Source organism: Onychostruthus taczanowskii, unplaced genomic scaffold (assembly GCF_017590055.1).
Source record: "Onychostruthus taczanowskii isolate IOZ18803 unplaced genomic scaffold, ASM1759005v1 scaffold1, whole genome shotgun sequence".
Taxonomy (NCBI): domain Eukaryota; kingdom Metazoa; phylum Chordata; class Aves; order Passeriformes; family Passeridae; genus Onychostruthus; species Onychostruthus taczanowskii.
Genome location: NW_024496525.1, coordinates 23,389,354 through 23,458,097, shown reverse-complemented (window position 1 = coordinate 23,458,097; position 68,744 = coordinate 23,389,354). Strand labels below are relative to the sequence as shown.

The 68,744-nt window shown below is 38.8% G+C and overlaps 1 protein-coding gene across 1 annotated transcript; it reads left to right on the top strand.

Moving 5' to 3' along the window:
* Positions 1–13,369: 13,369 nt before the first annotated feature.
* Positions 13,370–68,025, top strand: KCNK10 (potassium two pore domain channel subfamily K member 10). The gene is made up of 7 exons (XM_041399090.1): positions 13,370–13,421; positions 36,439–36,767; positions 46,400–46,517; positions 49,210–49,370; positions 61,225–61,411; positions 64,446–64,588; positions 66,944–68,025. The coding sequence occupies exons 1-7, from the start codon at positions 13,370–13,372 to the stop codon at positions 67,547–67,549; spliced, it is 1,596 nt and encodes a 531-aa protein (XP_041255024.1). The 3' UTR covers positions 67,550–68,025.
* Positions 68,026–68,744: the final 719 nt, after the last annotated feature.

Sequence of the window (68,744 nt, the reverse complement as noted above, 5' to 3'; positions counted from 1 at the left end):
AAGAAATTATTTTTCTTCTAATTGGTTTACCTACTGTGATACATAGAAATGCTTACTCATACTAATTAATGAGAGACAGAATGATTTTTTTTAATATTTCAGTGAAGATCAGAAACTTATGACCCAGATTAGACATATATAAATGATACAACTCCAGTAAATTCAATGGAGCTATTCTTGCTTAGGCTGGATGTATCATCTATGTCTACCTATCCCATGTCAGGCAGACAGAACAATGTCATTGTGGCATTTTGTGTGGCCCCTCCACTTTCTACACAGCTACTACAGCATGCTCAGGCTTACTTGGCAATGTATTAATCCATGCACATGCTTCAATAAATGGGATCCTCTGTGCTAAAGAGAGTTCTTCCAGCTTTGTCAAGGTCAAGAAGAGAAATTCTCAAGAGTATCTTTAGAATTTTCTACAAGAGGAGACAGAGATGTACTATGATTTTCCAAAGCCCTTTGATACATTTTCAATATCTACATGAATATGAAAAACAGTTTTACAAGAAATGGGCTTAAATTCCCACTCAGAAGAGTGTGGGGGTATTATTTATCCTTAAAAAGATACTGTAATGTTTATACATTAACTTCATAAAAGCCTGTGTGTTTATACAAACTGGAAAATGAAGGAAACAGATTAAGAAAATAGGTGGCATGCAAAGTTTCATAAATAATAGCAATTTTGGTCACATTAACCACTTCTAATTATGTGTGAAAGGAAGCAATAGCCAAGAAAATGGTCAGAATCAAAATGGAGTGTGTGGAGTTTAACTATTGCAATGAAATACTTTGAGTAATTTTTCTGTGGAATAATTTTATTAATACTTAGAAAAAAATCTTTGGAAGAATTACTATAAGTACTTTCTGTTATATTCTTTAGGACTTCCTTTCATCTAAAAGTTATGTTCCAAAGAAAACATCTTCTACACACTAAACTTTCATGTTTTTACTGACATCATAAAATTTTGGGAATATCCAGTGTTCCGATTTGGACAGAATCTGAAATTTACTGGTTTAAAATTTGATAAAAAATTTTTTGCCCCTTCTGTCCTTTAACATGTTAAATGTATCAGAAAAGAAAGGAGCTTCAGTTTGATGGATGTTTCACAGGCCCAAGGGCCAGGATGCTCAGGGTGTATTTATAGCTTTGTCAGTGACACGTGTGACCTTGTGTACAGCAGTTTGGTGTCTTGGTAGGTTGCAGTCTGAATCACCTTAATTCATTGTTGGTAGTAAGAATGGAGGCATTTGGATTTAGCGCATTTGTCTGCATTTTTGGTACATGCCTTTTTGCACTGTGCTTGTGATCAATAGGAACAGAAATGACATCTGTCCTTTGAATAATAAATATCAGAACTGCAGATTACATTATATGTATACACAGACGTATACACAGAATATTTATCCCTAAGATAATGTCACAGAAGCCAGTAGGGCCTGTGATTTTTAATATTAAACATGAATATCTGTAGTGGAGTCTAGCAATTCCACATAAAACTAGGAGAAGTTGAATTTAGTCTGAACAAGCAAATCAGTTATACAATATAGAAAGAAAGAAAAACAAAATTAGGATGGAAAGTCTTATGTGTTATGGTGGTTTATTTAATAAAAGACAACATCATCATGTAAATCTCTTCCATAAGCTGTTTAATCTCTGTCTTAAAAGTTGCATGTATTTCTTCTTGCAGCCCTCTTTAAAAGTTTGTTCAAAAATTCAGTTCCATAGAAGAATACAAAACCTTTATATTCCTGAGCAGTGTATACACAGTTAATATTGTGTATTAGTCTCAGGTGGAATTAGTCTCATGCTCTTCTGTTCACTTTTCAGAAGTTGGCATTCCCATTCCCCCAGTTCATGTTTCCTTCGTATGTTCTAGTAAAATCTGTGCTAGAATTTTCAACCTGATTGATATAAATTTTATTTTCTAAGACTTTTCATGCTCATTTAATATTCCTATGTCTGATTCTTCCAGTGTTATCTGCTTTTCATAATGACAGTTCTTCTTTCTCATCCAAGGCGTGCCTCTGCACTTAGTGCTGCTAATACCAATTGTTTTCTAATTTGTGCCACCCAAATCTGCAGTATTGGTAAATACTCTTCCAATTATAATATATATTGGCAATACGTTTCAGTTTCAAATTTGTGCCACCCAAATCTGCAGTATTGGTAAATACTCTTCCAATTATACATTGGCAATACCTTTCAGTTTCGGTCATTCCCACATTCCATAATTTGCACAACTAGCTATTTTACAGAGTGTACTATGATAGTATCAAAAGTTTTTCAGGATTTGTTTTCCAGTATCATCACTAATAACTTCAATCCTTGTAGTTTACCTATCAAGAAAACAGGTTTTGTTTCCCTTTTAGCTAAGTGCGTCTAAAAACCCATCAGGTTCTATTTGATTAAACAAACCTATTGGGTTTTATTGCATTTACTGATTACTTCTGCAAGTCATTTGTTTTTGCTTTCTTTAAAACATATCCTTGAAGAGTACTGGGGTCAAACCAGCAGGCTTGTCCCTACCTATCCTTTCCTCTCCCTGCATAATTTTTCTCCTTTCTAAACTATACTGTGTTCAGAGTTTTCCAGCTATTTAATATCCCCTTGAGTCTGGTTGCTTTGTTTGCGCAAGCCAAGTTTCTCTCCCAAGTTTTCTCTTTTCAGTTTGTTCAGAACTATGGAAGGATTTCTGGAGAATCTTCATTGTGTTATGAAACTTCATAATCTTGCTATATCTGATAGATAAGGACACAGTCCTTCATCTGTGAAGGGCCAAGACACCTGACAACCATAAGGCAACAAACTCTTCAGTAAATATCCAGTGCATTATACATTAATACCATGGATTAGAAAATATTAGGAGGTTCTTTCTAACTCAGTGAAAGTTATGGGAAAAGAATTTCTGTTCACTTTACTGCCAGTGTAGTGATTTAACTCTAAACAATGTGTTCTAATCAAATCTCATGAGAAAAGGTGTTTAAGAGATAGCAATTTAAGACACAAGTTGCTTGACTAATTAAAGCTTAATGCAAGTTTTAAGTAGCCCTAGTAATTCTTGTTCTTAGTGACATTAGCAATTTTTGAGGTGGAATAAAATGTCTGAGGAGGAAGATAACATATAAAACAAAGTACTCATGATCAAAATAAAATGGAATTGAATGCAAGGCTCCTTGGAAGGCTTTAGAGCCTATTAAAATGTTTGATTTAAAATTAAACTAAAGTTAAAATAAAGTAAGATTGGGTTTTTTTGGTGGGGGGAGTGGGCAATGCTGGGAATTTTCGTTTGAAAATTTGACTGGCCATTTCTGTTGAATTCCAGAAGATTTTGAGGAATACATTACTGGTAACTAACTCATGTTTTCTGTGTTATGACTGCTGCAGTGTTACTGATTTAAAAACTCATTTGTCATATGATAAAATGTATAGCTATATTGGTTTTCTGTTGTCAGTTCCCATGGCAGCCTCTCCAGCTCTAAAGATGGTATCAGCTGGCAGACTGTTCTGTATCCAATGGTTGCAACAGCTGGATTTCTTCCTACCACTATGTATTTGTTTTAATTACATCATCCCTAAAGCCAAAACTGAAATATTACTCATTTTGGAAAACTTTATGACAAAGAGCTACAATCTTAGAGAATATTCATGCACAAAGTCCTAGTCCCTGTATCTCAAAATCTGTTTGCTTTCATTGCATAACCAAAGAAAAAACCCAATTGTTTAAATATCCATCCCAAGTCAGTGAAGCAGAATGAGGTTCTATGTGCTATGAATATGACACAACTCTGAAGATGAAAAAAATATGTTTAAAAGACAAATACTAAATATCACCTCATTTGTTTTAGAGCTTGTCACAACTTAAGTGATTACTGCTTTCAGTATTTCTCACAATTTCCTACAAGAAATGAGCAAACAATAGGTTTCCGGGATTTCTGTAGTTACCTTGAATGAACGTCTTTACCCAGTTATGAGAGAAGCAATATTATGTTTACAAGCACTGAGCATAGTGCAAAAAAGGTTTGCTTTCTAATTAAAGTTGAAATAGGTATTTAATAAACATACCTGTGTTTAATTCAATTTTGACCACTGATTCTCAAGACAGTGAAATGAAGATGAAAAAGACAAAGAGCATTGTGGGAGTCAGAAAAAGGATGTTGAGGCATGAGGTTAAATTGACTGGTATAAATTTCTGTTCTTATACAAAATGAAAAATTAAAGAGCCTTTGTGATTTATTCTTTTTGGGCTGTTAGAAATCAAGAATGAGATATTTATGATAATTAAAAGATGATGCTATACTGCCATAAAGTGATATGAAATTTCCAGCATGTATAATTTAGAGATTTGTGGTAGTTGAGGGAGAGAGTGGTTTTGTGCAAAGATTTATTATTGAATAAATTGCTGGAATAATAGGTGTAATATTATAAAGCAAAATGATAATTAGTTAGGTATATATCTTGGTTCTTATACTATTTCTTTAAAAATAGTGTTTTTCAGTATACCAGTCTGGGTTTTTATGTCATAAAATTACCCCTTTTTTTCTGATTAAGTGGTTGCATTTTGTAAAACCTCATTTTCACTTTTCACTGTGTTGAGAATTCTCATTAAATTAGATGAGGTACTAGACCACTCCATATAGCAATTAAATAATCTGTAAATGGCTATAATAATATTTATTCTAAAGGGTTTTCATTATTCACTTTAGCTAGTGGACTGTTTTCAGATACTGAGCTGGAAGATGCTAAAGAAAATAAAGTTAGCTGCATTATTTTTCTACTTGAAATAACACTTACAGGCATGGCAATGGCAAATTATTGATCTATCTAGCAAGTATCTGTAATAGCAAAATTCCATGCCTCTTTATACCTTTAGCAGCATCTAATGTTAGTTGAGTCCAATTTATGCAAACAGTTTTACAACCACAGCTGCTCTGAATTCCAACTCAGCATTCAGAAAACTTGTGCCATAAATCTACACCTGTGCACTAGTTCTGAACTCATTGACAATGGAGTCCACCATTACAGCCTTGTATATACAGAGAATTACAATGGTGACAGAGACTTCATTCCATCACTTTACTCAAAATGCTGGCCAATAGAGTGCTGTGCTAAATTCTTTCCTTCTTTAATTCCATTAACATGGTTACAGTACTGATGCATTAGGTGATGTGTGCTTAAGACATCAAAATATCTGCAAGATATTTAGATGCCTACCTAACTGTCATTGACTCATAGTTGCTTGCCTAAATACCTTTGGGAGCTTGTGAAACTATTTCTTTGAGATAATGAAAAACGAAGGGGAAAAAAAATATCCAGATTGCTTTCAGACATGCTCATTGGAGCTGTACATGCCTTTTGTAATACAAGGAATTTTTATCTGAGTGTTCGATAATTTTAAGTCTCTGGGATCTAGATATTGCCTACATCACATTAGCTTATATAGTAAAAAGACAGATTAGAATTACTAAGTGGGATCTTTATGGACAAATACAATGTAAAGATGTAAAAATACAGTGGTTTATATTGTTCCTTTTAAATGGAAGATCTCAAGACTTGTCTATGCATTACATACAGAAGTAACTGCAGCTGCTTTAGAACTGCAAGGGTGCTTTTGCTTTCCTGAATTACTCCATAAAAGGCTTGAAGGAAGTGTTAATTCCAAATGTAAATGTGTAAAGGAGGCTACCTGCAGACAACCTGCAAATTTTAGCTTAGGAAATTAATATACATTACATTTTTCCATTCTTCAACATGAAGATATGTTATCTTCAAAGATATATTATAGTTCCCAAATCACATAAACTCTTCTTTGCCTTTATGTTACCAGAATACAAATGGTCCAGAACATTATTATAATTATATACAGTGACATATTTCTTTAGATGGGTAGCTGAATGAAATGCATGTCACCTCTTGGTCTGTAGGCTGTAGCAGATCTGCTAACTGTGAGAAGTCACTGCCTATGGGTTGATTCACAGTGAGGTTCTCACTTTGCTGAGAATATGCCATGTGTGAATAACACTGCATTCTCTTGCCATGTTGCATCTAAACTGTTGTAATTCCACAAAACTGTTGTAATTTCTCACAAAATGCTATGAAACAGTTAATGAAATGGAGAATAGTAGTTGTTCAGAAGGTGGCATTATGTATTAGGAAGAATCTAATCTTTTCAGTGCTCTCTTTTTGCTAAATCCACTAGATTCCCCTCATGGATTTGTATTGGGGGTTTTGTGGTTGATTGGTTGTTTTGGGATTTTTTTGTGACTCTAGCTGCACGTGGATGCACAATTTGTGTAGAAACTCAAATTGGGATGCACCTACTGTTAGGCTATGCATCTTCAGAAATGCAGAAATAGCTTTTTCCTTGTGAGTGTATTAAGACAGTCATGAGCTGTTTTCATGATTGTTATACTGCCTGACACACTGTTCCTACTATTAATATTGATGATTTCTAACTTACACTCAGAACACAGCCCTCACTCTTCCTACAACAGAATAATAATTTATTGATTTGATTTTGCTTGAAATATTATCCTGTTTCAAAGTAATTTTCCCCTGGGAGCTCTTGCACTGAAGGTGGCAATGGTGTGCAGATAAGGGGACACAGACAAATCCCAGTGTTAACCTTCTGAACAATGGCTACACTAGTGATTGCGAAGTTCTACATCTGGGTGAAAAAATGCATGTCCTGGACTACAAGGTTGAGGAAAAACGTGGAACAGTGTTGGAGTGAAACTCAATAGAAAGCCTCATCTCATTCCTTATTCCACAGCTCCAATCTCAATTCCATTGCTTTCACATTTTGGAAACTGCTTCTTACTACTCAAGCCATGTGAGAAATATGTTACTGAATTTAGAAAGTAGTAAAGCTCTTCTGAGTACTGTAAAAGTGATGATGATTAATGCAAAAGTTGTAGTCAGCCCTTCAAATGCTCAGTATAGCTTCTTTCTTCCCTTGCTGTTGAAAGTAGAAAAGAATTAGGCACGACTAGAAGCTATAGGAGGACTGGTCACAGTAAATGGTGTTTGTGCAGACTGTTCCTCCCTACTTCAGATGTTCTATAGCTGCAATAATCCCCACATTTAATAGGCTGCTGATACAATATATTGCATTGCAAAACACTGAAAGGAACAGCTGCTGTTAAGAAATGTGGAAGTTTTCAGTCAAAATGGGTGGTAAGACAATGCTTCTGAGACCAGCATGAATGTCTTTGGTGTGGATGGCCCGTGATCCTGCCCCACTGGCTGATGAGGCCACTCTCAGGTCTGTGGGAGGTAAGGTCAGAGTGCAGGATAATCATTCTTCCATGTAGCTGCATTTGTTCTACTGGTCCTGCTGAGTAACAAGCAAATATGCAGGCTAGGCAGCAACACAGAAAGTAATCTGAACTCTTGCCCAAGATCTCTGTGTCTTCTAAGTGCAAAGCTTTGTAGCTTTATTTTTTGTATCTGAAGGCTTCAAACAAAGGAACATTAGTGCAACAAACATATACATAAAACTGTGGGTGGTTTGGCTCTATTTTCCTTTTCTTTCTACTCAAGCAGTGCAATTTTGCACCTTGCATGTGAAGGTGTGGTTTAATATATTTCTTCCACTCATTTATCCCTCATTCTATATTCAAGCTAGGGAGTCCCACCTATTTGTTGTTACCCTTCTCATGTCAAAGCCATCTATTTGATCTTTCATTTGTATTTGAAGTGTTGGGGTTTTCCTGTTCCCTTCTGACTTCACCACTAACATGGTTGCCCATACTTCTGTCTCTACGCTCCGGATATTGATCGTCCTTCATCTGTTGCCTCTCATTTTCCCTTTCTGGATATTTTGTGTGCTACTCTTCCTCTGTGGCTGCTTCTGTGTTCTTTTGCAAAGTGGCAGTGCCACTGCAGCGGCACTGCATTGCCTTGCCAGGCGGGACTGTCACACGGGGCATGGGCGCTCATGCCCAGCGGGGCTCCCTGCCCTGTTTGCCCTCCCCAGGCAGCCCCGGGCGCTCCCAGTGTTACCCAGCCTGTGGGTAACACACGGCCGGGGTGGCAGAGGGTGTCCCTGTCCAGGGTCCTGAAAGCTGGCTAGGCTGGCTCCTGCCACCTGCCTCCTCCTTTCCTTTCGTGGCTCTGCTACTGGTGTTAATGGCAAAGAAAAGGAGGTATCTTTGAAAGCTAACTCCCAAATTTCCTGTTTAATATGGGGGAAAGTTATCAACTGTCTAAAATAGAGTTTCATGTATCTATCAAGTAAGAAATCTTTGAAAAATGACATGAGGGAAGAGAATAGTGCTGCTTAAAATGAACTTGCTGGCTTGTTTTTATTAATCAGGCTTGCTATTTTTGTCAGATATCAGCCTCTGATCTTATGAGCATTCTTCAGGGACATAATGGAAAAACTGAGAGCCAGATTGTAATTCTCTCATGAGTATGATGCAGGAGTAATTGAACTGAAGTCAAATTAAACTAATGTGAAACAGATGTAAGTGGGTTCAGACAGACTCAGCACTCTGCAGCTTTAGTTAATATTTTCTTACAAAGCAAAAAAAAAAAAAAATTCTACAATATACTAACATACTAGTAATGTACATGTGAGAGAACTACTACTCTATAGTCCCTGCTGGCCATACAAAGTGACTGATGTAAAAGGTGTCTGAAAGCAGGAGTCTGGCTAGGGAGGAATGGGTACCAAAAAAGAGCCAAGAATGGTGAAGATGATTACAAACCAGGTACCCCCGTCCTCTTCTGGCAGTTAGGTGATTGATGTGTTAGGATGTGAGAAGCAGGATCATAGTGTATTCTGTTTAGTGTCACTGGCCAAAGGAACTGCAAACAGGTTGTGGTACCATCCCAGCATAGTTTATTGGTTTCCTCAGGCAGATTCACTGTTTTCACTGAAACCATTTCTGCCAATCAGCAAATTTTCTGTTCTGAGGATTAATCCATGAAGTAAGGAAAACGTGGCACTTCATGATGTAACTTAAAAAGTGATAAGAAACTCTATGCAATAAAAGACAATAAAAATAACAGGTTGCCTTTCCTTGTATAACTGATTCTTAGTTAACTCTCTGATTCCTAATGAACTAAACCTTCTGAAAACTACTTGAACAAGAAATTTTCAGGTTATCCTAAAGAGTAAGCTTTAAATGCTTTCCTTGACAGAAAGCTTCCTGGAGAATAAAGAAATTATAAAAGGATTCTGCATTGAATCATGTCCAGATTAATACTACTGCAGAGTATGGGTCAATAGAACATAAAGAATAGGATGCAATTCACTTGAGTTGCTCTCTTGGTCTCAGTGTAAGTAACAGCACTCCTGTGGCAATAAACTGAATGAAGAATAAACTTCACAGTTCAAAACAACAGATTTCAAACAACTATATAGGTAACCACAAACAAAGTAGTTATATACACAAATGAGTACATTGTTAAGTGATGACACAAAGACTGTCTAGACTTCCATCTAGCCCTGTCTCATTTCTTCAGAGCATCTAAGAAATGGAATGAACAAGTTACAGATGATTTTTATCTGCTATCAAGGATCAAGTTATTTTTCCATTCACGCTCACTAGATTTAAGTAGGTATAAGAGGTACTTATTCATCTGTTTTTCTATGGCTTTCTTTGAATTACATCAATTTCACTTCTAAATCAGTCATACCATGTTACTAATGAACAGTAAAAGGGCACTTAGCATTTTACTCTTTTTTCAATGAGACGGCTTGTAATAGAAGGCCTTTTGTCTTTTGTGTTGTGACTGTCACAGGCCTTGTCCTGTAAGGCACTGATTTTCAACGAACTTCAGAAATATATATTTAAGGACTTTAAGTCTGAACAATAAACCCTGAATGAGAAGTAAGAATTTAGGAAGACCAGTCAAATCTTGAAAAAGGTACTAAAATAGGTTTCTTTTTCTTGGTGATTTTTCATTTAAAAATTAAATACTACTGAATCCACTTAGCTTATAAAAGTTGACAGAATAACAGCTTGAAACACTGTAGCTTCAAGGCACCAGTTCTCCCTGTCATAAGAATATGACATCACTGAGGGGTGAAAGGCCTTTTATTAGCATAAGATAATAGTTACGTTTCTATGCAGCAGCTGTGCTGTCAGTGAAAGATGCCAAATTTATCTCTGGAGTAACCCCATTGATTTTAAATGAGTTACTTTGGGAATAAATTGGCCCACTCCATAAAATTGAAGGTTTGAGGCACTGAAATAATTGAGCAAGTTTTCCACGATCATAACATGGTTAAAAAAATTGCAAAACAATTACATGATGCCATGCATTTATTTATTTATTCCCTGATAGACCACAACTGATTTGCCACAAGATTTCTCAGTCATATAGTTAGAGCAAGTGTGTAGAGCTTACAGACATTTTTTGGGAATAAGGGAACATTAAGGGGATACAAGAAACATGAATATTGTGTCATTATTATCTATTTAGTTTTCCAGTAAGTCAAACAATTGTGAGATGTCTCCATCAGGTCATTTTCGTGACAATTCCTCTTCTTTAGCCAGTAACAATCAGGATGCATTTCTGGTAATAAACCTGAAGTATTCACCTCCAGGCTATAGACTGCTTGCATGTTTTAGGAGAAATTTAATGCTGTCAGCTTATCAGTGGACTGTTTCAGTTTGATTATCTTAGGTGAGTTCTCAGTGGACAGGTGTCTGTGGCAGAACACACACTTCATCAGTTAGCTGCTGATAGTTGTGGTGGAGGGACAGGGTAGTGCTTGGGTTAGGGTGACACAGTTGAGTAATATTTGTCTTCATGTTAGGTTTTCCCTGGTAATATACAAGGAAGATGCCAGTAAGCTGGAAACTTTTGCATGCTAAGGAAAAATTATTTACACACATACATATATATGATACATGCTTGTGTATAAATACATGAATTTGTTCTCTATTCATACATATTTGATAACTGGTCTTGTTGGGGGTTCAGAAAGCTTCTGAAGCCTTTTAGGTTAACCATAATTCAAGCAATTAACAGAGCCTACGCTCACATTTGTTCCCACTCAGTTTGCAGAAGTAACGTCAGCAGAAATCCCAAAGTGTGTTCAGAATGCATCATGGTTTACTTGAAAGGAAATACCTTCTGCTTCTGATGTCATCATTGCAATCATCTCAAATTCAAGTCTGACTGAGCAGGCTCATTATCATTCTTACCATGTCCTCCCTTAGAGCAGCCTCTCCCTCCTCCTCCTGTACAGCACAAAACAAGAGCCACAGGGGTGCTTAGATTAGGGGAAGGAGAGACTCCTAGCACCTCCCCCAAGAAAACTTGCTGTATTACTTCCATCTAGTTTATTCAAACTACGTGCTGCTTTACAGGACCTTACTTTACACCACTGCTAAATGAAAGTGTGGATTCCCCAGTACTGATTTCCTCTTCCTGTTTGGGGTTGAACAAAGACTAGGAGAAAGCATGGATTTAGTTTCACAATGTGGATGTGAAAAGAGTGTGCCAATCTTCACTATAAGAGTTTCCTGAGGAGAGTCACACATTTTAGCCTGCTTTGGGTTTGGGTGTTTTTTTTTTTTCTTCACTAGGGCAGATTTCTCCTTTTTGGTCTTACAAGATTAGCTCAGAGCAACAGATAGAAACAACAGATAGAAAAACAACAGATAGAAAAGAAAAACAGAAAAAGGACAGATGAGAAAAAAAGTACACGGAAAAAAGCAGAGCACAAATTATCACAGGCACCTGGTTTAGATCCCAACCACATTTCCTGAAAATTTGGAAGGTCTGTGGACCTCTGGACTGATTCTGGTAGGGGTCTCTAACCATGACATATGAGAATTCGTGGATCTGTCCACTAAACCACCCCCTGTAGATGATCCCCTTTACAAAAAGAGTTGATTTCCACGGTGGAAGAGAATAGGCAGGACAGGGTTAACGTCACACAGTTTTCCTTCAGGCCCCCAGAGGGGCTGGGGTTTTGTTTTCCTGGCTAAGGGAGGGGAGCTGGGGCATGAATTGTAACTAGAACTGGGGACCTTTCTGGTGTTACTAGCCCGTTTTGGGTTTGAGGGAAAGCCTGGAGAATGAGGAAGAGGAAGGAGAATGCAGATCTGGAAAGAAGCAAGTGCCTGGTAATTGCACCAGTGTTCTCCGTTTCCCCGAAGGCCCCTGAGAGCTTAGGGCAGCTTCGAGGAGCATCCAGCCTCCTGCCCCCTCCCTGCAGCTTGGCCACATCTTACAGCCCCGCTGTGCCAGGCATCGCCTTGACGCGGGGTCTGTGCCTGTCCACAGTGCGGATCGGGACAGAAAGGGGTGCAGGGGTCCCCTGGCTTTCGGGGTACCCGGTCCTGGTCCCCAGAGCCTGCGGGGGCTCGGACGATCCCCTGCCCTTCCCCTCCCCCTGCGCTGCAGAGCCTCTGGATGCTGCCGTACTCCTGCCATGTGCTGCCGCCGCCGCTACTGCTTGCTCGTAGCTTATTCGAGCGTGTCTCCGGCTGCAAACTCCGCCAAACAAGGCTGCATTCCCCTCCCGGGAAGGATTCCTCGTGAGTACCAGCCGGAGCCTGCCCCCTCCCTAGGCACCCGCCACTGCCTCTTACAAAGGGACTCGCAGGCTCTCCCCACCCCCTTTTTATGCCAGTGCAGAGAGGGGCTCCGTGAATTCCCTCCAAAGCTATAGGGTGGCTCCCTCCTCCTCCTTCTCTTCCTGCTCCGGCGCTCCTGGGCGAGCCAGGCTGCTGCTGCATTGAGCCGGGGTGGTCCCCAGCCTCGCCCCTGCCTCGCCCCAGCCACGCTGCCGCGGCTCACGCCCCATGGCTGACTTTTGCCACCCCTCTAGTGCCCGGGGCTGAACTGAGGTGCGCTCATTTTTGGGGGATAGCTAAGGCCAGGGAGCTTGTGCACGTGTGGGAGGTGTCTCTGGGGGCGTGGGGGGCTGGACGACTCCCCGATCCTTGAAAGCCTGCGTTCTCTCCAGCCCGGGTCCCCCTCGGGTGGGCGCAGCAGAGGGGCCGCGCTGCAGCGGGGACCCCGCCACCCTGACATCTGCAGGTGGACGGGGCAAAACAGCTGCGGGAAGCTGCCCAGGAGCCAGCAGCACCCTGGACCCGCTGCCTACCTCAGCTTGCTCCGTTCCTGCTCCTCCAGACTCTCTCCTGTCCTCAGTCCATCTCTTATACCCCTCTCTGTGCTGGGGTGCCTGCAAACCCCTCCACTCCACTCCCTTGCCCGCCCCTCCCCACCTTCTTCGATTTATTTGTGTATTTCTTTCCTTGGCAACCACCAGTTTCCCTCTGTCAAACAGCGCAGGCTCCCTATAATTTGAAATTAATTTGTTTGACTGCAGCATCAGACAGGAAGGTTGGGAATTTATTTAATTCTTTTTACTCCCTTTGCAAAAAGGAAGCGATGAAATTTCCAATTGAGACTCCAAGAAAACAGGTGAACTGGGATCCTCAAGGTTGGTGATTCTCTATTACTATCTCTATTACTACCATAATAACAATTATTATTATTCCTTGTGTCTATTGACTCGTAGGGGACTATATGACTCCAAATGGGAGGAGGCATTGGATGTTTGTCTGCTTCCTGTGAGCACTGCTCAGTCTTTCTTGCTCAATCCTATAGCAATGCATTAGAAAATGCTACTGAGATGTGGGTTGGGTGGCTGCATGGCTAAAGCCTCTTCTAGGTGTAAGTTTTACAGTTTTATATTTGATATCTCTTTTGCCTCCTCCTCTCCCTTTTTGGAGTATTTTCTAGGCAAACTTGACTGGCATGGCAGTGATCTCTGGCTCACAGCATTGTTTGTTTTATCAGTGGCTCCTTTGTTGTTTCTAGTGATCATTGTCTCTGCTAAATGGGTGGTACAGGAGTGGACACAGATGTGAGTGCTTGTTCAGGGCTTCTTGATGGCACATGTTTGTTGGCAGGAGCAGAATGCCGCAGCAATATCACCTTTAGTGTGGACAGACCTTTAGTCTGGATGGTATAAAAAGACATATTAAATAAGAGACCTTTACACTCTTTACTCTGTCCTATTAACAACTGATCAGCCCGAGTGGATAGTTTGATTAACTACATAGGTACATTTGGACTCAATCTTGGGGAATGCATTTATGTGATGATGAAATGAGATTTACGCCAGTGCAGTGGTTTTCAATAAGATGATCCAAGTAGTATTTAAAAATAAACCATAGTCAAATACTCTTCTTGCCTGACATGGGGAGGAGGTTCATCTACATCCTACAGAAGTGACTGAAAAAACTCTATTGGTAATTTGTACACTGGTGTGTCATATTTCTGTGCATTAGTACAGGAGCAGAACAACTTGAAGCCATTGCTCAGGTTTGCAGCAGAACTGCTGGCAGCCAGTTGTTGTACAGCAGTGCTTGCAGGAATTATGAAGTGATAACATGGGCTTTGATTATTCCTCTTTATTCCACAGGTTTGGTTTTAGTGGTCAATTTGCCTGTCATCCTCCATGCCTTCACATTTACAAAATGAAACATTAGAAACTGTTTCTTGTGTTATAGAAGGAATACAGCAGAACAATCTGCTGTACACACAATTCAGATTTAGTTTAAGCCTTAGTACATCTTTAATTAGGTGAAGGCTGAAATCGACATCAGCCTCCTCCGCCCTTATCTTTCTAATGAACACATGGGTAGTAGTGCTAACAGAGATTTGATTATTTAAATAACAATATATTCCTTATCCTAGGGTCTAAATTCTTTGTGGTGAAAACTTGGTCTACCCAGGTGCTTTTCTAAATGTGTGTTTGCTGCAGATAAATTTAAATCCATTTTATGAATTGCAAAATGTCTTTTAATTGCAAAAATCTCTCTCCTTTTCCCTGACAAGGCACATAGGAGGATGTATGATGGCATTCTGCGTGCAGTTCCTTGGCTTGGCAATCAGCTTTAAAGCATATGGATACAACAGGTGGTTGGCCACAATTTACTGATGTGATAAAACCATAGTACTGTAGCAGTTAAAAGACCCCAAACCAAGCAGGTTTCCTCTCTGCTTGCTAAAAACTTCAGAATCCTACCAGTTGTTTCCCCTCAGTGTATTGACTTTGTTAGGTAGACAGAAAGGATGCTGATGTATTGCCAAGAAGCAAGCAAAAGAAGTTATTTTCTAATTCTCCAAGAGACTCAGAAAATAGATAAAATTTGGTGTAATGGAAAAAAGGCAATTTGGCAAGGAAAACTATCAAAATCCCAATCCTTCAACCAACTGAGGAACAGTGCAGTGACGTTGTACTCACATAGTCCCACTGAAGAATTATGAGTGTAAAAGACAAAGTAGATCAGAGTTCTGTTATTTTTGAAACAAAAATATATTTATGTAGATATGAATGTCAGCAATGATCTATGTGAAATAACTCAAAACTCTAAAATGAATTTGATTTACAATCACACATATAGTCTGTTCTCTGCACGTACAAGAATGATGTTATGTTTTGCATCCTATGTGTTATCTCTGGAATTAAGAGCTGAAGTTGCTTTTCTCAGATGCAACAATCAACAATCAATGTGTAGAAAGTTGGCACTGAAGGGATGCAAAGAGTCCTAAGTATTAGAGCACAGCTCATGGCCAGTTAGCATTTGCACTCTAATACCAGGCTCATTTCAGAGTGTTTTTTATGACTGTGCCTTGTTCTGGTTGTCAGCCAGAGAACATGCAGTTTCCATACTTTTGTCTAGTAGGAATTATGATAATTTGTGCTAACAGTATTTGGAATAGATCAACTGAAGCTCCTGGCAAGTAAGCTAGCAGTCCAAGGACATAAGTGAGAGCTATGGCATCTCAAAGACTGTTTACACCTGATTATTGCAGGCCATATTGTCTAGAAACTGTACACATTTCTAAAGGTTGGGACCCTTTTTTTGGAGCTACGGCTGGCATAGAATTGATGATATTGCAGGTTTGAACCCAGATCAGAATGATAGTCATTGAAATTAATTAATGTTCAACTCCATAATGCTGACTAAACTATAAATATTTACATAGACAAATTGATTAAGGGTTGCTGGTGACTCTCTTGTGGCACAGAACTGGTATTCTCGGTTTGCATCAGCAGAGATCAATATACCGTAGGAAGACTTTGTGGAGAGAAGGAGTTTAAAAGAATATAATTGATATGAAGAATGGTCTGACAGACAGGTGATGGGAGACTGATTTTTTAGCTATTAAACTGGTCCAAGCGGGGCTTGGAGATGAAACTGATATAATTGATATGAAGAATGGTCTGACAGACAGGTGATGGGAGACTTTTTTAGCTATTAAACTGGTCCAAGTGGGGCTTGGAGATGAAACTATGACTTTGTCATGTTGGGTATTATCTTCATGTGTCTTGGGCATAAAGTATATCTCTGTGTTACATGTAAATGCTGAGTGTGTTTTCTAGATAAACCAAATATTTCATAAATCTGAAAGTGTTAAGTCTAGATTCCTACAGTGAAGTCCCCAGACTACATCAGGCAATCAAACTATAGGAACCCCTTAACAAACTGATCAAACTAAATCACAAAAGTCATTGAGACTTGGCCTTAACAATCCAGTGTGAAATATGCCACAGAATTTGATAGATATTGATATTGAATTGATTAAAACCCATGAAATTTATATTCAGTGAATGAATAGGGTAAGAAATGACTAAAAAAACCCTCCAAGCAAGTACTTAAAGAATGTTTTAGGGAGCACTGGACATGTTGAGTAGGAGTAAAAGATATCACAATACCTGGCCTTACATTTTAAAAAGCAAGCTTGCTATTTTGTGTTACTGGTGGAATAATTTGATCTCTTATTGTCGCTTCTCACATTTGGTGCAAATCTCATCTATACTTTCCAGAATATAAGATTGGACTTTTAGCAGCATATGAAGACTTCAATTCTCATAATCACTGTTCATATCTCTCCTTTCTTGCAGTTCTCCTGCTGTTTGTTACACCCACCTGTTTTCTGTGCTTGAATTCGCTCATAACGTCTTTGCACACTTATTTTTATATAGTACCTAAAACAGAGTGTGTCCCTCATCCTGTCTGAGACATCTGGATGTCACAGAAATATAAATTTTTTTCCTGAAAATTATCTGCTTAAAATTGGTGTTTCTTTGTAGGAAAAAAAATAAAAATAGATGAGACAGTTTCAAATATGCTTAGAAATTATCCCCAGGTGTGACTGTCTTTTAGGATGCGGGTGAGATGTCTTTTTCAAGGGAAGTATGTCTTGTGATGCTCATAGCAGGGAGCAAATGGAATTCAGTCTTGTTTTTTCCTTTATGCCTGCAGTTTCTGCTGTCATTGCAGTGATATGGATTGTCAGAAGTTTTATATATCCAGCTCGATGTTTACCTCAACACTAAAGTTTAGGAACTCTCAAGTTTGCATTCAAGATCCTGCATCCTTTCACAAATGCACTGTTTGCAGTTTGAAACTCTAAAATCACATATTTATTACCATCCTTACATTTAGCATGGGAGTTAATGGTCTGTGGGAAATTTAAACTATGGTTGAGAGTCTGGAGACTCTCTTCAAATTTTGCTACTGACTTACTGTTTAACCTTCAGGAAGCCCTTGCCTTTTCTTGTCTTCCCTTCTTCCTAGACTGGAATACAGGAATATTAATACTTCCCTAATGCACAAGGGTGTTGTGAAATATAATTAACTTGTTTAGAGCAATCTAAAATCTGCTATTGAAAGAAGAGCTTATGCATTGCAATTAAATGCTAAAACAATTAGGAGGGAGCAAAACAGCCTGTCATCATACACAGATCACATCAATTAAGAAATAAGGTTGTCTCTGCACTTTACAACTAGAGGAAACTAATATCATTTATGCTTCTTTACAGACACTGAACAGTCTATTGAGTTTCCCATTAGAAGTATCTAAACACCTTTGATATTCCCCAGCTGCGGCTTCAGAGAAGCTCAAATCTTCCATAGGTCGTTTGTCACTGGCCTTCTCAGATCTGAGACACCTCAAGCAGTAACAGCTGCTTGACACCTATGTGTGGGACAATGAGCTGAGTCTCAAATGCCTTCATGCAGGTATCAGGATTGGACCATCCCTTGAAGAATGAAAAATCTTCAACATCTGTACTCAGTACAAATTAAATTGATGCTGCTGGTGAAGTGTTACAAATTGCTGCAGCACCTGCTTTTTCTGTTCTTTTGTTTGAAGAGACCAATGCAGAAAGTAAACTTGATTAAAAAGGCATAGATGAGTAGAATAACGATGTTTCTTTCTGTCCTTTGTTTTCAAGGAGATATGTAAAAAGGAATGGAATGCAACTGTGAGTTAGACAATATCTTTCCGCACTAGCAACCTGGTTATTACTAGCTCAATAGATGAAGACTGTTCTGGGAAAATATAATGTGTGAAAAAGTAGGTCTGATCCCTGCCAATGACACATGGTCAGAGGGTACTGACCCTGTGCTAATTGTACCACAAAGTCATATTGGCTACTTACCCACCCATCTGATAGACTGGGACTCTGCTGTGCCTAGTAACTATGGATTGTAGAACACTGCAGGGAGTTTATTTAAATGAGATATCTGAAGGAGGATATAAACTGGACAAACAGGAGGACACTCCTGGAAGTGCATGGTGTAGGCACAATAGTGCCAAATACAGTAAGGTGGAAAATTTGAAGAGTTTGGAAAACAAATAGAAGAGAATAAAAAAAAAAAAAAATCAGAACTTTACTGAAGGCTATGTGGAACCTGCAGAGAAGACAGATGAGTACTGTGGATGCCAGTGTGGTAAAAGATAGAAAGAATTGAATTAGGTGGAGAGAAAGAAAGACAGCAGACAGCTATTAGATTTGTCATTGTTGTCTTTAGGGTTCCCTGGTAATGGTAAAACAAAGGATTCAGAAAAGTAAAATTAGTAGTAAGAAAGTGGCACAGCAAAATACTTGACAGTAGCTTTCTTAGAATAGTGAAGGAAGACTGAACTCTAGTCAAGGCAAGAAATATGGAGGGTAGGGTATCATTAAGATGTCATCTGTAGTGTGAGGAAAAGGGAATGAAAAAATCAAAGGCAATAGGAAGCTGTAAGTCTCAGACAGGAAGAGCAATAGAATTGTCATCAGTGGGAGAGGTTAGGACAGGATTATGATTTCAGTGAAGAATACCAATGCTCTTTTTTGCTGTGTATGTACAAGAGTAATCTGTTAACGGCTTTTGAAAAGAAAAGTCCCTTGGGCAACTCTTGAAAAAACTGATGCTACCTGAAGTGATGGAGTTTGCTCTTGGGAAAAAGATATATGATACCAGTTGTAATTGGGCAGGTTTTGGTTCAGCTTTTGGCATTTATGTGGATTTATGTAGCTAGTGTGTGGACTATATCAGCTGCAGACAGAAGAGTGCATGTAGATGGCGATACAGTTTAATTCTTACCCTCTTTATTTAATCCAGAGCTAGGACTTTTACCACTCACTTCAGTGTGAGCAAAATGCAATTTTTCATTTTTAAAGAACTACATTGTTGCCACAGGCTACTAAGTTAAGAGTAAGGGAGTGCCTGGAATTACTGGGAAAATGGAGGCCCTAGATTTTGTGCTCTAAATAGGGTAAGCACCTGGAGTGAAATGGGAAGGGAAAAATGAGGAGGTCGATATAAGAAAGGGATAAGCAACACACTAGTATTCAAGGTAGATGATTAAAGACCTCAGTGTGATGCAAATGCCTAACCTTTATTTTATAATAATCTCAGTGTAATAGTAAAGGCCAAAGCAGAGAATATGACTGCTGAACAGTTGTCTGTTTTTTATATGGAAATTGTATTGGAAATGTAAAAGAAGTGACATTCAGCAAAAGGCTAAATAATACCTTTTAAAATACCTTTTTAATAGGAATATCTCTGGTCTTTGCTTTCTGTAGGAGTTAAAAACATCCTGGGACCTGGCCTTGTCAAAGAGATGCTGCTTATATCCCCATTCCTGAGACATTGGTTATACTTCTGTTGTTTGTCCATAATGTAATGGGAAACCTACTCTAAGATGAACCTGCTGACTTTTATCAATGATGTGCCATGCAGTTCTCACTGGTTACCCAAATGAGATAAAATAACAGGTGAGAACAGCATATATCCTACACCCTTGTACTTCAGGGTGGTAGTACCAATCCTTTTTAGACCATGGACCACTATTATTCTCCAAGCATACTTTCTGGACTGCTTTTTTCACAATCAAATACCAACTCAGAGTATTTAAACAAAAATATACTTCAAAATTGAACTATGTATCTCTTACCATGTTAATGAGTCACAGAATTTAGGAGCTGTTTCCTTGGTTTGGGAACGCTGAAAACAAGAATTCAGATTTCATCTTTTTCATTAATTGCTAATCAGTCCATATGCTATTATAATTTTACTGTTGGCAAAATGTCTCAAGTACATGTGTTAATATGTGTTTTCCAGTTATCCTAAAATATGATGAGCATAGGAGAACATTGGTGCAATTTTGAGGTTAGGGTAGAAAGCTCAGTGTGGGTATATCATGGTGTTGGAAGTTGAAATGAAAACTAGTAGGGTGATAGAACCTGTTATCAAAACCTATTATGAGGGAATAAAAAGGTGGAAGAGAATGCATATGCCTGGCTTAATTTCATTTTTACTGCTTTTAAAATGGAAAGGGAACATCCTGCTGGAAGCTGGAGTTGTGACAAGAGGTGTGAGATACATCATGTATGAAAGGGCTTGAAACATGCTGCCCTTAGGATCTGGAGTCCTGAATAGGAGTACTAATCAGTTACAAAGTTTGGGTGTGGTTCAATTTCTTTTTTGAAATCCAGACATACTTAGTCCTAGCATTTTGTGAGAATCTGCAATTTCAAATTTTAGAAGGCATTTGAAAAGAAATGAAAACCTAACAAAGAGAGACAAAATAAGTTCCTTCAGAAAATATGGATTGTGGAGTGGCCCTGTTTCCGGCTGCTACAATGGGTTACAAAAGAGTGGGTACAAAGTGTGACGGGGTCAGGTCTGCTCTCAGAAGTGCAGAAAACGCAGAATGTACCTGTGGTAAGGCTGAAAATACTGTGAAAAGAAAATAAATGTGTAGACATAAAGATGAGGTTTTCTGCCTTCAACTGGAATTCACTGTTTCCAAGCACATGGTGTTACTTCTAACTTGTAGAAGTAAGCATATATCATAGTTCATATTTTAAAAATCCCTGAAATATCTTTTTGTTCTCTATTGGTGCCTCAGGCATGTATCAAGGTCTTCTTCTGTGACCCAAACTAAATCACATTATAAATTATCTCATGGCCATATTACAAAATATTTTTATCTCATGACTTAAGTATCTATCTTAGATTGTGATCTGTTTATTTGACTAGTCTTCCATTGCAGAAACACGCTTAATGTTTCTTCCATTTGTTCCTCTATTTTGTCCCCAAATGGATGCGTTTAATAGATCTTTAAATTTCCTCAATTCTTTTTCTGGTAATCTGTGTATTATGCAGGACTGTGTTATACTTTTTTTGCTGAAGACAATAGACTGTTTTGCTAGCAGAGGATAAAAAAAGACAACACTCTAAAAAGTCTTCTTAGAAAGCAATACAAATTATTATGGTATCACTGTCCTACAGGATCATCAGAGTGCCTTAAGCGCCAGGCTTTGAGTACCTAGGTTTGTTAGAGCCATATGGTCATATCTCAGCAGGACTGACTCATCTTTTCTTCCCTAGGAAGAAAAAACAACACACCACTGACTTTACTGGATGAGGATTTTGGATTTTGGCACCTTAAACTTGTGCCACTGAGTTTTTGAAGATTCAGTGATATGTTGTTGAAGGGTGTTTGAATTATTTCTCACTTGATACTGCAATGCAATAATATTAGTGTGATTTGAAAACAGAAAACACATACTGACACCTTGTCCAGGGCTTTTAACCTCTCAAATTTCAGCTTTTCACCTTAGAGAAACAAAAGACAGTCACTAACTTCTGTGTGTGAAAGACCTCATTGATGAAAGAATTATGAAAGAAATGGTACTGCAGAAGCTCCCAGCTGAAATGCAGGAAGCAGCAGGAACATATCAAAGATGTTCTTCATCTAGGTTAACCCAGATCTATCACTTTTTACTTAAATATTAAGATTGCTAAGTTTGGATTGCACACGAAGGCATTGGGCAGAGAGGCCCTGAGTAGCAGCAATCATGACAACTGCAGAAACAACCTCAGAGTCACCTCTTCATGACCCTACAGCCTAATTTGTCTTCACAGGAAATAGATTCTGTTTATTGGGTTACAATGATATACTGATGTAACTGTGTGACCTGAATTTCTCATTGCTACAAGACATTTTTTTGTTGATCCAGCTTTCTAAAAATAGGCATCTGCTCATATTTAAGGGGTTTTAAGGTAACTGACATATTTGTATAGGCCTGATATATGTTATAATAGACCTAAGGGAGACTTCTGCCCTTCTGGAGCACACCTTAAGGCCAGTTAGGTTATCCCATAACATCTCACTTGGTAGTGGCATGGGCAACTGAATTACACCATTTGAGTGTGACTTAGTTGGAGAATAAAACAGCTAAATATAAGTAGGTATCTGAAATTCTAGGGTATTCTAAGTTTCTAAGGACCTTCTATAGTTTAGGGAGCTATAGGCAAATATGGTTATTGGAGCCAGGAGAATTTTCAGTTGATGTCTGGTTTAGGGTCAGCAGATTCTCTCTAGGCTGCACTGATCAATTTGACCACATCTGTATTGACAGATTAATGGGATGTAATTGAAGTTACAGCCAAGCAAAGAAATGAGACAAGGATTGTTTCTGCTGACTTACGTGCTGAAAGTGTAAAAGAAAAATGTGTGTATTATAAAGCATTTAGAATAAAAGGATATAAAAATGCCTATAATGAACAAATGTGTTTCAAACAGCAACTTTTTCTTCCTTGTGAAAAATATTTTCTGCACAGATTAATTTTGTCCTACCTGTCTTATATGTATTCTTCATCTTGTTCCAGAATAAGTTTTTAAACTGTTGGGAAGCTTTCATTCACTTTAACTAAGAGTATTAATAAGAATTATTATAATTATTATAAGAACCACAAAAGAGATTGGATCCTCAGGTTATGCAAGTAGTATAGCTTCAATGAACTAAAAAACAGCCCAAGCAATGTGCTTCTTATAAGATTTCTGACCATTGCACATGGAAAGATCCACTTTTATTGCTGTTGCGCAGAAAATTTGAGAAAATTGAAATGCCAATGAGATTTGCTTGAATTCAAAGCATTTTTCTTCAGATCCTAATCAGTAGGCAGACTGGGGGACACGCCACTAGCCCGATGTCCAGTCAGTGGTGCTAAAGTCCCCTTCTCATGACTGAGATGATCAATAAATTCCTCCACTCCATGTAAGGCTGTACCTCTGGCAGACAGCCAGCATCAATCATATTTCAAATGTAGATTAGATAGCTTCCTTCTAGGAAGGCCAGCACAAATCTTTGCTTTGTTTTCTCTGCCACTTGATTGTTTTACCACTAGGTTTCTTTTAATAAGAAAGTCCTTCCCTCTGTATACAGGCCTTCTTACACTAAATTCCAAGACTTAGGTTTCCTTGACTATTTGGAAATATTGGCTGAATGGCTGGCCATTGGCTGAATTTATTTTCTGAATTTGTGAGATAGAATATTTGGAAGATCCCAGCAAAATCCCTGGGCCTAGATCATCCTGTGAGTACTTTGAAGAGGAACACACTGAAAACCTGTGGTGGGAGATTCAGACTCTTTCCTGTTGCTGCAATCCTGGGATACTTCCTATTGTGGAAAACCAAACAACTTGTTTCATACAAAGCACATAATGATGTAATGAAAAGTTTTGGTTTAGTCTGTAAAAAGAAGATTATGGATAAATAGCGGCATGACTATTCAATCTGTCTGTTGTTCACTGAAGGGTGAAATCTGCAGAGAGCCAGAAAGCAGCTGTTTATTCCTTGGCGCTTGTGCCATACTGACAAAAAATAAGTTTTTCTATGTTACCTAATAAGGAAAAACAATGGTATGGTCATTTCTTCTGACAAGAGCTCTTTTTCATAAAGTCATCTCTGCACCTCAAATCTTGAGCCAAAAGCACTTGCTTCCTATTTGGCAGAGCAGACCTGCATGAACTAGAACTCTCAATTTTAGCAGGAGCAAGAATTGCCAATCTATTGCTAGGGAAACAGGTTTTAGCATGATCTATTGGTTTTAGTCTTATTTCAGGAAGAGAAAGGTGAGAATTTTTCATGGGTTTCTCTGTATTCAGTTTCTCTATAAATAGCCTCATAAAGCTGATAATAGCTCTGCTGCCAATGAGTGTGTTGGAACAAACACAGTCACCAATCTTGAAGCAGGAGGGTTCCATATTTGGGACTTGCCCCTGTCAATCACTTCTAATCTCCCCTCAGTACTTCCTGCTCCTCACTGTAATGCTCTTGTGCTCAATTTTTCATTCTCCTGATGTTCATTGATGAGCCCTGTCGCACATGAACATGGGTGTCGGGGGCTATGGGAAGGGTAGTGCCGAGAAGAGGAACTGAACAGGGAGTTAGGGGTGTGCTACCTCCCATGCTGCCAGCACACTTGGAAAGAAGTGAGGGACAAGAGCAGATGGATGGATTTGGAGGAGGGCAGGGTAGAAGAGAGGTCAGGAGAGAGAGAAGGCAAAAGCGAGGGAAACAAAATCCAAACTGCCCTCCAGCAGAGAGTGTACAATCTCACTCCAGCACAAGACAAACCTCTATCAAGTATTCGTCTGGACTTGGCAGCTCTGTAAGTAGTGCTACAAATGGTGTCAGCAGCAGTGCATCTTCCTGCTAATGCCAGTGTTAGCTAGGAACCCCCCTGAGGACTGCTGTCCTGAAGCCAAGCAAGAAAAAAACCCTGATGCTTTCAGCTATTCCTGGAGTTCATGTCCTGCCTTAGCACATCCATTCTTTTGACCAGTGAGCTGTCACGTATGCATTAGAATAGCGCAGCGCTTGGGAGAGGGAGGAGGGAGGGGAAAGCATCCCACATCCCATGACCATGACTTTTGCAGAGATTTTTTTTAATGTCAGTGGATAAGTCCTGGCAGATACCTGCTCAAGCCAGCCTTGGGCTTCCTGTTGTTTCCCTGACATTTGCATAGCCTCAGTGGCAGGAGCTCTAAGGCTGTGTTTGCAGGGAGTAACTCTTGGGTAGTCCATTTTAAGTTCACGAGCACGCTCAGACTGCAGTTCTGACAGAGGAGAGGCTGGTTCAGAATCTGGAAGTTCTTGTAAATTATAATCTAGAGCAGCTTACACATGGTTGTCATATTTTTCCTTTATAACCAACAAAAGAAAGGAATCTGGTTTATGTCTGTCTATTAATTTTGTAACAGAATGGCATTCCGTAATGTATAGTGGAAAAGAGCATGTCCCCTAAAAGAACTTGAAAATGTGCTAATACATTGATGAAAAATTGTTGTACCTTCTTGATGCACATATGAAAAGGAGCTTGTTTAATCAGCTTTTGAAATTACTTTTGAATTTAATTAATTTGCTGAGTTCTCTGTGGCAGTGTTTACATGAGGCAAACTGTGCGCACATAGTGTTTCTTCTCAGCGGCACAGGGGTTTATCTATTATTTGTGCAATGCTATGAGATTTGGCACAACTGATAAAAAAAGGAATGTTGAGGTGTGATTGACTATCTTACATTGAAGGGGAGGAAAAGGATTTCAAGAGCATTTTCCCATTTTCCTGCTAGCAGTTGAAACTAGATTGTCAAGATGTTAAAGGTAAAATATACCTTTAACATTTCATTAGTCTTTTTTTTTTACAGATTCTGGATGTTGAATACAAAAACATTAGACTGTTTGTTACCCTTCACTGGTAGCTTTTCTTCTTGCATTCACAGGGGCATGCAGGACATGAATAACACTGACAGTTTCTGGCAGGCGATTTTATGCCCTGTTTTTAGATACTTCCAATAAAGGATGCTTCAATATATTGATGGCTGTTCCCATGCTTAGCTCTCCTTGTAGCTAGACTTTTTCCTAATATATATTCCCCTACTTCCTTGGTATAGATAATTCAGTTATTTCCTGCGCTGTTCTTAAGGGTTCTAGGAAAGAATTCATCACTCTCTTTAGTTACTCTGTGTTTTATTTTCATTTGTGAGATTACACTTCACCTTTTTGCATATAATCTAAACAGCATTTTCATTTATGTTAGGCAAATACTTTGGAAGCTGCAATGGAAATTGATGTGGGACGTTGAAGAGATGACTGCGTTGACTATTAATGAGGACATATACAAAAACTAATTTAGGAACAAACTTACTGGCGTAGTGAGATTTTCTGCGGTTTATATAGTTAAGGACACTTAGATTTTAGCCTTTCAGACTTCTTATTTTCCTAGGCCACCACTGTGAGTTTTCCCTTTCCCTGTTTTGAGAGCCCCTGTGAGATGCCTGAACTGCCATTCTTCTGTGCTTTAAAACATTCACAATTAGAAATGGCACTGTCTTTCAGAAACAGAATAAGCATGAAAATGGTATTCAGACCCTGCTCTCTCACTACACTGTCTTGACTAAAATTAAATTTGCTGATACATACATTTTTCTATCTCTTTAGGGACTGTAGGTTCAGAATTGCTAAATTATAGAATAGCAGAGTTTTACAACAAGCTCGCAAAGCAGAGGGACATGGCATAGCTCAGGGGAATGATAATTGCATAGACTTTTTAATCTTTTGCATACTTGTTAAACTGATTACAACTAGATTAATAAGTAATCCAACCTGTCAGATTTACCCAGTACCCAATTTCAAGCCATTTAACATCTACAAGAAGATTGAGGTTTTCTCATCCTTTTTTAGGATTGTCAGAGGCATCATGTTGCATTGGTTCTTCATTGGTTACATATGCATGGACTTCCTGCCAGCATGAAAAATTTAATCAATTTGACATTTAGCTTTATGTGAAAATGTATGCTGCTGGCATCCATTTTTCTTAAATACGTGTAGAAAGTGAGTGAAATAAAATGCTTATGTTTGAGAAAGGAAAACTATTATGAAAGGTGATAAAAAGTGGAAAAATCAAATCCATTCAAGAGTATAAATGAATGCTTTTGTTCCAAATTGACCCAGCTCCAGTAGAGAGCAAAATGCATTACTGACAAAAATGCATTACTGTTGGAAAGATGTTTGCTCCCTATACAGCTAACTCCTGTACATCATTGTAGCTTAAATCCTGACCTATACATTGATATTCTTAGTACTTGGACTGATGATTTTTTCTCAAAATCCATATGCAAGAAACTGATGTGACTTAGAGGAAAAGTGTTGCTGAACAATACAGTCTGAGTTGTGTCCTCATCTTTATCGCAGCTCTGCAAACTCTCTGTGGTGGGTTGACCTTGGCTGGCTACCAGATGCCCACCCAGCCACTCTCATTCCTCCTCCTCAAGAGGAGATGGGAAGAAAATAAGACTGGAAAAGTTTGTGCATTGAGATAAAGCCAGGGAGACCAGTTAGAGATTGCCATCACAGGCAAATGAGACTTGACTTGGGAAAAGTTTATTTGATTTATAGCTACTTAAAATAGATTTGTGTGGTGAGAAATGAAGACAAAGGTTAAAATACCTTCTCCTGCTTTACTTTTTCCTAGCAACTTTATTGCTTCATTTCTGACTCTTCTTCATCCTCCCCACCTCACATGGTGCAGGGGGGACAGGGAGTGAGGGTTTTCGGGGGTATAGCTCCTTCAGACTGCACCTTTCTCCTTATACTTTTTCCTTGCTCCTGCATGAGTCCATACCATGAGGCTGCAGTCCTTTAGGACAGACCTCCTCCAGCATGGTCTCTCCACAGGTAGAAGCACTTCAGGAAATATCAACCTGCCTTGGACTGGGATCCTTGACATACTGCAGTATGAATATCTGCTCTGGTGTGATCCTCTCCATGAGCTCCAGGGAAATACCAAATCCATCATGATCTCTTCCAAAACTCACAGGCTGCAGGAGAATATCTCCTACAGCTCCTGGAGTGCCACTTTCTCCTTCACTGACTGGTGTTTATAGGATTCTTTCTCACACTTCTTTTCCTCATTCTTCAAAGTCTGCACAATACTTTCCTTTTCTGAAGTATGCTCCCCTGAAGGGCTCAGCTATGTTCTGTTGTGGGTCTGTTGGAATCAGCAGGAACTGTCTGTGTCCAGAAAGGGGCAGCCCCAGGCCTTCCACAGAGACCACCACTGTAGCCACCCTGCTCCCATCACCTTGCCAGCTTAGCCAGCTATTTGTTCCTGTCATGCGCTTGCTGCACAGGTAAATGGGGGCAGTGTGTTCTGGTAGTATGGACAGTGGAAAGTGGAGAAGATTCCCTCAAGACTTGTTCTTTGGAAAAAACTGGTTTCATATAGAAGTGATATTGTCCCTCAGTGGAAGGTAAAATTCATTCTCATTACTTACTGTATAGCTAAGTTCTTGTCTGAAGCTAAAGAAGCTCTTTGGGAAGAGACAAGAGGCTTGGGTTCTCCTTAGTTCTGATGATTTATAGTGCCACCAGCACCACCACTATGTGAAGACTCTTCATTGGAAAGCTCTTTCTAAAGAGATGCTTTAACTCAGACCATACTGATTTCTTAATTTTGACCATGTTCCAATTTAGGCTCCTTAATTTTTTTTTTATTTTTGCCTAAACTATAGTTTTCTAATGAAAAAGAATGTAAAACATTTTAAAACAGTGCCTTTTTGTTTTCTCATAACAACTGTGTTCCAGATTAATTAAGTAGCTTAATTAATTAATTCCAAGAGCTATTAATTTGTATGTTTCAATTATAACTGATGCAGCAGAATTGCATAGATTTTTTTGGTAGCTTACTGAGAATCATTATTTTGAGCACTAGATGGGAATACATGACAAGTGGTACAGAAATTGTGGAACCCTCTTGATATGACATACTTCCCAAAGCTGCTGCCAGGGATAGCAAAATAATGGTCAGATACAATTCCCTCTGATACATATTGCTGACATTTCTCTCTCCACCAACAGAGACAACTCAGTATTTTTTTACTATTATGAACTTTTACTCTATTTCTGTAACATGACCCTCTAATAGGAAGAAAACAGTGCCTTTATTCCTTATGCAGATTTGTAGCCTAACATACTCCTCCCTTCTCACCACCCCACTCAGGGAAAGGGGCTACTGGGAGGAATCAATGCTACTTTTCTTCTAATAGCACATCCAATCTCTTTTGTTTAATGTGTATTGCCCTTTCTGCCTTTACCTGTCTCTCATACTCCATGTAGTGTCTTGCTGCTGATGACTGCATTTGCAGCAGACAGCAGAGATGTTGCTGAAGTCAGCAGCACTAATGCTGCATTAGAGAATCCTCTTCAGGGAAAACAGTGTTAGATTTAACCCAGGGGGTGTTGCTGAAGTGAAAAGCCATACTCAGAGGCACTCTGTGTTTTCCTAACAAACAATATGTCAAGCTTTGCTTTCATGAACAGTAAATGCAATAGTAATGTTTCTCACTTGAGTGGCAGTTCTCAGCAAAACACTGTAGAAACAGTAGGGTGAAATTCCCCTTGTGTGGCAAGCTTGCGATGGCTTCCACTGCTCAACTTGTGTGCCTTGAGGATAGGCAGAAGGACCAGGCCCAAACTGGTGTAAAACATGTCAGCACTGACAACAGTTTTCTTGATCCATGACTGTATTAATCCTGTGGTCCCCAGACAGCAATTCTTATTATTCTTATTCCTCACTCCAGAAAAACTGCCAGAGGGATACTAGTGTTCTGTCCCATATGTAATGGTAGCCTGCAGGCAGGATTTTTCTCCCATTTCTTGATCACAGCTGTAATGTCACCTGTTAATTAGCCCACATCTTGCAAAGATGCTGCACAAAACAAAGGCAAACATGACCATTGTCTACTGGGATTTTTGTTCTAAAAGCCAGACTTTCTAAACCAGCATCAGATTTTTGAATGCCCTGTTATAGAAATTCAATATTCACTGTGCTGATTAAATGGATGGTCTCTACAAAACCTGTTAAAAACCACAACAGAAAGGGATGAATAAGGGGGAGTGGAATAACAAGCAAATCAGGTAGTGGAAATTATTTGCCATATCCTCAAAACACAAAATTTTGATGGTTTAATGATTTTTGGTAACAAATGGACAGAAACTTCAGTGTTTCAATACTTTCACCTGCTTCCTGTTAGACCATCCAATTCCCTTCCTTCACAGGTCTGCATTCATTTTCTGTTTGTGACACATTATTTGTTCCAATTGTTAATAACTTGATACACTGATTGCCTCCACTATTTCTCTAACATACCTCTTATACTTGCTATGACTTCCAGGCACAGCCCTGCTATCCTAACTCCACCAACCCTTATCTGAAAGAACCTGGGGAGTCTGTGGGAAAGATTTAAGACTGGAAGCAAAAGCTAGATGCCCACATCCCCCAGGAATTTCTGTTTGGAGATGAGCAAGAGCCTTAGAGTGAAAGATTAATATTTTATCCACTGGTGGGCTGCTCATTTCCTTGCCTTCTATATTGTTCAGTCAGGAAGCCTTTTAATCTTAGATTCAGTGTGTGGCTATTTCAGAAGAGGAACTGGGGGAGGAAAAAAAACCCTGTCCAGTTAAATTGAAATAAATTACTTTAAAACAATTATGGTCAGTGAAGTCCCCCACTCATTTTTGATCCATTCTAAAGAAGGTGGATCTGCCTACTTTTAGTGGTCAGTTCAGGGAAGCTGTAGTGGACTTTGTTAACACCTCCATGGACATTTCTGAGCTTTGGTGCATGAGAGCTCTGTCCTGCAACTTCATACACTTCACAAAAAATTGTATTTCTATATTAGTTTAGGAAGGAATGCTGGCTTATTAAGTAGTGCTACAGGAAGGATGTATAAGTGCCAATAACCCAATGTAGGATCTTGCAAAAGCTGTAGGGAAGACTATTTGCTCCTGAATTTTCTTAGTGAAACTGGACTACATGATGAGATTACTTTATAATTCTAACTAATTTTCTAGTTTAGTATAAACAAGAAAAGCTTCACGGGAAATTTTGGATGTTTGACTATGAACATGTATATGTCTGAAGAATGCATGATTTTCTTTCTTTAAAGAAACCTCCAGTTGTATTATGAGGTTTTTGGAAAAAAAATGTTGGTACATACCTTTAGACATGCATCAACAAACCTTTTTACTTGACCTCAAAGTATTTTGTTTCCTTTCTTCGACGGAACCACTAAAATGGGTGATGAAATGTCCAGTTTCATTTTTGATAACTCAAGTTTCAAGCTTAAAGCCTGTCGCTGAGTTTATGAATTTGCAAGTGCATATGGCCTCTATGTAATTCTGTGTTGAATCCTGTGAAAGCAGCATTTTTATTAGATGTGTCTATTATTCTCTCATTAAAATACACATATATTGCTGTGTGCCTGTGTAACACAGGAATGTGGAAGAAAATCAGGTACTAAATAAGATACTGTTAAACCTGACTTACATTTTTTCACAATAGAAATTGTGACACCAATAACACACAGAAGGGCATGTTTATTTAAAAAAATGTTTTAAACTATTTGAGAAGCTCTCCTCCAAAGCCAGGTTTCTTTGTATCTCCTATGTTTTTAGCATATTGTGTAAGATAGTTGCCAGGATAGAGGTCACTGCGGCAAAGCAACATTTTGATGTTTTCATAGTCAAAAGTCAGTTGAACACAGGCTTTCACTGAAGACTGAGGTAAAAAAAAAATTTGAGTACCCCAGCTTTCTCTTCATCTGTTGTTACCAGTTTGCCAATGTTGTTTATCAGAGGGCTTGTTTGACTTTCCTTTTCTGGTTAACATACCAATAGAAATCCTTCTTATTATTGGTGTCCTTTGTGAGGTTCAGTTTCAGCTTTGCCTTAGCCTTCCTCACCCCATCCCTTCATCTCTGAACTCTTCCCAGGTTACATGTCCTTGTCTCCACTGTCTGTGCATTCATCTCCTTACCTTTAGTTCAACCAGCAGTTCACTACTCTGTCTCAGCTATACCAATCTCTTGCCTTCCTTGTCCAATTTCTTGCTGCTGGGTATTGCCAGGCTGCCTTCCTAGAGGAATTATTACTTTCAGATATTTCCCTGGTGTTTCCCTGTGGCTTCTGTTAGGACTCCCTGGCTCATCTCCCTAAAGCTGCAGAGTCCTCCCTGGCACCCTGTCCCTCCATCTGTCTATTTTCATATCTTCTCACACTTGCCAGGGACAAGCCTCATATTGCCCCTCTACCCCCTCACATCTAGTTCAAAGCCTTGCCAGTGGGCCCCACTAGTTCCTGAGCAAAGACTCTCTTCCACCAGTGAGAAGGGTGAATCCCATCTGATGCCAGCATGCCTGGGGCTGTGTAGAACCATTCCATTGTCAAAACCCCCAAAATTTTGATGACGACACCAGCCGGTGAAGACACAGACTCAGTTTGTCCATTTCTTCCCATGTTGCTGCCTTCAACTGTAACTAGAGAGGAGACTATAACCCCCGCCCCGGATTTCCTTACCAAACATCTGAAGGCCCTGAAGCCCTTTTTGATCACCTTTGGACTATGTGCTGCCGCTTCCTCGGCCCCTTCCGTGGCAGAGCAGGAGGGGCAGCAGTGTGAGGGCCATGCCAGGCTGGGAGGTGCCCTGGTGATGGCCATGCCCCAGGCCCCAGGGGCAGCGCACCCTGCCCTGGGCTAGGCCTGGGCAGCACTCTGGGCCCTCTGCTCTCCACAGCAGGGAGAAAAGTTGTAGGCAACTTTAACCAGTTACACTCATCATCTTGATGATGAGTGAGACTTTTGCTTCCTCAATTGCCATCAATATTAGCAGAAATTTGAGGTATTTAAGCTCCTCACACGTGAGCCCTGGCAATGATGCTCACCAGTCCAAGAGGAGGTAATGTGGTGATCTCAGATGTAAACAACTGTATAGATCCTAACATTGCAATTTCACTTGTAACATTAATATCTTCAGCTGTTTAATTTTGAAGGTTATCAAAAAAATCAGGACTTTACCTTTCTTTGCTCTCTGGCATCCTTTTACTGGGATAAGGCCTGTTTTGCATCACTGGAGTGTTCCTTTAAGGGTTCTTGTACCTATGAGATTGGCTGTTAGCTAATGTAGTGCATGCATGTGAATGGATATCTATCATTGCTTTCACTGAGGCTGGTTAAGTCTTTGATATGATTTAATAAACATATGGATGAGGCACTGTTTGGGGAAAAGCCTGTTCTGATAGCAGCTTGTTTTGAAAAACATCAACAAATGAAGTAGGGATTGTTCTGCATTTATTGTAAACACATCCTCTTCTCTTGTGCTCTAGTTTGTCCTAAACTGTGGTCTAAACTATCTCTGCAAATGCAAGAATTTAGGTAGTCTTTTATTTTTTTAAGCTTTAAGGTATACACCTCTGCACATTGTTGAATTGCTAGTGTATTTCATCCTTTGATTTTAGTAAAACTACCTGTTAAACTTCTGGAATTTTATGTAGCTCTTGTTTTCAGAAATGGACTCTCCCAGGGAACTTGTAGAAAAGTAAGTACTGCTTTCTTTTTTTGCAGTTGATGACACCATGGTTTAAAGGCAAATGGCAGCACTTTTGTGAGAGTACAAGTTCACAGAGACAGTGTTCCAATTAAAAATCAGGATTTATGACTTCTTACCATGTGCTGAAGTCACTAACCCCACTGTCTTGTAAAGAGTGGGATAGCTCCTAGATGGAATATCTACAGTGTTCTTCCAGTACCTAACTCCTGCTTAAAAATCTCTGGAGTATTGACTGCAGTTGTGCCTTGTGCATTGGCTTTGTAAGAAGACCATTTCTGTTACACACCAGTTGCTTAATTAGCTGCTTTAGTACAGTCTTCCTGTGAATATAAAATACTTTAGGAACAACAGTTCAACATTCACTTAGGATAGCTATTACTAATTGAAGAAAATGAAAAACTAAGACAGTTCTCTTCTTTTTTAGAGATAAGCAAGCTGTGCACAGTAATCCACTAAGCTGTTTAAGTGACAAAATATTTATAAGAACGTTTTATATTCTCTACTGTGAACTTTCCATCTTGTTCTTAAATTAGTACAACACATTTTCTTTAGAAGACAGAATCAAACAGGCCATGATTTTACTGTAAGACTGTTACTAACACTTTGCCAGAAACATTATTTGAATAAGAAAAAACATTTTTACTAGCAGACAGGAAAAGAAAACTCACAAACACTGTTTTAATGGTACCAGCTCTTTACTTCCATCTTCTTGGCTCATTTATGTCATATCAAAGGCAGGCATTGCTTTCCACTGAGAGGCTCACCCAGTCTGGACTATGACAGTTGTGATGAGTTGGATACCTGTTTCAAAAAATCTTAGCATTGTCACATGAACTCTTCTCTCTTCTTACCATGTAAGCCTTGGATCCTGATGCTGAGTAATCTGAAGTGTGAAAAATCAGTCCTCAGGCTCGCAGACTTTGTGTTGGTTTACAATATACACAGTAGTTACGGGCTCTAACTAATTCAAATTGTATGAATTTTGTGGAATCTATGGAAGTTATGTTACACTGAGTTACATCAGCTGAGCCAATTCTGTGAGTAGTCAACTTTAGTTCAGTAAGGAGATGCTGTGACTCAGTTTTAAGATACTTGTCTATAGAGAAAGGGTAGTTCTAACTGCTTCATACAACCTCAATATTTTATGTTTCTTCTGCATACTTTTCTGGTGTTTCCTGTTGAAATTTACTGTATTTATTACAATAATACTTTCAGGGGACTTAGAGAATAAATATACTGACACCTTACAAAAAGTGTGACTTTTTTCAAATACTGTCACTCTTCTTCCTATTGTCACATAAAGTTTTTAATAGTCACATGAAATACATCTGGAGGTAAGAGAAAATATCTTTTTAAGTTTGATATTACTCCATCCTCGTTAATAAGTGTTGGAAACTATAAAGACATTTTGATGGCCAAACTGAACAGCTGTGCCACTGGGTATTGCAAAACAAAAAAAAAAGAAATCAACCACAAAGGCTCTTGCCCTGATCCTGGATCCTTCCTAATATATTTGGTATCTGGAACCTCTAAATCATATAAGCAATGAAATATTAACTGTAAATATAAAGCAGCTATAGATTTCTGTAGTTTGTTGATTATCAAGTAAGCTGGAAGCTCTATCCTCCATGCAATGCTTCAGAGTTGTAATGCTTGTAGGAAAACATGACTGTAGTAAATGCCCAAGTTCTGAAATTATTCAGTATCATAAAATGGTTTCTATTGGGAAAGAGTGGTGGCCCACTTCAGAATCAAGGTATAATCATGTTTAAATTTTGTATGTTTAAATTTTAGAGAATGGGGTTACACTCCCACTCTGATGGGATGTTGCAAATCTTTCTGCTTTAATTTCTAAGTGAAACAGCACAGACACATTGTGAATAAGTTCAGAGAATGCACCTAAAGTAGCTGTATTTTAACTGTAATCTGATTTAGGTCTGATATGCAAAAAATTAATCTGCTTTCAAAGAAATAACAGGCCAGTGGCAGCTGTACCATGGTAAGATTACACAGGAGTTTGGTTTAAAATTAATTCAGCATCTTCAAATCCTACATGTGGTACCATTATATCAGTGGATGCTGAGGATCCTGGCCTCATCTTGCCATTGGTAACACTAACAACATGGAGTGGGGAAGTGTGATGATGGAACACCTGAAGTATTTGGAGGTGACCCAGCTTTGATTTACATACCTTGGTAGCTTGACACAGTGGTTGGGCTATTAAGTCCAGCTGGAGGTCAGGACTGGTCAGCTCTGATGTGTTGTAAAGGTCACCTGGGCTATACAGTGTCTCAGTCCCAAGGTGAGAGGTCCTCAGACATCTCGTATGCTCTGGCTGACACATGAGTTATACTGAACTTTGTCAAGCTTCTAAGCTTTAAAGTCATTTTCACAAGTGATGGTTTTGTGAATCCAGGTAAATGGCATGGGCCAGTTTATGTTAGTGAGCCAAATAGTACTGTGGTTTGCAAAGCATTTTCTGTTTCTGTCAATACCAGGTTGGGTGGTGATCAGTGTTCATTAGCAGTTCAATTTCTTAGCACTATGAATACTGTTAGTATTATGATTAAAGGTATAAATTACTGCCAGAGTCCTTCACCAAATACCACTAAGTGTAATTTATATGATAGCTGGTCAGAATTTCCATGTTCATTTTGCATAAATGTATTTTTGTATATTTCTGAAATTTTTGCATGTGTAACTTGCCTGTCCAGTTCTAGAGGTAATGGGCAAAGCAAACCCTTGAGGTGTCCATTCAGTATGGATGGACAAAGAAGACATGGAACTTTCCAGATGAGAAGAACCATATCTGTGTGAAGAACATGATTTATGTAAAAGTTTTGAAGTATGTTATTTAAGATTTTTTTAAATGTAAATCAAGGTCATACCCTAGAAGATGTGATTTTGAATAAGGTTTTTTGCTTTGTGTTTCAGTAGCTGCTCCCTCAGCAGTGCCACCTCGTGAGCCTGAGCCCAAACCTGTTGGGCACTACCCAACTCCACCATTCACCGTTTCCTCCCGAGCCACTGTTGTTGCTGCCATGGAAGGCCCTTCTCAAGGCCGGCAGAAAGTCATGGATTGGAGAGCAGTGGTGGCCATCTTTATTGTGGTGGTAGTTTACCTGGTGGCGGGAGGACTCATCTTCCGTGCCCTGGAGCAGCCCTTTGAAAACGAGCAGAAGAACACCATTGCGGTAGAGAAGGCTGACTTTCTTCGGGAGCACGTTTGTGTCACTGAGCTGGAGCTGGAGACACTCATTCAGGTAGGCCACGTGAAGAAGATGGTACTTCTTGGAAGTTAGCAGAAACAGGTCAGTGGTTTATTGACCAGCTGAGTTGGGGAGCAAAATTGTTCACAGAGGCCTTGGAATGGGCAGTGTGAAGAGCAGGCTCTTTTCCCAGTCATTTTAAGGTCTGAGAAGCAGAAACTATGTGTCCAAAATATTGTAAATATAGAACCACAGAATCATAGAATAAGCTTGGGTTGGAAGGGATCCATCAGGATCATGGAGTCCAACTCCTGACCCTATGCAGGAGACCCTGAGTCACACCATGTGCCTGAGAGCATTATCCAAATGCTTCTTGGACTCTGTCAGGCTTGGGGCTGTGACCACTGCTCTAGAGATCTTGTTCCAGTGCCCAGCCACCATTTGGGTGAAAAACTTTCTCTTGATACCCAACCTATATCTCTCTTGACTCAGATTCAGGTCATTTTCTTGAGTCCTGTCACTGGTCATAAGATTGAAGAGATTGGTACTTGTATTCACTAGAATAATGAAAGATGTGTGCAAAGAAAAGCAGAATCTAATATCTAGAAAAAATTTTGAGAGAGGTGACAGAATTGCAAGACAGATTTGCCCTCATCTCTACAAATTTTCAAGTGGTCTTAAGTTCTTAATTTTTTTCTTTAGAATTAAACACAGCAATCAGGAGGGCACATAGAACATGATAGGTGGGATTTTGGAAATAAATATTCAGCCAAGAATTCTGAACTTACAGGTTTACTGTTGTAATTTTTAAATAAATTAAGGAGGATGAAATATACAAATCAAAATAGAAAGTAATGGTCATTTAAAAGCCTTGGAATTTTTAGTCTGATGTAGTATGAAAATTTTTAGAATCAATTTTGAAGGAAATTATTATGAAGTATGCAAGGATAAGTGGAAAATGTAATAACATGCAAGAAAGGTCTATCAAGGATAGATCTATCTGTCATTGATTAAAACTCTAGACAAGGAAAATATTATGGATCTTACAAGACTTCAGTAGAGTATCTTTTGGGATAAAAGCCTATCAGTTAGCCTGGAGAAAACAAAGATTAGATAAGAAATGTGACATACCTAAGGGATATATTCAAACCTCATATTTAGATTGGAATTTGTCAACCTTTCAAGAGCACAGTGTTTCCCTTTGGAGTGTTGCACCAGAGCTCTGTTGTTGATTTCTGGCTGTTTGAAAGAACACAGAGCTGTCCCCTGAATTCGTGTGTCCATCCAGTCACCTGTGTTAAAAAACCCTTTCTGTAAGTGAATCAAATTTATAAGTTTATTTCATTTAATAATATCTCAATTGAAGATATCCCAATATTGATATTGATATCCCAATATCTCATTGAAGTGATAGAAAAGACCTTCTCCTAGTTTTCAGACTAAATTTCTTTACAAAGAGATGTGTTTTCTCCCTCTTGTGCTCTATGTTCACAGAAGACAGGTCAGTTCTGGGTCAAAAACTGTGTAGCTGTATCTGTACCTTTGGGCAGCCTGGCGCTACAGCTAACGAGACAAATCTGCTTTAGCAGGAAGTAGTACTGCTTGGATCAGGGGTGGCTTGGATCACATCCTTGATCTGTCTGCAAAAGACACATGTGAACAGGTTAGATTGGCAGGATCCAGGGATATTGGTTCAGATGTGTTTCTCTTGGCAGTGTTGCAGAGATCTGTATTTCCCTCTACTCCTTAGAAATAATGATTAAAGGATATTTTGAAAACTATAAATACAAGAAGCTTTTATTCCCTTGGTGGGATTGTAATCAGTAAAAGATATGCAATATACATTCTTTTCAACTGGAAAGCAGAACTCATATAAGGTACAACAAGCAAAGCACTTCAGCAGATTGCACCAACTGCAGTAGTAACAGCCTTTGTTCTCTAGCCTAAGTTATGTACCAGCACCAATTCTTTATTTTACACAATATTTTTCTTCTTTCACCTCAAAAGTGGTGATAATAAAATGAAGAATATGAACACTCTGTAATTAAAAGACAGATATTTTGGACAAATCTTATCATCTTTTGACATTTCAGTATGTCCTCAGGCATTACAGTGGGCAACTGGAAGTCATTGTGCAAAAATAAATTAAAATGGGTTTAGCAGCTTAGGATGCGAATGTCTTAAGGCTGAGTGATGTAAAATATTGAAATAGATTTGTCAATAAAGAACAAGTTGTTTTTTTTTTTTTATTCTTCTGTATGTCTGGGGGTGAAACCAGCTCCAGGAATGTAGCTGGGTGTGCTTACACAGAAAACTGATTGTAACTGACTTGCACAGAAGAGCAGTGAATGAACTTGCTTGAAGATAATGTCGGGGAGTTAATGCTGGGCTTCCACAACTTCATGTTGATGATCTCAGAATCCCCCTGCCTGGCCCAGCACATTTCTGCATTGCACCAAATGCTGCAACTGCCTTTACAGCTGCGAGTTCAGAGTGATGTGGCAACGTCCATGGGTCCTAGCTGCTGTGCTGTGTGCCATCTGACACTAAGGGTACTAATCATAATTAATGTTATTTGGCCACCTGAAAGCCCTTAGATGAACACAGATCATACTCTGCAGAATGACTGTGTTGGTTCACCTCTGTGCTTTAGAGAATATGGAAAATGCAAAAAGAGAAACCTTAGAACTAACTTGTATTGTTTTACTGTGGGGATGGCTCTGGAACAATCTTTTCAGAAGACCAAAGGAGTATCATGGTTCTTACAAGACTAATGATGGAGAAATGTATACCTTTTCCTAAATTTCAGTCTTTCAAAGTTTTGCTTTGCAAAACATGTAAGGAAGACGTACAGCATAGTATGAGGAAGCTGTTAAAAATTAGTGGGGATAAGATATCCTTTTCACATTTATCTCCAAAAACCCATTGCAAATACTAACACTGGTAGCACAAATGTGAATTGCTGAGTCCAGACTTGGAAGTTCATTCATAGTCTTCAGAAGAAATATACTGATGAAAGCAGTGCAAATTCTTAGGAAGATTCAAAGTATTTTAAATCGGTATCTGACTGTTGGATTTTGGTTCAGGTCTGTCGAATGAGAACACAATGACAGGTAATTTTTTCATAACAATGTCAAGTGTTTCACAGTGCAGTCCAAAATTTCTAAAGCCACCTGAAGCAGAAGTTCTTAACTGCAGATTTTTAAAGCCCATTTCTGCATCAGAAGATATGTGTTGCAGTGAAGCCAGTACACTATTTAAGGCTGTAGGTGATCTATAGCTTGGCAAAACAGTAAATACCAGATTAAGAAAATTACAACAATGCATGTTTTATCTCAACACTTTTGAGTTTTCAGAGTTAGAGAAAAATGAAACCTATAACATGCTAAAAGACAATGAAACTTCAGATTCTTCAAGTACATTTTGCTGCTGTACCTATTAGATCAAATAGCAGAAGATAGTAGGACTTAGGTGACTGGACATAAAGTTGAAAAGAAAAATAACATTGATAGATACATCTGGTAACATACTACAAACTTTTTATTTTTGTTTTTATGTGTTAGAAAATAATCTTATTAGTAGCTGGGTTCAGAACCAAGTTATCCTTCCTTTGAAATAACATACAGAGAGGTGTGTAATTGGGAGGTTACGCTTCTCGGAAAGATCAGATTTTATCTATCAATAGGAGAGATAGGAAGACAATCTTTGTGTTTTGGCAAAGTAATTCCTATGGGCCTGATAAGGGCATTCATATTCTGTTTCTATATATTCTGTGTACTGCATATGAGTAAAAACTTCCATAATGAGCCCTGCTTTCATAATAAACCATGCAAAACTATTCAAGATAAAGTGGTTTGCTACTTAAGAACTTATATTATTGTCAGGCTGCTGTCTTCTTCCTTGTCCATCAGGGTTTAATTTAGGAGTGTGAGTGATTACAGTATATATGTATATAAAAAAAACCCCACCTGCTAACTAAGTCATATTATTAATGTTCACTAATGGCTATGGCAATCCATTAGAGCTAGACTGCAAGCTGAAAAGGAAGCAGAGCTGGAAATAAGCTAGTCAGGATTTACTGCCTAATTATGTTAGTAAGAATTCATATTTTGGATAGGCACTTTGGATTAGTGTTCTGAACCAGTTTTACCCTGAAGGTAAGTAAGAAAGGGAACATCTTGGAGAGATGTGTCATTTTGCTGCTGCTTACTTGGTTCATTAGTGTCATGAGCCAGCTTTTCTTTCCAGGCTCTTTTCATGTAAAAGGAAAATAATTTTCATGTGCTAGAAGAAAACTCTAGATAGAGGAGGCAAAAAATAGTACTCTGAATTCACTATGGAGAAGACTTGCATGTTGCTGAAGACAAGAAAACACTATTTGAACTGTGAAGAAAAACAGTGGTGTCTGATTGTTGAACCTACCTGTGCCTCTGGAGGTTATCTTGTCCCAGCTTCCCTTCTGCCCTATCTTTATTTTATCCTATTCGTCCTAAAAGGATAGGGAAGAAGGATTCAGATGTCTTGGGTCCTGTCCTAGTTGGTGCAGGCACCCTGGTCTGTAGTGTCAATCCAGGACTGCTCCAGCTGTGTAGGAGACACACTGAGTTCCAGATGCTTCAAAAGTCTGCAGCTGTCTTGTAGCTATGCTGCTTCCAGAACTTAGCTGACGTTTTTAGCAGGGAGCTAAACCTTTTGGACTTAGTTGTCTGTGCATATCCCTTGTTAAATGCTGTAAGTCTGTCCTCAGACACAGTGCATGCATGGCTATCAAATCACTCTAAGTGTAGGTAGATCACTGCTATGCTGATTGGTTCTTAAAGTCCTTTGTGGGATAGGTAGAAATATTTAAGAAATGAGCTTTGAAAGTTATTACTTTTGATTAAACCAGAAGTAAAATGCTGGCTTTAGTCTTTAGAAAATTGTTGTGGGAAAGTGAATAAATGTGAATTTATAATGAGGGTCCCTAATCACTCTATAAGGGGTGGTGAGAATAAGTAGAGAATTAGGAAGCATATAAAAAGTTATTAAAGAATTAGTTATTAAAAGCTGTTTGCTAATGAGAAGCATCCTAATAATCCTAATTGAGACATATCAGAGCATGAAAGGCAATTGAAGCAACTCTTTGTATGTTTGATAGGAATTTGCTTGGAAAAAGAACTGTAGAGGGAGATAATTATTGGATTAGAATGATCTGTGAAGAGGAATTAATAGAGCTAGGCATAAAAAGGACAAGAATTTTCTTTTCTTATCAAATTCCTTGATAACACATAGGGTAGGTACATCTTTGACTGTCTCATCACTTGAGAGGGATATTACTCTTATCCTTGAAAAAGATTTTTTTCTTCTTCATACTTGGGATCTTACTGGAGAAATTGCAGAAACATGAACAAATGAACCAGATAAAAACCTTTCTTCATGGAGAAACCAGAAGCAGTCTGGTTTGCTTCTCTCTCCTCATCAGCTGCACTGGCTTCCAGCTATCTTGTTGCTTGTGTAAGTGGAGATGATAAGGTGTACTTCAGACTGAGCTGCAGTTTGGTTTCACTCTCTTTGGGAATACAGGATTCAGTTGTCCCAGTATCACCACAAATTCAGGGCTTCTGCTCTGGGATTTGAATTCAGTCCCATGCAGACTGTTATATATGAAAAATGAAAAACAGCCAATTTTAATAAAAATAAAAAAATGAAATTTATTTCACGACCGTAATACAGTCTTGACAGCCATCAACCAAATTGGACAGCGTACCACCCCCGGGAGGTGATACGGGTGAACGTGAGATTGGTCTAGCTAGTACCAATTCTACCCCGTCCACACTGGCTACTCCGAGGCAGCAGTTCTTATACAGTTTATTTCGCCCGCGGCAGGATGTCTTTGTTTCTTTCTGAGTTCTTCATATTCAAGTTGGTTTCTTTCTCTGGCTTGGGCTGCACAAAGCCTCCGTCCGGGAGGCTCCGATTCCTGGAATCTGGCATTCAGATGGAAGGTGTTGATGGCCCTGGTCATCTCAGGCATCTTGTCTGGGCCATCATCGCTTGGGCGTCACTGCGTGCAGGCCCTTGTGAATGCCCATCTCCTGTGCAGCCAAAGTTTCCTTCGAATGCAAATGTGGTGGTGCCTCCCTGTCCATCTGCCGCGGTTTCGCCATCCTGGGGAAGAATCTCACCCCCGCCTTGTACACCGGTAGCTTATTTTATACAAATATATTTTGATACACCTTTTATTCCCACGAATTACTACCCATATCTATAACACAGACCATGTCACCAGACCATGTCTTTTTTCTTACAGAAGGACTATACTGTGTTGATACCAAAGGGGCTGAGAGTAAAACACACATCTGTGCAATGATGGGGAGAAAACCAGAAAGCTGTGATCAAAATACATGTTTTAAAAACAAGTAATATCAAGTACTTTTTTTTACTTCAGTAGTTTTGCCATTGTCTTCACTCCTACCTGTTGGCTTTAGCATGCATCCATTACCTGAACATCCAGAAAGACAATTTCTGCCCTTTGAGGTATTTCAAATTATTGCCTTCCCTGAAATGGGTGGCATTTCAAAATAAAAAATTACCATGGGTTGGTAGTCATTCAGTAAAGAAGATTGCACATTCACTTTATAAACTATACTGAAAAAATACTGTGTACTTGTATACTGTGCTTGTAGCTCCTCTGGTGAAGGAAAAAGATTGGGAAAGGAGCAAATGTGAAACAGCTTTGGGTACTTTCATGACAATATTTCAACATCATCAACAATATTTCCACTATAAAAGTAGCTGAAGCTACTAGTTTAAAATGTCTTTAATATGTGAGGCTTGTTAACACAGTGTTTAGCACTCTGGAAATTAGCTTTTTTCCTACTCTGAGATAACCTGAGGATGCCTCTCTTCAGGTCATTGCTGCAAAGCCCAGCTGAAGTTTCAGATGGGAAACTTGTAAAATTTCATGGTCTGCGTGAACTGGGAGAGTCTTGCCAGTAATAGTATCATTGTTTAAATTTTGTGTCAGTTTCCATCTAGCAGGATGGTTCTGTGTAGGTGGACTTGTGGTGGTAGTAGTAAGGCATCCTTTTCTCATGCATGAGCTGAAATTGGTTGTTTAAGTGCTGTTAGCTGCAGGCTGCTGGCTGCTTTTTTTTGCTGCTCTCTTTTTGTTCTCCATCGCTGCATGCAAAATACAACGTATTAAAAGACAGCATTGGAATAGTTGGATATTTATAAATGAATGATGTCAGTGAAAATTTAAAGAAAAAAAAGAATTTTTTTTCTGGATGAGAAGGGAGTCTGAGAATCTCAAAGCTATCTAAGGCAACGGGATACTCCTTCACTTCAGGGGTTCCTGCTTGGCCCTGAAAGACTTGCTAAACTGTGTAAACTCAAGTGTGATTTAAGTGTAATTAACTTGCTGACATTCACACACTCAAGGGGAGGGCAGACAGCATTCCTTGGCAGAAGTAACCAGGGTAGCTGACAGTGTGTCATGGCCTATTTAAACGGGCAACCTGTCTGTTATGCTGATTTATGCTGCACTGCATAAACCAACAAATGATCTCTTCTTTCACACCACCTGCAATATGCCAGCAGCTGGTACAGAAGCCCTTTCAAAGGTTTTGATCCAAAACACATCCTTTCTCTATATCCCTATTTCTTGAGGTATGGACATGTGCTGGGGAGCCCTGGCTTTCTGCCCACATGAAATGAAACTGGTTCAGGCTGGAGCTTGCTCATGCTATAGTTTCACTATCAGCTTATCCTGGCATGTAGTAGGTTACTTTTAAAAAGGTGTCCCATGCCGATCACTTTAGATGTAGCTGTCTCTGTTCTTGCCCATATGCCTCTTCTCCCACTCCTTTCCCTTTTGTGAGGCAATGTGATGAATAACTAAAAGCTGGGAAGCAGATCAGCTGAAACATGGTCAGGCTAAAAAAGCAGTAGAGGAACATTTATGACCATGAAGTGAGTTGGAAATATAAGCAAAAAATGAGTGAGAAAAATGGAAGTGGAAGAAAGAATGTGATAAATAAACCATTGGTGGAAAAGATTAACAAGGAGGAAAGTGTATCCTGAAGGTTAGGGAGAGAAGCAGTGTTAAATGGATGTTTATAAGTCAGTGCTAAACCCATAAGAGAATGTGAGGTTTTAGAGAAGATTAAGAGAGAACTTTTAGACATGACCAGATAAGAAGTGGGGCAATGGTAAAATAGAATGACTAACCTTGCTTTGCACATGGACTGTATAGGAAAAGGTGAAATAGAAAACCACCATGACAATTCATAAATCATAGGGAAAAGATAACTAGCTAAAGAAATGCAATAAGAAAAGTAAAATATGTGTTGATAGGTGGGAATTCCATGTAGAACAGAGCCAAAGAAAAAGAGAATGCAAGAGGTAGCATTTTGCTTCACTTGTTGAGCCCAGCAATAAGTTCACTGAAACTACCAAGGCTAAAGATTGGTGGCAATATTTAGGAGGAGGAGCAAATAACAGAAAGAGAAGAAGGTCTGGTGGTAGTGTGAGCAGCTGATAACAGCAACATAAAGTGAGGCTGGAGCAGAATGTGAGACAAGAAAAGCACTGGAAATACTAGGAGTCAGAAAAAGAGGATCTTGGTTTCTCTGTAGTGATTTTATGGAAATTAGACTTGGGAACGTTTGGAAGGGAGAAAGGCAGACATTTCTGGTTCTGTTCAAGAATGAGATCTGAATTTCTCTATGATGAAGAATAGCTTGTGTGAGATCTAAAAGCAACTTGAAAATATATGCTGAAGGGCATCTCAAAAGTCAACTTAGAGCAATTCAGGTGAGTATACCAGATGCTGATGAGAGATTTATTTCTGTACTTTGTAGGCTGATGTGTTCAGCTTCCTTTGGACTGTAAGGCTGCAATGAATAGTGAATGTGTATGTCCCCGTGATACAATACAGTGCATTTTTAGAAATTCCCAACAAACATTCAGGAGGCTGATATGTCTGCCTGCTTTGATTCAGTATTATGTGGGACACAGGACAGTGACCAGGAAGTAGTATAGCTATCTCAGCTTCTATCCAGAATATACACCATTCAAGCATGTCTGGGAGTCTCTGTATCATGTTGTATTTGTGGATATGAGATCATGTGTAGTGTGGCAACTGGGAAGTTTGAGCTGATCACAAAGTTTATTTATCATGTTTCCATAGATATTTTATTTATTAATTTCAAACAGGGTATATATATATGCCATATTTTTTCTTTTGATAGCATAAAATATAAATTACTTAATCAATTACTGATTGTCTTGGAATTTAATTCCTTGGCTGACTAGCTTCAGTTGATTTCACATTTGTATTTACTACCTTTCTAGCTGCTTCTAACAAGAGCTGTTCCCAATGAGGAATTTTTCCTTTGGCAGTAGTCACTACAGGAACAATATTTATGGATAAATTTGTGGTGTTAGTCCTTTACTTCTCAATTGCTTTGTATCTTTTGCCATTTGTTTATGCATGGTATCTTTCTTCCACCTTAATGGATATTCAGTTCAGTTGTATGTTCAATTTATGTGTACAGAAGAGGCTACTATACTATGAGCACATATTAAAAACTTAAATTGAAGCTGTTTCCACGGTCCTAGAAATGTCCCTTTGGAGCATATACCAACTAGCATAGGATACAGTAAGGCATGCATGATGCTGATTCTTTGTATTTTCTTTGCAGCATGCTGTTGATGCTGATAATGCAGGAGTCAGTCCCGTTGGAAATTCCTCTAACAGCAGCAGTCACTGGGACCTTGGAGGTGCCTTTTTCTTTGCTGGAACAGTCATCACTACTATAGGTATATTTATTGTTTATTTTTTAAAAAGACACAGTCACACTGAGACATAGATAATGAAATAAATTTGAGGAAGGTAGGCAACAAAGAAATAAAGTAGCTGAACTGTATTTCTCTGTTAGCAGAAGATATGACTCCAGCATGTGTCAAGGGCACTGAGTCTTTGGGTAAGTGTCAGAAGCTGTCTACATAATTAGGGTAGAATAGCAATGATAAGCTGAAAACAGGTAATACTCATGCAGGCTTTATAACCCTGTTCTTGATGCAGATTGAAGCAATCTACAAGCAATTGCTTGAGAAGAAGCAATTATTTTCATATCTTCCTCTTTTCCATAACTGGAAATAGATTCTCATAACTATTACATCCTTTTAAAAATTTTTACTTGCTTTCATACTAACAATTGGAAGGAATTACACAAATGATATATTGTATAAAAAAAACCCCTTCTTTTTCTTTCTAGAATTCATGGCCTTGATTATTGACACATTTCTCTGTATTAAATGAAGAGTATACTGAACTGCACCATTCACTTTTCTTGAATCACTAATTTTAATAATTATTCAGGCACTTATCATCTCTCTCCCCATGCATTGTGTCCAATATATTCAGTATTTGATCTCTCAGTGTAGGTCTTAGATATGCTAAGGGTTTCAATCTCTCCTCTCTAAGCCAGTTTCTCTCCTGAAGAATGTTCAACAAGCTTGGATTTCAGAAGACAGTCTGAAGGAAAAAGAAAATAAATCAACAGCACTGTTGATATAGTTAATCTTCAGACAATTATACAGTAGTTTTATAATTTTAAGATTGATTTCAGTGCTGTCATAATAATTAGATCAAGAGGTCTAATTATTTGGAAATCACTGGCAAATAGTTGATTTTTATTTTCATTTTCTATGAGTATTGTTCTGCTTTAATTATTGTACAAAGTGCTTCTTCACATTACAGCTGTGCTGCATGCACTGGTGACTGTACAGACAAATGACTTGAGAATCACACAACCCTTCAATAAAGTATGATAATCTGACTAAATTCTGTAGGATTTTTATGCAGGTAATACAATAACAAAAAAAAAACTTGTGGCAGTTAAAAACTTGCTGTGGTGATAATTTCTAACAGCAGAGTCTGTGCCTTTGGCTCTGCCTTTACTGTAAGAGTGAGGGGGAAAAAGTGATTGTATAGAGTGTACAATCTGCATTCCTCTATATTAAGCTACATTACCATGTAATTTTGATGGTAGCATAAAACCAGAGTGTGGCAAGAAAGAAAAGTTTTCTGATTCATATGTAAGGACCATCCCCCCCCCCCCCCCCCCCCCCCCCCTTAATATTTGTTTACTCAATAGACCCAAGTGCAAAGCTTTTCAATTACTCATTAAATAAATGCCACTATGTGGGCATAGTTCATGCAGGCATATTCATTGACATCTGCTATTTAAATAACTTATTGAAAAGACCGTATATTTTTGCCCATATTTGTTGTAAATTCTCCATGCATTAGATTTTTATAGGCTGCATAAAGTCTGTGTATTTTGTCAGGGCATGAAAATGGATGCTTTATTGATGCCCTAAATTTTAGCTTTCATATTTTCCAGGTTCTGTACTACATTAGTATGTAACTCTGAACTTCATATAAAGTGTTATCAAGTTCTCACAGTCCAGTTAGACAAAACAATCCTTTTCCAGCCCAAGAACCAAGGATACCATTGCAGCTTCAGGCCCAAAAAGTAAAAACAATGGCAAATTGAGAAGAGCAATCTGAGAGGATGGGACTTCATAACCTGAAGCTGTAATTGGACAATTAACCCACATATGTAAATGGACCCAGACTTAGTAGGAAAACTCATGATTTGGGGTCCATCTTATGTGTAGCCTTGGCTGTGCTCTTGTACTGCCCAAGGTGTATCCTTTGAAGGCCTTTTAATAAATACCTACTTTATTCCTTTAACACTGTCTAGCCTCTGTTCTAGACAGCCTATCAAGGCATCTTTATTGCAACAGTGATTTGTGATTATGTGATAATTTTTAATATTTAAGTAATTATGTATGGTTAAACTCAAAATATCTATGGCATTTCAATTAAAATAGCTGATCTTAAATAAAAAGGTGGAAATATTACTGTCACAATTCTTGGGTTTTTTTCTCTTTAACATTTTAACAGAAATACCATACTGGAGTCATAATGCTTTACTGAAAAAAGAATTCAAGGGCAGATTTGCATGGTGTGGGTACAGTTTGGAGCCTGCAGTGTAACTAGTCAGTATGATGAGGGGATGAGGAAAGTATGAGCTAACCACTGAAAATGAGCCTTGTCCACTGAAAATGAGCCTTGTCAGTGAATCACACTCCTGTCAGGAAACCATTGGCACAGGCCAAGAGGAGCAACAGCATGCAGGCACCAGGGCAGCATGGAGAGTTGTTTGTGCCATGGCATCAGCTAGATCAATTAAGCAATCAGCAATTTTAGAAAGGCAGAATCTACAGAAAATATGGGTAACTGAGGCTTCCAGAAAAATGGAATATTTGAGGGTGGCTTACCCAGGAAATTACATCATGCCATTGCAAGTCTATAAATAGGAATTATAGCTGGAACGAAGGTAGTATGCCTGCAGGAAGAGCAGTTTTTAAAACTGATTAGTTTGTTTTCTAAAAAGCCATGTATAGGTTCTGAGAGTCTGACAATTGTTTTTCTCCTCAGGGTATGGGAAGATTGCCCCATGCACTGTTGGTGGCAAGGTTTTCTGCATCTTGTATGCCCTATTTGGGATTCCACTGTTTGGCTTCTTGCTGGCTGGGATTGGAGACCAACTTGGAACCATCTTTGGGAAGGGTATTGCAAGGGTGGAAAAGGTTTTCAGAGTAAGTCCACTAACAGTTTTTTGCTTGTGTTGTATAGCCTGCTCTTAATTTTGTTGTTATTACCTGCAGCATTTTAGATATGTTGGATGCCATGAAACATTCACATGTTGAGATGATAGTTAATGTCTGTAAGGATCTCTGTTGTCAGTGGAGAGAAACAGACTTCTCTAGATGATGACACAGGGGTTACAGGTCAGACTGAATCTCCTTATTGAGGGTATTGCTGGGGAATGTATCTCCTAAGTTAGCTTCCTTACAAGGAATTGCTGTAAAACAGTCTTCAAAACACCACAAGTTGCTTTAGATTTTTACATCTATTCACTGAAAATGGAGAGAAGGTAATGGTTCCCTGAAGGAACAGGGATGTGGAGTAGGTCCTGACTACGTAACTGATATAGCCTGGAAGGAAAGCAGGAAAGCAGGGTTGCTGTTGTGAATGTGAACCTGGGAAGAGAGATGGTTGAGTGATATGCCTTCATTGCAGGGTGACAGATGTGTTGGAGTAGATCTGCAGCTCTGCTACAAAAACTGCTGTAAAGCCACTGGCTGAAATCATAATCATTCTGAAATCACAATCATTCTCTGCCCTGCCTACCCTGAAGACATCCTACCCTGAATTTTTGTGTAGACTTCCTCATGTGTAGTTTCCCTTTATGTTGCCAGTACCCTCTAGTTCTGAGTCTGAATTGCTGTAAGCAGTTCTTTCACAAGGAGTGCCGCAGACCTGGCAAATGCTGTTTTGCTAACTTGCTAATGGTTCACTTCAGGGATTCTCTCTTTGAGGCAGAACTTCTAGAGGTGACCTGTGTATACTTTCCTTGGAAGTGGCATAACTGAAGGTAAGTCTTTCCAGGGATGGAGTGGATGAGAAGCTGCCCAAGCTGGTTAGTTTAATAGACATCTGTTTCTAAAACATTCCCACAGATCAGAGCAAATTGGTTGTAACTCTTTTTGGAAGGAAATAATTAAGTATTAGACTGAAGAATGAGCACTTTCCATTTTGATTAAATGACTTTTAGGTGTCCCAGACCACACATAAATAGTATATCAGAATAAATGTAGAAAAGTGACTAGTGATGATGGGTGAGTAAGCATGTACTTGCCTGTCTGGAGAGCACTTCAAAAGGTTTATATTTTCATTTAATGAAAATAATCTTATTGAAAAGTGTCTCAGGTCAGTTTGGCAAAAATGCAACTAAGATCCCTAATTTATTTTTTGTCTACCTTTTTATTACACCTGCTTCACTTCAGTGGACTCTCAGAACATTCCAGCCAGCTTCTGCCCAAGAAAAATGACAATCTTGAAGTCATTATATAGATTGAGAGTCAGAAAATCTTTGATTATCAGCTGAGTGTTGTATTTCTGAGTGACATGGACAAGACCATTAAACTGTTGGTATGATAGTTTATGATTAAAATAATCAGAGAATCACAGAATAACTGGGGCTGGAAGGGAGATCATCTAGTCCAGCCTCCCTGCTAAAGCATAATACATACTTGAAGTATTTTATCTTAAAATACTTCAAGTATGTATGAATGCTGATACTAATGTTTCATCCAGATTATAGCCATTTGGCACATAATGTGAGTTCTTTTGGTATTCAAAGTATTCCTTCATTTTCTTGAGTCAATGCAGTTGCTTGTTGCTTATAGCCATCCAAGGTATTTTTTTTCCTCCTTGATATTTTGTCAGCTTCCAAAGGCATTTAGAGATTGTGACTTTCTTGTTTAGCTAAGATGTGCATTTATTCCTTTTATTTTGATTTTCATAAATCCTTTGCATTCCATTATATCTATTATTTTGTGATTTGGTGAAAAGGGTTATACATAATTTCCTTCATTACTCTTACTAATGAGTTTCAGCTATTTGAAATATTTCTGATAGAGTTTACAATTTATGTGCATCTTAGTAAATAGTCTTAATACCAGTGGTTTCACTTTAGGTGATTATTTAACATTTGGCATATGCAGAATAGAATAATCACTATAATTTTAATAATTGTGTACTTTATTATCACATTATATTTACATTGTTAGGCTTCATAAATGTTTGTACCTAACCAGATGAAGCCTCAAGTAGAGTAACAGTTCTTGATTTAATGCTGAGCACTGAGCAAATTTTAATTCAATGTGTAACTCTTGTTTCTTATTTTGTAACTGACTCCCTAATGAACTGAAATTCAGCATATTTGTGGGTGTAAAACAACCTGTTAACACCTGTAAAGAGATGACAAAAAAATTAGGAGAGTAGTTATCAAGAAACTAAAAGGAACAAACATAGGCTAAAAAGACACTGAAAAACATAATAAAATGTTGGGTGGTGTGCCTGACAAATCTTCTGGGGGTAGCTGAGAAGTCACTGAGTGTATCAGTGCTCTAGATAGAGTACAAACTAGCTGCCTGTATTATTTGTCCTCATAGACAATTCGGGACAGTCCAGTTTCTTGTGGAAAGAATGGGAAGAAACTTAGCATGTGTATAATGCATCAAATTTCCATGTTCACATACCTCAGCACTCTGCTGTATGTATCTTGTTGCCTCTGTTTATTCACTCTTATGAGTGTTGCAGGGCTGGAGTCAGGGCAGCGAGAGTTCTGGAAATCCTTGCAACTTTGTCGTTGTCTGTACAGGTTGAAGGGACTTGAGGGCACCTTGGTCTTGCATCGTGGTTAGGATCATTTTTGAAGCTAGGTAAGATGCAGTATGGCATGTGGGAAGGAGAGGAAGAATTTTCTGTTGTCACCGCAGTCCTTTCACCCAAAGCATTTCCCTAAAGGGTCTCTTGCTCCATCCAACAGTGTATCTGTGAGCATGGAGCCCATGCCACACCAGGGACAGCTTGCCTCTGGCATTCCTCAGCATATCTGGAAAGATGAAAGGAGGATTCCTCCCAGAGGACTTATGCTAGTGCATTTCTGCTGCCTCTGACATGACCTGTGCAGAGCCCCACCAACCCTACCTTAATTAACACCACAAATTGGACCTTAGGAATCCCACATTTAGCTACTGCAGTAATCAGCATTCTGTGGGAATTTTAAGAACAATTTGAACTACATAAAGTGAGAAAGAGATCTGCTCTTATCAAGTACACACTACCCCAACAGTACTGACAGAATATTTCAGCAGAGGAGCTGGGCGCATGCCACCACTCATCTTCTAATCCAAAATGTTACCATTATTTCAGTGTGTAACCAGCCAGGAAAACAACTACTTATTTATGAGTAAGTAGGGCTGGAGGTACTTCATTGCAAAATAATGCTTTGTAAAAAATAGAAATTTTCATGTATCATTTTAGGAAACGGAGGCACTGGCAGGATGATGCTATCCCAAACACCATGCATTGAATAGTTTATGCCATCTGTCCTACTGGAATGATTATATTTGGTACAAGTAAATAAGTATCAACCAGGTCAGAGATGTAAAGCAAAACATCCCCCACAAAAGCCCTGTCTTCTCAGCTCCTGGTTATTCCTGTATGTTCCACATTCAATAATCTAGGGCAGAACCTGGGTCCCAGTCTGTTTTTACATGCATGCAAATGTGATTCCCCAGAAAATGAATATGTACAAGGCCAGACACAACAGAAATGAAACATGCAATTTAAGGTGACATAATGCAATAAAAGTGGTATTTATATCTTTCACAAGTTGTTCATAAGATCCCTCATGTATGTATGTTTCTATAATAAACAGTAGAACAAAGCCCCATTCTCTTGGCATGCTCTGTACACACAGTGTCTGCAAGCATCTAAAGATAGAAAGCACTCCATAGGCAGAGTACACTGTCACAGAACACAGCAGCTGCCATTATAATGAGTTAAATATAGGCTAATTTGGATAGACTTTTTTCAAAACTTGAACGAGTGTTTAGGTTCTCATCAGAAGTAGGTGGGCTTAGCATAACCTAAATGATCTTCACTTATCTTGCACTTTAGTACAGATGCAGGAATTCAGCCTGGGCACAATGAGTTTCTGAGAGCATTCCAGGATTTCCTGGCTTCTGAGGTGAGGCCACCGTGAGCAGTTCCTGGGCTTGTTTACTGCTTTCACCCCTCTGGTTCCCAGCAGGACAGAGAGGACAGGTCTGGCAACACATCTGCTAGACTGTGAACTGCAGTACTGGGATGTGAGCAAGCAGCCAGAGACATGAGTGGTGGCAAGGCTGCACCACTGAAAACACACTGCTTTGTGCAGAAAGGCAATGCCTCTGTAAGCAACTTGTGCTTCACTGAGCCAGGGACTTGTCAGAACAGCCACTTCTGCTACTTGACTTTCAGGTTTTCAGCTCAGAGAACATGTTTTGGTCTAGTTCTCAGAGACATGCTATGAAAGTGGTCTACACTTAATATTTTTCTGAAAGATAACAGTACACATCACCTAACCTTGGAATTGTCCTAGGAAAAGTACTTCTTAATTGGCTGATAGGGATGGGGCTGGTGTAGTCCCACTGAACTGGTGGAAAGATGTCTTTTATTTTTTAAATATAGTGTTATTCACTGTGACTTTCTGTAAGGAAAAAGGTAAAATTAAAAAAAAAAAAATCATCACATAACTTCCACATAGTAACTGTCTGATGCAGTGATCTATCTGCCATCTGCTGGCATCCTGTCTATGAACAGACCTGTCAGGACAGGGTGTGAAATTCAACCTACTGTTGCACATTCACAGTATTATTCCAAAATTATACAAGGCTTATGTGCTGAAAGTTCAGGGTTCAGACCTCAGCCAAACAATTTGCTGAGTCATTTCCACAAAAAAAAAAAAAAAAAAAAAAAAAGGCAAAAAATACAAAAAAATCAGTGATTAGAATGGTGATTTACAAAGCCAAAACAAATGCACGTAAACAATCTCAGCTCATGATCTGTTCTTTTGCCTGTCACATCTTAAAGGTCCTTCTAAGAGTCACATTTCCCTGAGTATGGTTAAAATAGGGGTGCTTGTAGGCTTGATGGTGAGGGTTGTGACTTCATTACAGGTGGCGACTTCATCAACTAGAGCCAAATTTGTCTCTGAATTCTGTTTTAGGTTAAACCACTGTATTGAATATGTTTGGTTTAGTTTTTGGATCACTTACCCCTGTGGCTGCATTTCTCTTCACAAAGAAAAGCAAGGCACAATTCTTCCCAAGGATTTCTGAGATTCATATTCTCTGAACCTCAGAGAAAGGAAAACAATTATTATCTTATTTGCTGTGCCTGTGTTTGTGCAAAAGTGGGATGCGATATGGAGATTGTCTACCCAAAGTGATGGTGTTTTGTTTCTTTGGCCTGTCAGGGCCAAGTGTGTGTGTGTGTCAGGACTGTCGGCTGACAGTCATGAGAGGAGTGCTTGGCAGGTTCAGTTTAGATGTAATGTAATATAGTGTAATACAATATAGAATAATATAGTAGAATAAAATAATTAATTAGCCTTCTGATAAGATGGAGTCCTCCTCATCATTCCTCTCCCTGCTAAGGGGGTCACCCTGAATCCTATATACCCCCTCCATTATATCTGAGCTGCAGAAAAGTATCTTTTTCTGCACAGACCTAAGATAGTTAGCTAGTACTAAAAAATCAATTAGAACATCTATGCATCCCAGATTTTGATATATTAGGCCCTCTAACTTGGTATTTAATTTAGTTAGTGATGCTTACAGCTATTCCATTTCAAGGAATGCAACTTAAGTGTAGCAGACATTTTACTAATTTTGTTCTTGTCCTCTGGTCTTTGATGGTGAGTATGTTACACCAGGAATGGCAAGATCAGATCCATTCAGGTACAGGGAAGCTATGTGGAGCAATCTTTATTAACTAATTTTTGCACTCTCTGAGTGGGGGAATAGAGATGTAACTCAGATATGAGTTGAAGGAGGGAAGGGAGGTGCAACACATTACAAATTTGGCCTCTGTGAAATTGCTGAAGTCTATGCCGTCAACCTCTGTTGTCATTTGTCTGCTCCAGTGTTTGAGAAAAGCCTGTGTATACATGGATTCCTCTTATTCAATTTGGTTTTTTACTTCTTTTTTTTCCCCTCCTTGGGCTGAATACAGTTCAGCCATAACAGAGGTTTAGGATCATAATTTTTATTTTTGTAATAAGCAACATGGATAAATTAGTGGGTCCATATCAGAAATCCCTCTGTGTGCTTTCTAGTGAGAGGAAGAAGATTGGAAAAGGGTATATCAAGCCTAGAAAATGTCTGAGTCAGTGTTTCTGTATTTTCATCACACAGTACTCACATTATGCCTGAGCAAGATCCATGCAGAGATTTACAAAAATTACATTAGAGAAAGACACTGCTCTGTGAGAAGCTTGTTGTATATTCCATCTGCGTCTAGACAAACACCCTACAGAAATGTGGTTTTATGGGGAAAAAAAATGATGTTAAAAATAACATAAATCCTTCTTTACTCTGACCTGTGTCTTGTATGAGTTCAGGATTGTGTCTCCCAAGCTTAGTAATAAATGTGACTGCTTACAGCTTTTAATATCTGTCTCTCCTCTGGTACTGACTGCAGTTAAAAAGCAGAGGACAGATTCTGCAGCCATAGCAGCATTCTTTATGAAACATGAGAACTAAAATAACACTGAGGCACCAAGAGGTTAGAATGTAGGGGAAGCCCATATCTAATAGAATGGTTCAGCCCTCATTTCATAACCCATGGAGGTGTCTGAAATGTCATCTACATTTTAACATATATTATAACTCTGCTGCTTGTTTTCAGGGAGTGTTGTCTTCTTCACTGATGTAGTGAGTAGGTCCTGGCTGGCAGCAAGCACCCACGCAGCGTTTGCTCACTCGCCTACAGTGATGGAGAGAACATGGGAAGGACAATGGAATGTTCTCTAAATAACCTCATGGGTCAAAATAAAGACAGCAAAGTCACTTACCATGTACTCTCACAGGCAAAACAAACTTGACTGGTGGACTTTAAATTAATATATTGACAATTAACATTAAAAAAATTAATTACTGAGTTGAGTGTTTGGAATAAAAATCCTCACAAAAATTCAAAATGTCTTTCTTCCCCATTTTTCAAGCACAGCTTCACTCCAGACACCTCTCCTCCACCCATGTTGTTACTGTGGGTCACCTTCAGTCCCCCTGGTGCAGCAGCAAATGGCACAGGGGCTGGGGCCAGAACACAGTGGTTTGTCTGCTGTTCTTAACTCTTTTCCTCTGTTCCTTTGCTGGTCTCCCATGGGTTGCAGACCCTGCAGTACCTGTACTGCCATGGAGAAGCTCCCACTCACCTGACCTTGTTATTCCCTTGCTCTCTTCGCTATTCCCTTTTCTTCTGCCTGTCCAGCATTCCTGCTCCTTCTTAAACACACTTTCCCAGAGGTACCACCATGTCATCTCAGTGGCTTAGCAGTGCCTTGAGGGGGGTCTGTTGGAGCTGACAGGAACCAGCAGTGTCAGAGAACAGAGAAGAACAAAATATTGTTATATTTTTCTTAGGAGTTATGTCCAAGTCAGTGATATTTAAAATACATTTAGTTTCAGTCTCATTTTGCACATGAAAGAGCTCGGACAAGTTACAATGACATCCACAGTGACTGTTACAGGCACCAAAGAGGCTGATGTGACCAAATCACTGATGTCCAAGCCAGTGCTGTGCCAGTCTTTCCATACAACCTGTTGAGAAGGGCTATATCACACCTTACTGTGTGTGCCAGGACTGGCTTGCTGAAAGACAGGCAGTGTGAACTATGACTGCCTGCATCATCCACACTAGCTTTGCAAACATATTTTGACTAAGGACATATCAAATGTTTGTGAGCTGATATATGTGATATTCTGGTTTATGGCTTTGGTACAAAGACTGTCATTCCTAGTGTTAAAATATTTTGGTCTAGAGAAAGTGATTTAGAAGACAAGCTGTTTAATTAATGCATGGGCAGAGACAATCTGTTCTGAGAATAGTTGGCAGCATGGGGAAGGGCAAAAAGTTAAGAGTAAGTGAAGAGAACAAAAGAAATACTAAAGAAATGTGTTTTGTTTGAAATGTATGCTCCAAAATACAGAGCTTTTTGGAGACATGAGGACAACATTTTCCATGCAGATACATTACATTATCTCTAAAAATATGCCATTGGTCACCTAGCAAAAAAGGTAGCCATCTTGCCTGGAGCCTTGGGGAGACTTGTCAGGAATTCAGAAAAGGAAAATTTTGGAAGGCGGAAAAGCCATCTGAGCTCACTGTGAAGCAGCAAGTGTTCCAGTGCTATTTTTGGTTCTGTAGTACTGTATACTGGGGGAGCTTTCTATGAAATGACAGGTGACACTACAGAATCTTATAAGCTTATATGAAATATGCTGTTCATGGAAATATATATATTCCACATATTTAGCATTTAGTCTAGTCTGATAAATGACTGTAGCTTCTCTTGATCCCAAACATAATGCCTCCTGCTCCTTTTGCATAGGAATATATATGTCTCAGTTTACAAACTTAAAAACACTGTTTGGTGCTTTTATTGTCAACCATCAGGTCAGAAAAATTGTACCTCAGTTAATTCACCTGAAGAAAGCAAAAAAAGTAAAATAATCTACTACACTGACTTTGATCTATTGGGCCAGGGAGAGAAAAAAGAAAGTAAAAAACTCAAGGTTTATTTTAACTCCTGAAATTATTAGGTAAGACCAAAACTACTAAAACCCTTGTATATATAATACAAAATGAGGAAAAAGCAAAGCTGCAGTTATTGATGGAAAAGATGGATAAGAACTAAATTCCACTGATAAAGGTGTTTTCATTGCTCTGTCTGTCCTTACCCCTCTTGGCACTAGAGCAGATTGACAGTAGGTTGTTTGAATTCATATAAGCAAGGTGACATCAGTAATGTCGCCAGTTTAGCACTTGGCCACCTCAAGAATAAAATCAGTACTGTCAGTGGAAAATGGGAATGACCCTGATGGGTGCACAGAAAACTCTCAGTTCTTAGCTACTTAGATGACTTCTTTGATGTTTTCCAGATTAGCTCTAGGGGGATTTAAATTGGTCTCATTAGCCAACACTAATTTATTCGTATTTGAAGAATATCTTACAAATTATCGGCTTCATCACTGTGGAAAGACTTGTGGACAAACAAACTTAAAAAGAAAAAGAGTGGAAAACATCTTTTTAAAAGGTGTTTTAATTTTACTTAAACAACTATAAGATTAGCTACCTTTCCTGGAGGAAGAGGTTGTTGTTTTTTCCTTTTGACACCTATAAAACATTCTGTATTCATGCCACAAAATGGGTTCAGATGACTTGTTAGCGTGGCAGAAATTGCTCAGCTATTTGACAATGTTTTGCTCTAAGCTGAGAATGCTGTTTAAAAGAGAAATTTGTGTGAACATATTCAGACTTCTCAGCCCTTAGTGTTATATAATGTGATTATTTATTTATTTATTTATTTATTTATTGTAATAATGACTTGGTATAACACTGCAGTGGATTAAATTTTTGTAGTATGTCATTATTACAATGTACATATTTTATTAGTAAGTACAATTATGCCTTAGCATTTTTATTCATGTGTAGCAGTTAGACTCTACTGTGAATTTCCTCTGAATGCATGCCTAACTGTAAAAAGACCCTCCTTTTTGCGTCGGTCCTATATTTCACGTGTTATTGTTCATTAAGTAATTCTTTTTCTGAGTCCTGCTTTTGTGCTTTTTTCAGCAGCTCTAAAAATGCTGTGCCTGATTCACCATTTCTTTCTGCCTTCATTTGTACCCTCAGCTGCTCTGCTTTTGTGTCAGTGACAAAGGTGCACAATAACCATGAGTCAGGTCTTTTACAGATCCTTTCATTAACATTGTTACCTTTTTTACTTAAAAAACCAAAAACCTTTGGCGGAATTTATTGTTCACGGACAAGGGGATGTCCTGAACATTTGTTACTGATTTGAAGGCCATTCTTTTTGTTCCTGTCTCTCTCATGAGACAATTCTGACACACATTGAAATGCATTTTAATTTTTGCTATGTGGGGACTGGAGGAAGAATTGCTATGCACAACTTTGATGCCAGGCAGCTCCAAACTATTTTTTGTTCAAGGATGTCCAAGAGGCACTTGTCTCCTAACTTCCACAAGGCAAGGTTTCTGACATTTCATTTTTACATATCAGGAAAATGAAGCATTTATTAGAAGTAAAGAAGTCACCTTAGTCAAACTAGAAATTAAACATCAATTTGGTTAAATCCTTATTCTCAGTGAAGAATGGCAGGGGTGCCAATGTAGGACACTATGTAACATCCATGTGATCTGTTCTTTTCCTTTTACTACTCATTGAATAAGTCTGAAATCCTGCCATTGTGAATGTGTGTCCATACCTCTTAAATAAGATAGATCATCCTTTGGTATTTTAGCAAAATACTCAAAGTGGCTCTTTGGAAAAAGAGGCAATAAGGAATGAATTCAGATTTTATATTTCTGTGTTGCTTTTCCCCTTGGTACTTGGCAGTTTCTTCCATGTCTTATATTTGCATTACATTACTAATCTTATTGAACTATTTCTATTCATCCAGACACAGAAAATAAGCACACACCCAAATTAAATATGAAGTGTAGGAATCATCTTAAACAGTTTCAGAACTGAAAGCATCTATGAAATATCCCTTATTTATTCTACCTGGTTCTGAATGCATCCCAGAGCAGAGGAGTACTTAACAAGGGTCTGACACTGCATCTCTAAAATAAATGCTCCCATTTTAGGGGAAGCACAATATTGCTCACAAACTGGTTAGATATTAACCAGTTCAGGCAATATCCCTTCTGTATATTACAAAGATAACTTCTGAGATCTTATTTCCTGTCTAGGCAATGCCTTAATCTGAAATGAGATCTCATTCCTGGGTTAAGGGAGATGCTTGATTTGAAAAACTAATTTGGAAATATGACTTAGAGTGACCTCCGCATTGCTTTTCCAGAATAAATAGAGAATTTGTATTGCCACTGAAATTAATCCACAATATGGTTTCTAGTAATTTACAGGTTTCTCATGAAACTTTATTGGGTGCTGAGTTTATTAACAGCAGAGAATCTGAAATAAATCTGCCAGAGTCAATTGTATTAATCCAGGTTTGCATCAATATTAATAGAAACAAAATATAAGTATATATTAAATAAATTGAAAGTTTATATGATTTTGGAGTGTAAAATATTACAATTACACTGGCTATATTTGAATTCAGTTTATAGAAGTCAGTAACACATACTCTTTGTTCAACAGTTTTCCAGTGGCTTTACATAGGTAATTTTATCTCAGGCTCTTTAGTATTTGACATAAATCCTTTTTTTCTGGAGTAAACCAATAATACAGCTTTCTATTTTTGAAAAGGAGATTTAACCTTCATATTTGTGAATGAAAGTGGGAAATCCTGAGTCTAGAAATCCCAAAGCATGAGTTATTTCTACATAAAATTGCACCTTTTCAGTAAGGGAAGAGGGGTTTATTTTCATTTTAACCTTGGTCTTGTTTGTTGAATACTTGGTGCTGGTGAGACAATGTGGGTGTACGCATACTTGTATGTGGTGTTAATGTGCACTTTTTCTTACACATTGAACCTGATATGGAGCATATTGATGCCTTTCTGAAGCTTGGGAATGTTTTTCCAGGTGGTGTTTGTGGTAGATTAGTCACTTCCTAGTGCATAGAAAATGGGAATCATGATAAACGGGGGCCAGACATGGGGGCTTACTATTACCTAGTCAGGACTCTCACTAACAGGGAGAGAGGGTTGTATTCCACCCAGCAAGCTCACAAAAGGCAGAAAGAGACATACCAGGTGATACCAGCATAATCAGTGTGTCATCCACAAAGAATACAGTTACAGAAATCCACTCAAACATTTTTTTTCTTGTTATTTCCTTTTTCTAGAATAAACAAGTGAGTCAAACAAAGATCCGGGTAATCTCCACCATCGTCTTCATCCTGGCAGGCTGCATTGTCTTTGTGACCATTCCTGCATTTATCTTCAAATACATCGAGGGATGGACAGCCTTGGAGTCCATTTACTTTGTAGTTGTCACTCTGACCACTGTTGGCTTCGGTGACTTTGTAGCAGGTGAGCAGCTTTGAGCCAAGATGCTGTGCACAACGGCCTTGGCTATTAGAATTTGTTTTCTGGTATAGAGAGGAGGCTTTTCACAAGGTGTTTTTTTCCAGTGAAACAATGCCAGGCTGATTTAAGGTCCAGGTGCCTTGCCATTTGTAGATTGTGAGCTTTCAGCAGTGTAGATAACAGGAGCCTGGGAAGTCCTGATTATCCTTTATCATTCAATGAATTATGCAAAAGTAAAATTACTTTCCCATTGAATTAAATATTTGGATTAGTCCATTAGTGCTCATTCTGAGGCTGACTGCAGGAGCAAGCAGCCCAGATGATGAATGGAGGAAGCTTTTACAAAGGATGACTGAGCCATAGGTCTGTAGAATTCTCTGGTCAGATGCAGTAGTGGGCTGCTACCACAGGAGATGCAGCATTTCAAAACCTGCATTGTTTCATAACCTTGGCAGAAATTTTGACATTGCAGTTGACCTGTTAAGGAAAACTCTTGTAGGAGAGAAGGACTAATGGGGTATGTAACTCAGTGCTTGGGGAAGACTCTCCAAGATTAATACAGTACAAGCAGGAACTATAAATATCTACCCATATACAATTTACAAAGAGGCAATTGAGATAGCTGACTGGAGAGAGAGACTTTTTTTCATGCAGCTGCTTTGCTAACAAAAAGGTGGTTAAAAATAAGTGAATTTATTCCCATCAGTGCATGACCTCTACTCCTCATTCCTGTTAGTGGCTCTAATTAAAGGTATTAGGTTGCCTGTGTTACAAACAGTCATACTGAGCTTCTTAGTCCCTATAAACAGAATGAGTTAAAAGCATAAAATAAAACTACAAAATTTTCTTTGCTGAAGAACAGTAGAAAAGTCTTTTTTGTAGAGAATACTCTAATCTTCCTTTGGTATGACATACTGGCATAGAAGACATGAATTATTGAGAAAAAAAAAAGTCACTGAACAAAAGAAGACCCAGATATAAAAAAGAAAGTTTTAGGACTATTCAGTTACAGAAATGATTGTGTGAGCTTTGTCCATTTTAACCACTTAGATGTGTAAAGGAATTCACTGATATTCTTTGAGGTATCACAGTGTGAAATAAAAAGAATTTACAATACTTTTCTTAATAATACAGCATTTCAGTATTGTTTAATAATGTGATAGTAAAAAAAATTCTGAATATTAAATTGCTGTGTATGCACATGGTTAGGAGAATATAATCCACAGCTGGGTGGTCACTAACAAGCAGGATTTTCCAAAAATCATATGGAAGACCTGAAACAAGGAAACTTCAGAGGCATTTTCATGATAAGAGTTTAAGGCAGGTGATCACCAGGAGATTTGGGGTTTATTGCTGGTTTTGAGAGAGATTTTCTGCCCCTTTTATTTTCTGCCACTTTAATCTCTCAATATCTCTATTCCTTCAACAGCAAATCAAAAATACTATATCTTAACAGTTAAAGCAGAGTCAATGGAGCTATGCTGGCTTATTCCTCTAGAAAAAAATCCCAGCTCTCGGGAAACTGGGAGGTTTTTGTACTACAGTTGGAAAAAAAATTGTGCATGGAGCCTGAAAAAACACAGTATCTGATAGGCTGAAAAAAGTGGTCTCATACTTTCTCGTCACCTGATTACTGTGCAAGATAGATCCAGACAATCTGTTTCCTAGTGAGCTTCCTCAGGGACATGTATGATCAGAAGAGGCTTCTTGTACCATAGCAACAGCAGTCCCTACCTCCCATTGTTTCAGACTTTTAAAGACTGGAAAAAACGAGTGTGATTCATGCAGTCTATGGGGAGAAATTAACATCAAAACCAATGTTTGGGTCCCTGCCAAGTCTCAAATGTCTGACCTTCCATGGGGGTGTTCAAACACTGCAACTACATTCATACTGAGTCTTGATAAAATGAAAGAGTCATAGGAATGTCTCAGATTGCGAAAAGCAAAAGGGAAAATATTGAACTGTGTTGTCTGGTGATTTTAACAGGGAAAACCCCTAAAATCTCTCTGCAGTCATACAGAAGAAATATGCAGACCTCTGCCTGAGTCTCCTGCTAGGCTTGCTCTTTGGGCAGGGATTTCCACGGGTACCACCAAGGTGATGTTCACTTGCATTGAGGGATATGGTGGTGCCCATGGGGCTCTGCAGACTCTTTCCTGCTCACCCTCTTCCCTTCAGGGCTGTGCCTGCCTCTCACTGGCTCATTCTTGCAGTGCACATAGCACTGTGATGGGACTGAGAGTGTCGACAGTGTGGTTGCTTTCTTTTGTAAAAAATTCTGTATTTTACTCTATAGCGGGCAGCAACCTGGCCCCTACTGCACTTACTTGGGAGTCTTTGTAGTCCATTAGGTTTGCCAAATATCTCACTTCTTGTTCTGCCAGCTCATCTAGAGACCTGCATGAAGAACAATATAGTATATTTGTTGCTTGGTTTGACCCATATCTCCTATGAAGTCACTGTCCAGAGAATGCATCTCTGAATGATACCCAAGACTGTACAGCCTTATTTTCAGGGCTAATGCATGGTTGGTTTCCTGTCAGATACCCTGATTTGGAAGAAAAGGCTACATTTCTTTTTTCTGCACACAGATCTCTCAATCCTCTAGCTAAATCCAAAAAAGTCTCGAAACTATAACTTAAAGGGGTTGACCTATAAATTTTCTTAACTATGAGGCTGCAGACAGTTCAGAATGAGGAAGACTAGCTGTATTAAATTTTTTCTTGGACAGGTGTTTGTACTGTTGCAAGTACTATCAAAGCAGAATTTCAGAGCTGCTTCAGCATATGAGCAGTACAAAGGAAAGTATTTACTGGGTGCTCTGGCAGGTCACATAGCAGCAGAACAATAGGTAATTTTGAAGACAAATTAAAGCAGACTGGGTCCCTCCCACCTGACAAGCTTTTTGTCTTATTATCAGAACAGTGCTGTTGACAAGAGTTAGGAAATACTTTTAGGCATTTTTCAGAATTGCAGATATTTTGTAATGATTTTGGCACCACATCATTTGTAAGCATAATTAAATGCTTATTTCAGGAGGAAATGCTGACATCAAATACATGGAGTGGTATAAACCCTTAGTGTGGTTCTGGATCCTTGTTGGCCTTGCCTACTTTGCTGCTGTTCTGAGTATGATTGGAGACTGGCTAAGAGTCCTGTCCAAGAAGACACAAGAAGAGGTATGATCAGTAATTTCTCAGCAGTTTGTCATTTTACAAGAGAGATTTAAGGGCCTGATTCCTGCATGTCTAAATAAGGATGCTGCTCTGCATGACCAATGTTCAATATGCTCTGTGGTTTACTTCACTGTCTACCTTTGGTATACATGTAACTCTGATCTCTAGCACCTTCACAAAGGAAGAGAAGAGAGCAACAAAAGCAACCAAGGCTGTTACACCTCTATCAGTACTCAAAAATACACCAAACACATCAGTGGGATTCCAATTATGGAATGAGATGCCAGCCTTTACTCTGAAACTAGCTATGAAATTGTACTAAAAATTTCGGTGTCCTCTCAAAAACTAGGAGATTTTCCTGTCTTTTCCTATGCCAGGGAATGTGGTTCTGAATAGAAGTTTAGATTCAGGTCCTTTACTGTGTACTTTTCTTTTAAAAGTTGAAGAAATTGAGTAGTCAGCATCAAGGAGAGCATGACTAAAGTCACTCAGAACATGCCCTCCCTGATTCAAAGAGGATACTGCTCTATTTACTAGTTTTCTATTTTGCTCTTTCTATTTTCCACACTTATTTGAGTGTGGATATTTTCCACACTTATGTAAGTGTGAATATTTTCCACACTGAAATAAGTGTGGTAAATAGAAAGGTAATTGCCATGCCTCTAGAGCTGAAGCCTGTGGTGGGGGATGTTAATAATTTCAAATTTTAAGGCAACCCTGCTTTACTAGCAAAGTTTACCTGGCAGGGTTAACCAAATAGCAGACAAAATTTGGCAGGGGGGTATCTTTTTGCTGTTTCTAATTTTTGAAGGCATCTGCACCACCCAAAGCCTGGTGCATCCCGCATGTGTCTCTATTAATAAAGGGGACTGCAGAGAGTGTTGCTGTTCTGTTGAGCATCAGGCACCTACAGCGAGGAATCTGGTCTCCCATGCAGATGCCTTCTGGCACAGTGCTAAATGGACACCTGCACATCTGGACTGCAGAAAAAAATATGACTCCTTGTGGGTTATTGGATGCAAAAACTTGAGTTCAGGCTGCAGCAGCACAAACAAAGCATTGACCGTGGTGGGCTCCTGCAGCCACTGTACTCCTAAATCTGTTCTTCTTTAGCTGAACTTTGAGAAAGGCCTGTTATAACTGAAATATTACTTGGTCATTTATCTTGGTTTTTCTCATTTTGGAAGGCATATTTATTGAATACAGTCATCACTTGGTTCTTTATTCTTAGCCCTTATTCCAGCCTCCAGTGCAAAGTAGTAAACCAAAGAAAGATGGTAGTAGGACATTCAAGGATATGCTCATAGTCCCCATATAGAATGTGTGTTGAAAACTCCTCCAGATGGCTTGACAGTGTGGTATTTGGACAGTTGTGCAATGGAAATCTCCATTAAAGACAGCTACATTTGTCCCTGAAAATGAACCCTAGACTGGGGGAGTCAGAGGGCCACTTGAAATTAGCTAATGGATGTGGTATTCACATGCCCTCGGAACAGAGAGAAGCAGAGTAAAAAGTGATCAGAGAAAAGAATGATCAAAATAATTCTTATCTCATTTGCTGCTCCTGTGTTTGTGCCCGTGTAGAATGTATTCTGGAGATTGTTTACCCGAGGTGACCAATTGGATCCATGTGTGTGGATAGGGACTCTTGGGTAGAGAGTCACGAGTTTTTCAGTTATTAGTTAGTAGTAGTTAGAATTTAGTAAGTAAGTATGATGTAGTATAGAATGCATCTCTTTAATATAGTATAGTTTTAATAAAGTGAGTGTTCATCATTCCAAAGCCATGGAGTCAGATGAGCATCATTCTTCCCTGCATCTGGGGTCGTCATAAATACAATAAATGGGTATTAAACATTAACAGCTCTGTGACTCTGTGGCTCTGAACAGAATCTTCAGTGGGACTAAACATCTGCATCCATGAGCCATACAGGAAAACACATTCCTGTACTGCTGCGCTGGTTGTTGTGTTGTTCTGAAGTGTATCGGTTTAACTGTATGTGATTAACTTTGCCCACTCTTGACCATCTACTGCTGACATTATGAGTCAGGAATTTTGTTCTTAATCAAGGATGGATTAACATGAACATGTCCCATGACGTGACACAGCTATAAAATGTGTGGGGTGGCAAAGTGACACAGGCAGATGAGTTCTATGTCACAAAAGTCATCAGTTGGTATGTTTAGAGTTTGCCCAGTTTAGGCCCTTTACTACTGAAGTTTGGGTCCAGATGGATGCAATGGAGATCTGACCACTCCCCAGTTTCATGCCACAGAAGAAAGTGCTTGTATTGCTGTTCTACAGGAAAGATTTTTTTTTTTTTTTTTTTATTAATTTGCCTTTCCTTATGTTGTAAAGGTTGGAGAAATAAAAGCCCACGCAGCAGAGTGGAAAGCAAATGTGACGGCTGAGTTCAGAGAGACTCGGAGGCGGCTCAGCGTGGAGATCCATGACAAGCTTCAACGGGCAGCCACCATCCGGAGCATGGAGCGCAGGCGCCTGGGCCTGGAGCAGCGAGCCCACTCCTTGGACATGCTCTCTCCGGAGAAGCGCTCTGTCTTTGCTACCTTGGAAACAGGACGCTTCAAGGCCTCCTCTCAGGAAAGCATCAACAACAGGCCTAACAACCTGCGCCTTAAAGGGTCAGATAAGCTCAGCAAGCACGGGCAGGGGGCGTCCGAGGACAACATCATCAACAAATTTGGATCATCCGCTAAGATGACCAAAAGGAAAAACAAAGACCTGAAAAAGACCATGCCTGAGGATATGCATAAAATTTATGAGACCTTCAAAAACTATTCCCTGGCTGAAGAAAAAAAGGGAGAGGAGAGAGAGAAGATGTATAATTCCAAGAATACTACTAGCACTGCAGTTCTTACCAACTTTATTCAGCAGCACTCAGACCTGGAAAATGGAGAGATTCCCAATGAAGCCAAAGAAAGGAAGCATAAAAACAAAGTATGACTTTAAGACAGAAGTTAAATGTAAAAGATGCTTGACTTGAATTAAAAATGTTGGTGTTTTTATATACATATATAGTGAGACACGTGCCTTATACAGACTCCTTATTCAGTCTGAATTATATAGCATCCAAGAATATTTCACTGTGCCATAAAGACTCAAGCTTGCTCTGCCAAAACAAATCAGGAACACAGCACTGCAGAATGGCAACAGAAAGCTACGCACATGGAATTTTCAGCCTGTATAAGATTACCAGGGCAAGACACAAAGGAAGGGAGTGGACCATGGCAGTATCACCAGAGGGCTCCTACCATGGTGTGATATTAGACAAAGGGCAGCTATGCAAGAAGGGCCTATGAAAGGGATGAAAAACAGTGTATCTTTCTAATGGAGTATGCATCCATAAAGCCTTCCCCTGGTGATTAAAAAGAGGAGAAATGATTGGAGTGAACTAGAAACTTTCAGTAAGGCTTAGTTTACGTTTTGGCACGTGATCCAAGCTAGATTTTTTTTTCCCCTATACCGGATTCAGATGCATTACCTACCTAAATGCCAAAAGAATGTCCATGGACACAGCTAGCAGCTGAGTGCTGGTTGGAAAATCAACATAGACATAAGTAAGGGTTGGATTGCTCTTTTGATTAAAAAAAAAAAAAAAAATAGAAAACAAAAACTCTGGGGGTATTTATCTTAAGCAAAAAAAAAAAAAAAAAAAAAGGATTTTTTTCTCATGTAGGAAGATTCAATGTAAAGTCACAGCAAGAAAGTGCATTTGAAGAAAATACAACATCTCATGTTGTTTAAAAGAAGAGAAACATCAATTTAATATTTGGGTAAAAATATAAAACAGTGGGCCAACTTTTTTTTTTTAAAAGAATTTCTAATTCACACTTTCCACCACTGAAAAAGCCCCTTCTATTTTAATGCTGTATGACTATAAGGACAGAAGGGAAGCTGTAACTTTTGCATGTCAGCAAACTGCTGTTCTCTAGCTGAATCTGAATTTTTAAAAATAGACATAAAAGCATTTACATGATTCAAATGAGGGCCAGGGCTACCATAGAATCTCAGGGCTCTCTGCTCCCTTTTGCTGGGTTTGATTTAGACATAAGCTGCTATCATAATCTCAGAAAAAAAGAGAAAAAAAAATAGAAAAAATTTAGGAAATTTAGGAAAAAAATATTGTGGTAATCTTTTA

Bases quoted from the DNA above. Each gene is read 5' to 3' on its own strand.
- KCNK10 (XM_041399090.1), top strand. From the start codon at position 13,370: ATGAAATTTCCAATTGAGACTCCAAGAAAACAGGTGAACTGGGATCCT. The intron at 49,371-61,224 runs GTAAGTCCACTA...TCCTTTTTCTAG, and splicing joins GGGTGGAAAAGGTTTTCAGA to AATAAACAAGTGAGTCAAAC. The intron at 61,412-64,445 runs GTGAGCAGCTTT...TGCTTATTTCAG, and splicing joins CTTCGGTGACTTTGTAGCAG to GAGGAAATGCTGACATCAAA.